This window comes from Panicum virgatum, chromosome 2N (assembly GCF_016808335.1).
Source record: "Panicum virgatum strain AP13 chromosome 2N, P.virgatum_v5, whole genome shotgun sequence".
Lineage (NCBI taxonomy): Eukaryota > Viridiplantae > Streptophyta > Magnoliopsida > Poales > Poaceae > Panicum > Panicum virgatum.
In genome coordinates, this window is record NC_053146.1 from 52992475 (window position 1) to 53053422 (window position 60948).

At 46.5% G+C, this 60948-nt stretch overlaps 6 protein-coding genes and 2 pseudogenes across 15 annotated transcripts in view; 6 read left to right on the top strand and 2 right to left on the bottom strand.

The window, feature by feature from the left end:
- The window catches only part of LOC120661218 (PTI1-like tyrosine-protein kinase 3), a 4276-nt gene extending 831 nt beyond the window's left edge, over window positions 1–3445 (top strand). Inside the window, exons 2-9 of one of the 3 annotated variants that reach the window (XM_039939968.1) lie at window positions 190–313; window positions 848–1083; window positions 1206–1332; window positions 1509–1782; window positions 1875–2007; window positions 2596–2682; window positions 2812–3011; window positions 3113–3445. In XM_039939968.1, coding sequence (XP_039795902.1) covers window positions 226–313; window positions 848–1083; window positions 1206–1332; window positions 1509–1782; window positions 1875–2007; window positions 2596–2682; window positions 2812–2964 — 1098 coding nt within the window. In that variant the 5' untranslated portion in view covers window positions 190–225 and the 3' untranslated portion in view covers window positions 2965–3011; window positions 3113–3445. Of the gene's footprint in view, window positions 1–189; window positions 314–847; window positions 1084–1205; window positions 1333–1508; window positions 1783–1874; window positions 2008–2595; window positions 2683–2811 lie in introns of all 3 variants that reach the window. The other 2 variants (XM_039939965.1, XM_039939969.1) reach the window with 2 other exon arrangements.
- Window positions 3446–3696: 251 nt separating this feature from the next.
- LOC120661219 (receptor-like protein EIX2) lies at window positions 3697–6894 on the bottom strand. Its single transcript, XM_039939970.1, has one exon. It carries the CDS (start codon window positions 6742–6744, stop codon window positions 3877–3879), a length of 2868 nt encoding a protein of 955 aa, XP_039795904.1. The 5' UTR covers window positions 6745–6894; the 3' UTR covers window positions 3697–3876.
- Window positions 6895–19643: 12749 nt separating this feature from the next.
- LOC120662757 lies at window positions 19644–27030 on the top strand (annotated as a pseudogene).
- LOC120661220 lies at window positions 21923–24523 on the top strand. 4 transcript variants are annotated; one of them, XM_039939973.1, is made up of 3 exons: window positions 21923–21983; window positions 22076–23648; window positions 23733–24523. In XM_039939973.1, the coding sequence occupies exon 2, from the start codon at window positions 22077–22079 to the stop codon at window positions 23367–23369; it is 1293 nt and encodes a 430-aa protein (XP_039795907.1). In that variant the 5' UTR covers window positions 21923–21983; window position 22076; the 3' UTR covers window positions 23370–23648; window positions 23733–24523. The 4 variants fall into 4 exon arrangements, with proteins under 4 accessions (XP_039795907.1, XP_039795908.1, XP_039795906.1 ...); XM_039939974.1 differs by having other exon boundaries at window positions 21927–21959; XM_039939972.1 differs by having other exon boundaries at window positions 21938–22784; window positions 22893–23648.
- Window positions 27031–27864: 834 nt separating the features above from the next.
- On the top strand, window positions 27865–36114 carry LOC120661221 (glycine oxidase-like). Of its 4 annotated transcripts, none has more exons than XR_005669826.1 (11): window positions 27865–28318; window positions 28424–28576; window positions 29077–29185; window positions 29331–29541; window positions 29640–29710; window positions 29888–30047; window positions 32333–32525; window positions 32680–32848; window positions 32956–33044; window positions 33622–33715; window positions 35637–36114. XR_005669826.1 is itself a non-coding variant. In XM_039939975.1 (11 exons), the coding sequence occupies exons 1-11, from the start codon at window positions 27985–27987 to the stop codon at window positions 35639–35641; spliced, it is 1575 nt and encodes a 524-aa protein (XP_039795909.1). In that variant the 5' UTR covers window positions 27871–27984; the 3' UTR covers window positions 35642–36114. The 4 variants fall into 4 exon arrangements, 2 of the variants coding, with proteins under 2 accessions (XP_039795909.1, XP_039795910.1); XM_039939975.1 differs by having other exon boundaries at window positions 27871–28318; window positions 32693–32848; XR_005669827.1 differs by lacking the exon at window positions 29077–29185 and having other exon boundaries at window positions 27869–28318; window positions 29327–29541; window positions 35637–35963.
- LOC120661225 lies at window positions 34172–38483 on the bottom strand (annotated as a pseudogene).
- A 200-nt stretch (window positions 38484–38683) lies between these two features.
- LOC120661223 (histidine protein methyltransferase 1 homolog) lies at window positions 38684–42345 on the top strand. Its single transcript, XM_039939977.1, has 8 exons — window positions 38684–38902; window positions 39259–39414; window positions 39568–39630; window positions 39870–39936; window positions 40021–40121; window positions 40678–40722; window positions 40912–41382; window positions 41873–42345. Exons 2-8 carry the CDS (start codon window positions 39277–39279, stop codon window positions 42041–42043), a joined length of 1056 nt encoding a protein of 351 aa, XP_039795911.1. The 5' UTR covers window positions 38684–38902; window positions 39259–39276; the 3' UTR covers window positions 42044–42345.
- A 339-nt stretch (window positions 42346–42684) lies between these two features.
- LOC120661224 (protein farnesyltransferase/geranylgeranyltransferase type-1 subunit alpha-like) lies at window positions 42685–50715 on the top strand. 2 transcript variants are annotated; one of them, XM_039939978.1, is made up of 6 exons: window positions 42685–42951; window positions 43038–43317; window positions 48810–48919; window positions 49106–49226; window positions 49351–49446; window positions 49971–50715. In XM_039939978.1, the coding sequence occupies exons 2-6, from the start codon at window positions 43096–43098 to the stop codon at window positions 50403–50405; spliced, it is 984 nt and encodes a 327-aa protein (XP_039795912.1). In that variant the 5' UTR covers window positions 42685–42951; window positions 43038–43095; the 3' UTR covers window positions 50406–50715. The 2 variants fall into 2 exon arrangements, with proteins under 2 accessions (XP_039795912.1, XP_039795913.1); XM_039939979.1 differs by lacking the exons at window positions 42685–42951; window positions 43038–43317 and adding an exon at window positions 48337–48692.
- The last annotated feature ends 10233 nt before the right edge of the window (window positions 50716–60948 follow it).

Consider the following 60948-nt stretch of genomic DNA (forward strand, 5'->3'; position numbering starts at 1 on the left):
GTTTTGTAAAACTGGATGCCAGCCTAGAGCTCCCTTGTCCAGTCAGCGGAAGTAAAAGTTGCCTTATAAGCCTCGTGCAGATGATGGGCACACTGTTTTTTCATCTGAATGTTCCCATGTAATTGAAGTGATACTCTTAGTTGAAACTGTGCATAGTGGCTAACTTGTTCTCTGTTGTTTACATTGAAGGCATACAGGCAAGGAGAAGTCAACGGGGAGGTCATTATGCGCCAGTGGTTTTGCTGCACGCAGTTTCATTCGTCATACCGTGAACATGAAAATGAACTCCCCATCAGTCCAGATGAGAAAGAAGGTACTGCCTTCTTCCTTCTTTGTACCTTGTCCTTGTGTTAAATTGAAGGTTATCGTACAGATCCTATGTTCTCAGAAGATTAGAAATGATTTCGAAACTACTGTGGAAACTGAATTTACCAGATTCGTATATCCTGTCTTGGATTCTTCAGAAGCATGTTGGGTATTTTCAGTAAATTTTGTGCCAAAATGTTGACATTTCGTTCATGTCAAATAGAATCATTTCCTGTGAGGCAAATTTCAGGATATCAAGTATTAACTATCATATACTAGTGTTCTCTGAACGACGAATATCTAGGAAAATGAATTGCATCCACCTAATCTGACCTTTTTGTTAAAAAGAATAATGAGTATTATTTCAAAATATGGACCATTATGATCGTTCTGTTTCAAATGAAGACATTGATAAGAAACTATATTTACTTTGGTAGTGTTAAAAAATGTTGAAAATGGGGGTGTGCTTTATCGCTGTTCTTTATGCCTGTTGTGCTTCGGCTGCTGGGGACTAAATTATTTGTCATTACATGGCTATCAGGAAATGGTTTTGCTGCCAATAGTGATCCTATCAAAGCACCACCTCCCATTGAAGTCCCTGAATTATCATTTGAAGAACTGAAAGAAAAGACTGATAATTTTGGATCAAAGGCTTTGATTGGTGAGGGATCATATGGAAGAGTGTATTACGCTATTCTGGATAGCGGAAAACATGTGGCTGTTAAAAAGCTTGATGCTTCAACCGACCCTGAACTTGACAATGAGTTTCTGACACAGGTTTGGTTAATGGCTCTATAGTTATGTGCACGCCTTACCAGTTATTATATTCTGTACTGTTTGTTCTATCTGTATTAAGCTTTTATTATTGACAATATACTGTATCCTCATCTTCTATGTAGGTATCCATTGCCTCAAAGCTAAAACATGATAGTTTTGTGGAAATGCTTGGATATTGTGTGGAAGGAAATCAGCGTTTAGTGGCCTATGAATTTGCTACGATGGGTTCTCTACATGATATTTTGCATGGTATGAATGTTACTGTCCCAGTAAATTCATGTAGGCTTTCCAGTATTACTCACATAGTTACTTAAGGTTTTAAGTCAGTCGCCTGCTTCTTTCATAGCACATCATGCTCCAAATAATTCATATATGCAATAATGCTCTGATCTGTTTTGCTTTCTCTCGTTTTTGTCATACAAAAGGAAGAAAGGGCGTACCAGGTGCACAGCCTGGCCCAGCACTTGACTGGATGCAACGGGTTAAGATTGCTATAGATGCTGCTAAAGGGCTAGAGTATCTTCATGAAAAGGTGCTGCCTTCGATAGTCCACCGGGATATACGTTCTAGCAATGTTCTTCTGTTTGAGGACTACAAAGCAAAAATTGCAGATTTCAACCTTTCAAATCAGTCTCCAGATATGGCTGCTCGTTTGCATTCTACTCGGGTCCTTGGAACCTTCGGCTACCATGCTCCCGAGTAATTTGTCAACTCGATTCTTAAACATTATTTGGGCTTCTCGGTTAATTATACCAAACAATCTTATAAATTTATCTTTGTTAACAATGCAGGTATGCCATGACAGGCCAGCTAACTCAGAAAAGTGATGTATATAGCTTTGGAGTTGTGCTTTTAGAGCTTCTAACAGGAAGGAAACCAGTAGATCATACAATGCCTAGAGGTCAGCAGAGTCTAGTTACATGGGTAAGCATCTAATTTCCTAATAAGGCTCGTGGTATGGGGTACAACTGTTCTGTTGATTAAACGGAAAGGGGAAACATTAGTACACATAGGAACAACAAGAGTTGGCTCTGATTGGCTAAATTTTTCAAAAGACATCTCAAAATCTCATATTATACTGGTACTTGAACATATCTATCAGAAACCAGTATTGTTCATTCTAATTGGAAACAACAACAATTCAATGTTTAGTTTGATCTGTCGTCAATACCATTTTTTTGTTACTCTGCCCTGTACTATGGTCTAAGGGTTATAACCAGCTATTTTCTCGCTACTTCATATGGAGATATAACCACCAAACGTCCAAACTTAATGTAGATAGTTTTTTTTGGGTTAATTGGAGTTTTCTTTTGCTATAATTAAGTTAATTGCTTCCTATATTCATGGGAACAATTTGGTCCAGTTCATGGCAATGTCTTTGCATGTTCGTAGCATTTCAAAACTGTGAATACAAAATTCACATGCTAATTTATTGTCAGCTAAGTTTACTGTCAGCTAAGGAGTATCCAGATTAATGACTACTTTGTTGTATATTTGGCCAACTTTATGCAGGCAACACCTCGATTGACGGAGGATACAGTGAAACAATGTGTAGATCCAAGATTGAAGGGAGAGTATCCTCCAAAGGGAGTTGCCAAGGTCTGCCTCTTTCCTTCGATCCCTTCTCTGTGTGCATGTTTCCATGTGGTGGTTACTGCGATTATGAGCAGTAAGCAACATCTTGAACCAATATTTAACTCTACAACGGTACTCTTCTATCTATTGCAGCTTGCAGCGGTGGCGGCACTCTGTGTGCAATACGAATCTGAGTTTAGACCCAGCATGAGCATCGTAGTCAAGGCACTCTCTCCCCTTCTCCAACATAAGCCGCAACCGCCACCAGTGGCAGCTCCTGATGCAAAAGCACCTTCAGGTGGCTGACTTTCTTAGTCCGCCAAGAATGTAAAGAGATAACCACTTCCTCTTCGGTGCGTTCGCCGGTCTTGCAGTACTGCCATGTGCATATGAAGTACTAGTTCCACACAGATAACGGCATTGTGAACTGATGCATGTCTTCACTTTTATATAGGTTGCTACAAACTTGAGGCTTTTCCTTGTCATTACCGTGTGCTAAGCTGAGTGGTGTGTTGGCTTTTATGGCCGGGTGAGGTGTGCTTGGTTGGCCAGCAGTCGTGATCACCTAATTACCGTGTTCTGGGTCTATTCTGTAGAATGGGAAGGTTCTAACTTCTCATGCTTGATTCCTTTTTTGTTTGTTTTGTCTGATTTTGAGCTGATCCCCTCGTTTGTACTCTCTGATTGCGAGGCTTCTGGCGTGCATGCTTATGCATGAGAATTGAGATTATGCACATTGTTTTCTTCCGCGGAATACACAGTAGTGACATGAGAGCTAGATTCTGCACTCTTTTGTCCGCTGGACCATCTGTCTGTCTAAGTGAAAGGTTGTAGATGTAATCGGAAAGATGTGCTGGTCATATACTCTTTCAGAGTACATGACCAGCACCTTGCCCGTCCCAACCTGCCTGACATGCCATGAGCGATATGGGCGTTACACGTAAATGAATCGTACAAGGTGAAGTGAGCTCTCGAGGTGTCAAAATGTATGTATAGTCCGCCTACAACACGAACTTAAATTACAGGATAATAGAAACATCACAAGCAAACAGGGGCAATTTATTATGTGAGGAAAATATCAAAGTGGACACGTAGATATTCATAAGCTACATTACACAGACAATAATGACTCACGCACAGATGCCACTCAACCGTACCATCCATAAGTTCTGTTGTGATTAGTAAACCCATGGTAGCCTATACAATACATAACGATAATCAACTTCTAATACCATATTTCCTCTTCCAGATGGCGAATCTTACTGCCACAGTCACGTAAATCTTGTCATAGAGCTCATCAACAAAACGGAAATAGGCAATCCTCCAACTCGTTTTGAACAGCATCACACAAAAGACCACCCAAAGGTTGAGGACAAACCCTATAATCATTGCAAGGTAAAGGGATATATGCCCCAAATCAAGATGATTTCCGTGCGTGTCTTGGCTTGACGAGTTTCCAGGACAGCTCCCAGTTAAGGGACGGCCACATAGACCAATGTTTCCCATGTAGACAGATGCATTGAAGGTCTCAAACTGGTTTCCTGTTGGAATCTTTCCAGACAGATGGTTGTATGAGAGGTTCATTGTGCTCAAATAGGTAAGAGCTGACATACTGGAAGGGATTTCGCCTGACAGCCCGTTATTTGAGAGATCAAGAGATTCCAGTTCTTTAAGCTGGCCAATACTCACAGGGATCTCCCCACTCAACTGGTTCCAAGACAGGTTGAACGCTTTCAGCACAATAAGAGCACCAATGTCTTGAGGGATCTCTCCAGTTAAGTTGTTACATGACAAATCGAGAAACACCATATATCTGAGCTGACTAGAAAATTCAAGTTGTTGCCCTTTGGTAAAAACAGATACAGTTTCTCTGAAACTAATCAAATAAAACATGGAATTATACAAATGAGCTCCGAAAAGACCAGCTATGCTTCTTTGAAGAATTTCACTGTATCCAGAATTACGAGCCATTGCACTCAAGTTAACTATTGAGTGAGGTATGCTTCCAGATAACTTGTTGTATGCGAGGTCTAGAAACTGCAGTTCTTTACTCATTGCAAGCTCACTGGGAATGTGTCCATAAAACCTATTTGACCGCAGACGCAACAGTGCTAAGATTGGCATCTTCTCCCATATCCACACTGGTAGCTTCCCAGAGAATTTGTTGTAGGAAAGATCAAGAAAGATTACGTCCGGAAAATTTCTAAAAGCTGAAGGGAACTCTCCTGAGAGATTGTTGTTATTTAGGTTTACTGTAACCAAATTATTCTTGTATGGGTAAGAATCTTCTTGGCAATTTGGTACCTCTCCAGTCAGCATGTTTGTAGATAGGTCTAATACTAGCAATTTTTCTAATGAGCACAGCCAAAATGGAATAGTGCCTGATATGGAATTGTTATTGAGAAACAGGCCCGTTAACTGCGGGACTTGGAAGTCTGATGGTAGTGTTCCTGACAAAGAGTTGCTGGAGATGTCTATGTAGCTTATATTTCTTGGAAATTTTGGAATCGCACCACTAAATCTATTATTCGACAATAACAAGGTATATGCTGCCATAAATTCCAAAGTTGCTGGTAGTGTGCCAGATATCTGATTATACCTCAAATCCAAGATGTCTGCTTTTGAAAATACAACCCAAAACCAATCCGGGATTGCATTTATGCTTGTATTTGCCATGCCAAGGATCTTAATGCTTGTTTGTGATTTAAGCCATGATGGAAATTCCGGTCCTAGCTGCAAAGATTCTAAGAGAACAGCCTGCACCTTGAATGGCGGAATCCAGTCTGGTCTGATTTTTATTTGAAGTTGCGTAGAGCCCAACCCTAAAAGCTCTAGGTCTGCAAGGCTATTTAAATGATCTTCATTGACAACACCACTTATTTTGTTCCCACGAAGTTCCAAAAGTATCAATTTTCTCAGGTCCCATACCCATGATGGTATTTTCCCTGTAAGACTATTGCCTGACAGAGCCAAGTAGATCAGGTTGCTCAGCGTCCCCAATTGATTTGGGAGCTCCCCACTGATATTGTTGAGAGACAAATCTAATATTTGCAGCTTGTTCCAACGACAGTTTGGTAGCCCTTCCATTAGTTCTGTGATATCCCCCGTAGTATTGCTACTCTCTAGATCTAGAAGCGTCAGGTTGCATAGATTTTTGAAACTTGGTGGTATCATGGTTGCCATGAGATTATTTTTTTGGAAGGAAACTTGTTCAAGTGATGTCATTTTCCCTACCTCGTTGGGAATCGGACCATAGAAGTAACAAGATTGGAGGTTAAGAACAGTGAGGCTGGTTGCGTTCCAAAACCAGTTGGGAGCAATTGAAGTGTCAAAGCTATTAAATGAGATGTCGAGCACATCGAGTGCCGTGAGATTAAACTGACGAAGGGAAGGAACTGTAATTCTGAGTCCACTGTCTTTTAGGTTAAGTTCTTTCAAAGTAGGAAGCCTATTAATTTCATGAACCCAATCCACAGCAGTTGTAAGGTTTACATAGCTCATGTCGAGGTGCTTCAATGAGGATAGTTGTGACAGCCATCCAAGATCGACTGAGAAGGGTAAGTTGTATCTAGGGTTGTAAAAGTACCAGCATCTGAGATCAAGGTAGATGAGCTTGGTGAGATTCCCAAGTTGTGGGGGTATCCTTCCATAGAGCAAGGTGTATGAAAGGTTGAGATACCTAAGACTCGACATGGAACCGAGAAACTCTGGTATTTGCACCCCAAAGAAGTCGTTGTAACTCAAATCCAGATACCTCAGTTGTTGTAAATTGACTAAAGAGTAGCTTATCTCACCTCCGATTTTTTCTGAATTCATGCCCCTAAGATTGAGCTTGACAACATGGCCTGTTTTTGCGCTGCACCTGACTCCCTTCCAGCTGCAGCAATCTTCACCCTGCCATGACGATAGGTAGTTATTTGGGTCCAAGAGGCTTGCCTTGACGGACAGAAGTGCAGCCCTCTCATCTGCGATGCAGCTCCGGTTCAATGTCGATGAATCGACAGATGTTGCGGCTGGTGTTGAAGACAGGAGAAGGCACAGAACTATTAGAGTTTCTTGAACAAGGAACCTGCTGTACCCGGCCATTTGATTGGGGTTGTAATCTGAATGGTGGGTATTTGGTTCATGAAGACGCACACTCAAGCCTGTTATATAGTGATCTTCACACTGAAAGAACTGTCATTAATAAATAGGTGGAAGTTTAGATGCACCGTACCTGATGTGATTTATTTGTTTCAATCAGGGTATTACTCCAGTCTACTGGGCAACAGTTGTTTCGTGTTATGATGCAAGAGGACTCCCAAGTTACCAGAAGGCCACGTGTTGCCAGACGGCAAAGTAAAAATTTATCAAGTATTACTTTATATTATGTAATTATGCCCTCTATGTTCTTTTAATAATTCTAATGGTACAAAAATATGGGGAAAATATCATTTTAATTTTCTGTTAAGTTTTTCTTACCTGATCTATCATGTTATATACACGGAAACACTGAGCGGTCACACTGCCACTGAATGCAGCCATATCCTTGCAAGCTTGTTCAGACATACATTTTACTGGCAAAACTTGGCCGGCCAAGGCATCCACGTTGGCTGCGATTCCCGGCGGTCGGATCGGCCGATCAGACGGTCTAGATCATGCGAGTTCCGGCTATTTTGTAAGAAAGCCCTCAACCTTCCACGAAATCAACACGCAGTCCGCCCTCCTCTCTTAGATAACTTTTCAAAAAAGTTCACAAATTTTCCAAAATCAACCCGCAGTCCAACCTTCCTGGTTTAGGTAAATTTACAAAGAAAACCTTAAAGTTTCACAAAATCAACGCGTCGTCCTACTCCTCTCATAGGAATTTTTAAGGCAAACCCTAGGATTTTACCTAAATCAAACCACAGCCCATTCCATTCGTTACCTCTACAGGAGCAACATTATACGTACAATTTGAACACAAAACACTCTGAAATAAAAGTTATTCAACATAAAATTCGATCAAACATTAAAAATCAACAACATTGTTATAGAGCAAATTTTAAAATTCAAAATGCTTTCGCAATTCGTTTGCACAAATGCTCCCTTCTATTTACTGAAAAATCAACCCGCATTTCAGAGAATTATTCTTGAAAAAAGAACCTTGTCTTACACAACTAACTTGTAACAATTTCAGATCATATTCTTGTAACAATAAAACGTACAAAACTGCATGAATACACCATTTCTAATATTGACACTACTTTCATAAATAAAGTACTGCAACAATATATTTATCAAGCACATATGGATAAACTACATGAGACATTGATTTCTCAAACTACATTACATCAATAAATTATCCGAATTGCACGGGCGCGCGGCGCGCGTCATTTACTAGTGTTGATTTCAAGGAGAAGTCATGGTTGGGTACATACAAGTCCTGCTCCACCAACGACATGACCAGCTGACCATGACCGTTGTGGTGACCTGTTTCTCATTTTCCACCGTGAAAAGCCCTAATTAAGTATACCTTGTGCATCGGGTATTCTCACTTAGCACGCATGACAAACGAAAGCTGGTACCAACGTACAGCACATCGCATGGCCAGTGGCTGTCTAGGATACTTGCAAAATTCAGCTGACTGTAGTGACGCTGTGCTCGTGTTTCACTGTCAAAGCACCCCTGATGCGACATCACTAATGTCTTGTGCATGGAATTCAAATATTTTGGACACGGGAGCCTAACACACGGCATGTCCGGTTGTGGCGACCTGTTCTCGTTTCACTGGCCCTGTTTAGTTGGAGCGCAATTTTTTTTCGTTGGAATCTTGTTAATTTGAAGTACTAAATGAAGTCTATTTACAAAACCTTTTGCACATATGGGTTGTAAATCGCGAGACGAATCTAATGATGCTAATTAATCCATGATTAATTAATAATTAGCGGATGGTTACTGTAGCATCATTGTTGCAAATCATGGATTAAGTAGGCTCATTAGATTCTTCTTGCGATTTACAGCCCATCTATGCAAAAAGGTTTGTAAATAGACTTCATTTAGTACTCCATGCATGTGTCGAAACATTCGATGTGACGGTTTTTTTTTGCGTTTACAGGGTTTATGGGATGGGAACTAAATAGGGCCACTATAAAAAAAAAAGCCTCATTGATGCGACATCTAAATGGCGTGTGCATGGAGTTTCTACTGCTATGCACCAAACAAAACTGCCTGACTTGCAGGTGAAGTACGTTAGCCTTGCCTTCCAGCGGTCCGCAGCCGTCAAGCATAACTGAAAGATGCCACAGGGCTGCATCAATCAGTCCAAGGTTCCAACTAAATTAGAGGCTAGTTGCTCCGTCCTAAATTATTAGTTTATTTTCTAGATGCATAATATTTACTATGCATCTATGCTCAAAGAAAAAAATATTTACTATGCGTCTAGGTATATATCATGCATAGTAAATTATTGCAGTTACCCGCTTTAAACTGGAAGAAAGAAAATGAAGACAGCTCATGTTGGAAAATTGTTAGTAGCTGACAATTTACTGATTTGGTGTGGCTTAGTTTGTAAGGTTTCATTGTTGAAGTGCCTTCTGGAAAGTTTGTAAGGTTTCATTGTTGAAGTGCCTTCTGGAATACTACACCATTTGTTTAGCTCGTATAGGTATAGGTATAGGACTTGGAGTTTAGACGCGATGGAAGTGCCATTTGTAACGTGATGCTACGGCCTCCTCTGTTGTCGGATCGGACGCCATGGACTGTTCGTCGTTCAACACGATGGCTGGAATACCGCTGGATGCAGGTTGCTGGCCCAAGCCCTTCTTCTGACTGACCTCTATCTATTACGAGCCCATCACACGCACGGGCCGAGCCGAGCCAACCAACCAAGCCGCCCGTCCCCGCACCCTTCTTCTGACTGACCTCTTCTTCCGTCCTCTCCGTCCGGTCCCAAGCTCCCCGCCGGCGGCGACTGGAGCGGCAGGAGGGCGCCGGCGCTCGCCAGTGGCGAGATGAGCGGCGGGAGTGGGAGGGACGTGTTCTACGCGGACAAGTATGAAAGGTCTGGCAAAACTTGGCCAGCCAAGGCATCCACGTTGGCTGCGATTCCCGGCGGTCGGATCGGCCGATCAGACGGTCTAGATCATGCGAGTTCCGGCTATTTTGTAAGAAAGCCCTCAACCTTCCGCGAAATCAACACGCAGTCCACCCTCCTCTCTTAGATAACTTTTCAAAAAAGTTCACAAATTTTCCAAAATCAACCCGCAGTCCAACCTTCCTGGTTTAGGTAAATTTACAAAGAAAACCTTAAAGTTTCACAAAATCAACGCGTCGTCCTACTCCTCTCATAGGAATTTTTAAGGCAAACCCTAGGATTTTACCTAAATCAAACCACAGCCCATTCCATTCGTTACCTCTACACGAGCAACATTATACATACAATTTGAACACAAAACACTCTGAAATAAAAGTTATTCAGCATAAAATTCGATCAAACATTAAAAATCAACAACATTGTTATAGAGCAAATTTTAAAATTCAAAATGCTTTCGCAATTCGTTTGCACAAATGCTCCCTTCTATTTACTGAAAAATCAACCCGCATTTCAGAGAATTATTCTTGAAAAAAGAACCTTGTCTTACACAACTAACTTGTAACAATTTCAGATCATATTCTTGTAACAATAAAACGTACAAAACTGCATGAATACGCCATTTCTAATATTGACACCACTTTCATAAATAAAGTACTGCAACAATATATTTATCAAGCACATATGGATAAACTACATGAGACATTGATTTCTCAAACTACATTACATCAATAAATTATCCGCATTGCACGGGCGCGCGGCGCGCGTCATTTACTAGTGTTGATTTCAAGGAGAAGTCATGGTTGGGTACATACAAGTCCTGCTCCACCAACGACATGACCAGCTGACCATGACCGTTGTGGTGACCTGTTTCTCATTTTCCACGGTGAAAAGCCCTAATTAAGTATACCTTGTGCATCGGGTATTCTCACTTAGCACACATGACAAACGAAAGCTGGTACCAACGTACAGCGCATCGCATGACCAGTGGCTGTCTAGGATACTTGCAAAATGACCTGGACTTTACTCTAGTCAGTCCTCCACCACTCCAGGTGATTCTATTCCTGGACGCTCAGGTTACGTGCAACGTTGTTCACACAAAATCTATACTTGTAATTTTTGCGGTGTAAGTTAAACAGTGACCTTAGACAAGTCACCGTTGGCTAGAGAAGTCTAGTCCCATTAACGCCATCTGTACGCCTAACAGCCAAAGGTCCAAAAAGCCCCTTTGTTGTTCAGCTGACTGTAGTGATGCTGTGCTCGTGTTTCACTGTCAAAGCACCCCTGATGCGACATCACTACTGTCTTGTGCATGGAATTCAAATATTTTGGACACGGGAGCCTAACACACGGCATGTCCGGTTGTGGTGACCTGTTCTCGTTTCACTATAAAAAAAAGCCTCATTGATGCGACATCTAAATGGCCTGTGCATGGAGTTTCAACTGGTATGCACTAAACAAAACTGCCTGATTTGTAGGTGAAGTACGTTAGACTTGCCTTCCAGCGGTCCGCAGCCGTCAAGCATAACTGAAAGATGCCACAGGGCTGCATCAATCAGTCCAAGGTTCCAACCAAATTAGAGGCTAGTTCCTTCATCCTAAATTATTAGTCGATTTGGCTCTTCTAGATACATAATGTTTACTATGCATCTATGCTCAAAGAAAAAAATATTTACTATGCATCTAGGTTTATATCATGCATAGTAAATTATTGCAGTTACCCGCTTTAAACTGGAAGAAAGAAAATGAAGACAGCTCATGTTGGAAAATTGTTAGTAGCTGACAGTTTACTGATTTCGTGTGGCTTAGTTTGTAAGGTTTCATTGTTGAAGTGCCTTCTGGAATACTACACCATTTGTTTAGCTCGTATAGGTATAGGTATAGGTATAGGTATAGGTATAGGACTTTGAGTTTAGACACGATGGAAGTGCCATTTGTAACGTGATGCTACGGCCTCCTCTGTTGTCGGATCGGACGCCATGGACTGTTCGTCGTTCAGCACGATGGCTGGAATACCGCTGGATGCAGGTTGCTGGCCCAAGCCCTTCTTCTGACTGACCTCTATCTATTACGAGCCCATCACACGCACGGGCCGAGCGGAGCCAACCAACCAAGCCGCCCGTCCCCGCACCCTTCTTCTGACTGACCTCTTCTTCCGTCCTCTCCGTCCGGTCCCAAGCTCCCCGCCGGCGGTGACTGGAGCGGCAGGAGGGCGCCAGCGCTCGCCAGTGGCGAGATGAGCAGCAGGAGTGGGAGGGACGTGTTCTACGCGGACAAGTACCACCCGATCCAGGCCGGTGTTGGGGAATAGCCCAGTCCATGTTGTAATGGGTCTCATGTGGCGGCCCAAGGGCCTAATTGTAAATCATGTAATCGCCAGGGGGCCGGGAGAAAATTACCACCTCCCTCCCCTCCTATATATAGATGACCCTAGGGGTCAAGGGGGACCTTTGGCTCCGTCAGACTCAAGCTTCAGCTCCCCTTCAACTTTGGCTTGATGGCTTCGCACGAGCTTCGTCTCGTAGGAGCTTCGGCTTCGCTGGCTCGAGCTTCGGCTCACCTCCGGCTCGGGCTTCGGCTCTCCTCCTTCGGCATCACCTTCGCTGAAGGAACTTTGGATCGGCTTCGGCTTTGCCACTTCGGCTTCGTCGACTGAGCTTCGTCTCCACGGCTTCACTATTGGAGCTTAAGCTTCGGCTCGGCTTCGATTTCCGCCCGGCTTCGGCTCCGGCCTGCTTGAGCTTCGGCCCGCGGCGAAGCGTCGCCCGACCCACGACGGCAAAGTGCGCCTTCCTTCGGCCCGCGGCGAGATGAAGCCAAGCACTGAGTACCAAGTTTAGGCGCATGGCGAAGGTGGCCTAGCAATGCCGGTTCGGCTTCGCGGCCCCGAACGCGCGCGCCACAAGTATCGTGGCCCACCTCGGCCCAAGACGGAAGTACGCGGCCCGCCGCAACAAGCACCGCCACGGCCATCTTCGCCAGGCTTCGAGGTCTCTTTGGCCCACAACCAGCAAGCACGGCGCAGGTACGTCTTTTTCACAAAAATATATTGTGCGGAGCTGAGATTCGATCCCAGGCCTCAGGCTTCGGAGGCAAAGGCAGCAACCAATTCAACTACTTCGCTTTCTTGGTTTGCACTGATATACGTCACCATCTAATACAGCTGCTTGCATAATTAATGTCACTGCTTCGGTTGTTGTACGAAGGGGTTTTGTAGAGCTTCTCCCCTCACAGTGGCGGAGCCACCACTAGGGCGAGCCAGGGCGGCCGCCCTCTAAGTGAAGTCCAGAGTATATTTGTTAACAGTAGAGGTAGCAGAAAAAGAGAAGAAGGATGGATCTGAAAAACATAAGAAGAATATAAGAGAACAGAAAATTGGCTTCCGCAGAATAGGTTACTTGAGAAAGGAGTAAGAGTTCAAACAAATTGTTCGATACCATTCCTCCTCGCACGCACTCAGTATTTAACTAGCGACTCTCTTGCGTTTACATGGGCTTGGCCTGATACGTGCGCGCAGGCACATCTAGCAAACTCATTCGCGCTAAGACAGACACTAGGCTTCCTGGTGCGGCAGCCCATAGTAGATGCTTTCTCTGGTTCGTGGGTGCTGACAATATCCCCGTTCTCAACTCCGGCAGGGGCTCATGGCGGTGCGGCGGCGCCCCCCGAACACGAGGTCGAGTGGGCTGCGGCCTATTAAGTGGTTCAACCTAGCGCCCCAGCCCAGCACTGCATCTTGCCACCAGATGCCACTGCCAATTTCGGCAGTTCACCATCTACCCCCCCTGCAGTCCCGCTCAGGTGCTCACGCTGGCGTGTCGATGCCGTTGCGCGACGCCACTCCACGCCCGTCCGTTCAGCAACCCCATCTCGGCGCCCGTCGGTGGCGACAACAGATCCCGTGCGCCGCCGGCGCGGGCGCCTGCAGCCGGGCAGCAAGTCTCGGCGTCTCGCTCTGGTCGTGCAAAAATTTTATCGTAAAAGTCCGCCCTAGGTCATTTTCTGGGCTGGCTTCGCCACTGTCCCTTCGCACAGTTTGGTTTGACCATTCGACGACAATTCCGATTTTCAACCTTCGGTGTTGTTTCTGTATTGATATCTTTCACCTCTCCGGATTTAATTTTTGACCCTTCGTTGGTCAAAATTGATTTTAGCCCTTCGTAATAAATTTTTCACCCTTTGGCGGTGATTCGAACTTGGTCTTTACACCTTCGGAATTAATTTTTCACCCTTCGATGGTGATTCGAACTTGGTTTTTTCACCTTCGAAATTAATTTTTCACCCTTCGTCAGTCACCCGAAGTTGGTTTAGATCCTTTGAAGTCATTTTTTCGCCCTTCTTCGGTGAGTAGAAGATGGTGTTTACCCCTTCGGAGTCAATTTTTCACCCTTCCTCAATTTTACCTTCGCCGGTATTCGTCCAAATAAACTATATATCTCAGTGCCTAATAAGCTTTTGTAGACCTTGGGTCATGAAAAATTTCACAAGGGTCTGGTTGCCACGAAGCAAAAATGCATGCACAGGAAGGGAATCTTTTGGCTACTTATGGGCTTCTCGGCCTTCGTTGATTATCGAGCTTTGGCATTTCCTTATTTATGAGCCTCAACAGTGGAAATTGCATTGTAGGGCTTCGGCTTGATAACAAACACTTATTTACCTTCGGTTGAAAGCACTAAATAATCTTTGTTGCAAGTCACTTTGGCAGCTTCGGTCGTGTGTTGCTTTTTGCTCAGTTATATGCTTCGGTTGGTTATATACACAGCGTCAGATTGCGATTACAAGCATTGGTTAAAAATCATATGCTTCGCTCAAGGCGGCGGGGGGGGGGGGGGGGGGGGGGAGCTTCGGCATCCAAGAAACAAATGGTCTTTGTTGAAACTCTCTTCGTCGAAATGGTCTTCGTCAAGTCAAAAAATGATCTTTGACAAAATTATCTTCGCCGAGATGACATTCGTCAAGACTAAAAATGGTCTTCGTCAAAATTATCCTCATCGAAATGGCCTTCGTCAAGACTAAAAATGGTCTTCGTCAAAATTATCCTCGTCGAAATGACTTTCGTCAAGTCCAAAAATGGTCTTCGTCGAAATTTTTTTGGCCGAAATGGCCTTCGTCAAGTCTAAAGATGGCTTTGTAAAAAATATATTCGTTGAAATGGACTTAGTCAAGTCCAGAAGTGGTCTTTGTCGAAAATGTCTTTATGGAAATTGTCTTCGTCAAGTTAAAGAATGGTCTTCGTCGAAACTCTCTTCGCCAAAATGGTCTTCGTCAAGTCCAGAAGCGGTCTTCGCCGAAAATATCTTAGTTGAAATAGTCTTTGTCAAGTCCAAAAATGATCTTCGACGGATTTTTTCTTTGCCGAGATTGTCTTCGACCAAGTTTGAAGTGGTCTTCGGGCTATTGGCTTTCACCCCGAAGCCGGTGACAAGTATCTGATGTCTTCGGCTACACCGTTTGGTTTGGTTCCCACGCCGGCTACTAAGCTTCGTTTCATAAAATTAATTTGGTGCCAAGATTTTTTCCCTTTCGGCCAGTCAACACTTTGGTTTGCATCACCGAAGAATCAATTACTTTAAGGGATGTGCAGGTCTCAAACTTTTGACGAAGAGCCAAATTGCTCGGCGATCACTGTGGCTCAGGCTCAAAGACGAAGCATTCATCAGCTCCGGCCCAACATGGCACGCTACCAGGTTCAGCCCATCGCAAAAACGACCAGCAAGCTTCAGCCCGCGACAAAGATCTCTTCAACCCCGGCGAAGGCAGCTATGTGCGGCCCAGTCAGCAGCTTCGGCCCGCGGCGCCACAACGCGGCGAAGACACCACGCACCAGCAGCTTCGGCCCATGGAATGCGCGCCCCTCTTCAGGCCAAGACGAAGACTCCAACAGCTTCGGCCCGAAGGACGCGCGTCCTCCTTCGGCCCATGGCGTGTGCAGCTACCTTCGGTCCACGGCGCCCACACTGCGCGAGGCCTGCTCCAATAGCTTCGCCAAACACGCAGCTCCGGCCCGCGTTACGAAGGCCATGATAGCGCTGCATCACGCAAAGCTCGCATGCATGCATGCAGCTGGCGACCTCTGCGGGAAGGACGCGCTTTGCCTCTTCGGTTCTTCACCCCTCCGCCCACAGCTAGGCCGGTAGGGCACACGAAGTGAGTTGCTCTTCATTTCCTTCGGCAGCAACCAGCAAAAAGAGTTGTCAATTTTTAACCCTTCGGTTTACACTGAAGCCTCCTCCATTATTAAATTCTTTAATTGCGCAAAAGAGTTGATACTTTAAAATCCTTCCATTACCATCTTTGTGCCCTTGGGTTCTCACCGAAGCCCCTAAATTCGGACTTCGACATTACTTGCTTATATTTAACAATATATATGCTCATGTCTAACCAAAAGTATTGAAGCTGTCACCCATAAACGTTGCATCCCCTTCGGTCAATCGTTATTGGGCTTCGGAATTCTTGTTATGTTCATAATAGAATTTTGGCCACATTTATATATAATTTCTATGGAGACTTGCCTGTAGTCATCAACGGAGGGGCTGAAATGACCAGAATAAGCGGGATATCAAATATCTTTTCTACAGGTTCCTCGCCAAAAATACCATCTTCGGGCTATTGGTTTTCACCCCGAAGACAATTATATATAGGGTTTCAGTTATCCGAATTTTATGCAAGATTCTCCTTCGGGCTATCGGTTTTCACCCCAAAGCAAGCTAAGTTATAGGTGGAATGGCTATGCCGGGTTCTCACAGAGGTTCACTTGGCCTTCGGTACTGCTCAATTGCAGCCAACCAATGGGATTTCTATTAGATAACAGTGGGATTCGCCCGAAGGTTGGGCCTTGATTATGAGGCCAACTCTTCGCTCTTTACTTATTGCAATAGCATTTTATTTATCTCGTACTGCAATCTGAGCATCACATAGCATTGCATTGCACTGCAACGGGGATCCAAAGATGCTCACGCTGAAACAAGAAGTTCTTCGGCACGAAATGCCGAGGGCAAGAAAAGTCCTGTCGTGCAAAAAGCCGAAGGCAGAGAAGTCCTTTGGCGCGAAATGCCGAGGGCAAGGAAAGTCCTTTCGTGCGAAAAGCTAAAGGCAGAGAAGTCCTTCGGTGTGTAAAGCCGAAGGCGGGAAAGTCCTGTCGTGCGAAATGCCGAAGGCTAGGTATGACCAACCCGTGCTAAAGAGCAGGAGGCATCCTAAGAAAAGTCCTGTCGTGCGAAAAGCCGAAGGCAGAGAAGTCCTTCGGTGTGAAATGCCAAAGGCAAGGAAAGTCCTGTCGTGTGAAAAGCCGAAGGCAGAGAAGTCCTTTGGCATGAAATGCCGAGGGCAAGGAAAGTCCTGTCGTGCGAAAAGCCGAAGGCAGAGAAGTCCTTCGGCGCGAAATGCCGAGGGCAAGGAAAGTGTTGTCCTGCAAAAAGCCGAAGGCAGAGAAGTTCTTCGGCGCGAAATGTCGAGGGCAAGGAAAGTTCTTTGCTGCGAAACACCGAGGGCATTGTAATAAATATGAAACATTATGACATGTTTTTGCAGGACAACTAAGAGTCACCTTCGGAGCAGGAAAATTCTATCTTCAGTTCCCATATCTCTTGTCAAATATAAATAAAGCCTCCAGAAAGAGTATCTCGCCAAAACATATATGCACCGAAGCTCTATCCCTCTTCGTCGAGCGAAAAGGGGAGTCATCGGCGCGTACCAAGCGAAGACGCTTGAAAGAAGTAAGCACGGATCGCACGTCCTGAATGGGTTCCGCTCCCCATAGCTTCACTTCCAGTACATTAAAGTCCTCCCATGTTTGGGCTGACACCTTCTGAGTTCTCGAGGTGTCCGAACTATTTTGTTGGCTCCGCGCCTGTGTCGCTATGTTGAACTCAGATCTTCGTTTAAAATGGGCTTCGTCACTTCCATGTTGCCTCCACCACGAACCCCGGACAAAGAGGGGCTATAGGGGGGTCTCGGAAGCAGCACCTTCTGGCGAATAAGTCTTGCCCGGTGCTCATCATTTCGGCTTCGACGACGACTTCAGACTTCGCCCTCGTCGACAGAGTTCGGCTTGAGGGGCTCCCCGTCTACTTCGGCGACCACGACTTCGGCTTCATCCTCGTCGACAGAGTTCGGCTCGAGGGGCTCGCCGTCTACTTCGGCGACCACGACTTCGGCTTCATCCTCGTCGACAGAGTTCAGCTCAAGAGGCTCGTCGTCTACTTTGACGAGCGCGACTTCGACTTCACCGTCGTCGACAGAGTTCGGCTTGAGGGGCTCGCCGTCTACTTCGGAGAGCACAACTTCGGCTTCACCCTCGTCGACACAGTTCGGATCGAGGGGCTCGCCTTCTACTTCGGCGAGCGCGACTTCGGCTTCACCCTCGTCAACAGAGTTCGGCTCGAGGGGCTCGCCTTCTACTTCGGCGAGCGCGGTTTCGGCTTCACCCTCATCGACAGAGTTCGGCTCGAGGGGCTCGCCTTCTACTTCGGCGAGGGCAACTTCGGCTTCACCCTCGTCGACAGAGTTCGGCTCGAGGGGCTCGCCTTCTACTTCGGTGAGCGCGACTTCGGCTTCGCCCTCGGTGACAGAGTTTGGCTTGAGGGGCTCGCCGTCGACTTCGACGAGCGCGACTTTGGCTTCGCCCTCATCGACAGAGTTCGGCTCGAGGGGCTCGCCCTCCACTTCGGCGACGTCTACTCCGACCTTCGCCCTCGCCGACACGGTTCGGCTCGAGGGGCTCGCCCTCCACTTCGGCGACGTCTGCTCCGGCCTTCGCCCTCGCTGACACAGCTCGGCTTGAGGGGCTCGCCTTCGACTTCGGCGACTACTGCTACGACCTTCGCTCTCACCGACACAGCTCGGCTCGAGGGGCTCGCCCTCCACTTCGACGGCGACTTCTACGGCCTTCGCCCTCGCTGACACACCTCGGCTCGAGGGGCTCGCCTTCGACTTCGGCGACGACTCCTACGGCCTTCGCCCTCGCCGACACACCTCGGCTCGAGGGGCTCGCCTTCGACTTCGGCGATGACTCCTACGGCCTTCGCCCTCGCCGAGACACCTCGGCTTGAGGGGCTCGCCTTCTATTTCTTCGGTGACTCCTACGGCCTTCGCCCTCGCCGACACACCTCGGCTAGAGGGGCTCGCCCACCACTTCGGCGACAACTACTTCGACCCTCGACATCGGCTGTTTCGGCTTCGCCTCCTGAAGAACCTTCGCTCCCCCCGCTACGAACTCCGGCCAAGAGGGGCTGGGGACAGGGCAGACTAGCATCACTTTGCGCGTCTAGTCTTGACCGGCGCTCGAAAGCAGAGAGCCGAAGACACTGCGTCCTCTACTTCGACTACATCAACTGCGACGAAGAGAGATTCGTGGAGACGACGAGATCCAGCCAAAGTCAAGCGACGAAGATTCCGCTTTCATCGCCGCCGAAGACATTCATCGCTGCTGAAGACCTTCATCACTGCCGAAGACATTCGTCGCCGCCGAAGACCTTTGTCGTCGTTAAGACCGAAGACGATCACTGACTGGAGTGTATCATCATGTATATGTGATCCCGCTAGGCGTGCGTGGTCTTTTCTCCATCTGTTTTGTCCCACTGGGTTTTTGGATGAAGTTTTTAGTGAGGCGTACGAGCGAGCGGTCATGAGGACAATCCTCGTGACCAAGGTCATAGATAGGGCTGGGCCACTTCCTATGTATTCAGCTACTATGGTTTGTTGTACCAATCAAACTAAAGTAGCTGAGGGGCTACTGTTGAGGAATAGCCCAGCCCATGTTGTAATGGGCCTCATGTGGCGGCCCAAGAGCCTACTTGTAAATCATGTAATCGCCAGGGGGCCAGGAGAAAATTACCAACTTCATTCCCTCATATATATATAACCCTAGGGTTAAGGGGGACTCTCTCCCGCATGAGCATTATTCTCTCTCGAGTGCTCACTCGCTCTGATTTTGATGCACTTTCGATGCTTTCTCCTTCTGCCGCTTGGAGGAGTCTTCTCCCCGACAGCCGGCAGCATCGACGGCACGGACGTCGCGCCCCACGACAACGCCGTCCTCCGCGCCCTCATTTGCTCCCAGGCCGGCCTCTGTGCGTGCGCGTCTCCCCTCTCCTCCCCTCCGCCTACCCCACCTTGCGCATCCACTCTCTTACATGGGGTTTCCCTCCGGTTCCGTTTCAGATGACCCGTTCGGCGACGCCAAGACCACCGGCGACCCCTACTGCACGGTCTTCGTCGGCCGCCTCTCGCGCCAGACCGACGACGACACGCTTCGGAAGGTGCGCCCCCTCTGCCTCCCTCGCGTGTTGCAAGTCGAATGGTCTTAGCTCTTGTGCTTGGGTGCTGGGTTGTCGTTGTCTCATTCTTAGTCGGGGCGGCGGATTCTTCCCCTTGCTGTTTGTGCAGGCGATGAGCAGGTATGGGATGGTGAAGAGCATGCGGCTGGTGCGCGACATTGGTAAGTGATAGCTTGCTTCGTTGTTTTCTGCAGCATTGTGCTAGTATTGTAATGAGCATAGCTTTGTTGCTATTGTTCCAATTGCGGGTACGAATTGTGTGGCTCTAAGAACATACCGAAGCCTCGTACAACTTCCTCATAAGCTCGAGTGCTGGATATTACCTTAAAATCTTAAACCAGTATCATGAATTTGTAATTTTCTAAACAATTTGCTTGTCCTGGAAGTTCTCAGTGATTAGTAATTACAAATAGCACAATTGGGGGGCAGCATATTTGTTACCCTCTGATTTTGGTACTTCACTTTGTTATTTTGTATTGAGCAACTACTTCGTGTGCAGTTACTGGTGCTTCTCGTGGTTATGCATTTGTTGAGTATGAAACTGACAGGGAGATGCGTCGTGCCTATGAGGTATCTGCTTCTGCTACTTATGCTTAGAGTTATGTACTCTTGATTTTTACTATTTTCGGAGTCTTCATTATGTCTAAAAGAAAATTATTCATCATTTCCTTTGTCCTTAAGGATGCACACCATTCCATTATAGACGGCAGTGAAGTGATTGTAGATTACTACAGGCAACAGCTCATGCCTGGGTGGATACCAAGGAGACTAGGTATGTACCCTGTTCAAGTGTTCAAATACTAGGGGTGCAAATTGGTGGAGTTAAGGGTATCGACTGAGCCTCTTTAGCTCAATTGTTAGCGCTAGTCACATATTGGAAAACTACTAGTATTAGACTAAAGAGAGGCTGGTAGATACCCTTAGACGCACCAATTCACACCTCTAAAACACGGATACGGCAGGGGGCATGCGTATCCCGTATCGGATACGTATCCGATACGGATACGCGCGGGATACGGCCAGGATACGTATCCACGCCGTATCCGCGTATCCCAGTTTAGTTGGGCCTGAAACTCAAGATTGGAAACGTCTCAGCCCATTATTGGATACGGCCCATCCCAACTAACCAGCTCCCAACTCCTTTTGACCTACCCGAGTGCCGACCGCGACCCCTCCCAGCTCCCAGTCGCCTCCCTCACGCAGCCGCCACCCGCACGCGGCGTCCAGACTCGCCGCCCGCCGGCGACCGGCCTCCACCCTCGCCGGCGACCATCCTCCGACCTCGCCGGCGACGAGGAGCCCCCGCGACGGTGATGAGAAGCCCCGCATCCGGCCTCCAGGCTCCAACAACAAGTCCCCTGGTGAGTGCCTGTGCCCTCCCGCCTCCCGCCTCCCGCCCGGTTCGCTCGTGGGGTCGCGGCGCTCGTGGGGTCGCGGTGGGTAGATCTCGCGCTGGGGGTCGCGAGGGTCCAGCGTGCCTGGATCGGGGGCTCTGCCGCGGTGGGTTTATGTCCGTCCGGGGGTTCAGATGCGCGAGCTGGGGAGCCTCGTGGCGCGCTCGGGGCTCCGGTTTTGGGTGTGATGCGTGGGTTTGGGGCCGCGGCCAGCGCCGATTTGGTCGCTGGCTTCGCGTGATTTGTTTTGTTGGAGTTCCAGTTCCACACTCGGATGAGTAGTGATAGATAGTTTCCGTGGATTTCTAATTTGATTCGGGCCGTCGATGGTTTATAGGGGAATACGTTTGGGAGCCTTTTTGTGATGGGTCGCGCGCTTGCAACCTTGCTGATGTGCTGCTGCCTCAGTGTGTTTTCTGCTGGGGCGCACTTGCAAGTTGCAACTCCACTGATGCCATTTTTTTTAGTGATTGCTGCTGCTGTGCATCCATGACCTCTGCTGATTTGTTCTGGTCGCAGTAGCTAATGTGGTCAAATCTAATTTGCAGGTGTGGACACTGCAAGGCACTCGCTCTAGAGGTAATGCTTCTGGACCCTGCTTATGTGAGTTCCTCTCCCTCCCCAATCCAATTTAGATCTGAGCTAGTGCGCCCTGCCTTATTGATTTTGTCCAATGTTCATACTTCATTGTCCAGTATGGCATCTCCAAATTTGAGTAGTGCTGGAAGTGGTACTGCTAGTGCTAGTGGTAGTGTGGGATCTGGGGCCACAAGAACAACTGATATCAAGGCTCCGCTGTGGGATCATGTCACCATTCTAGAAAGGCCTAAAGCTGGTGGAGGAAATGCTTCATGGAGATGCAACTATTGTGGATTGGAAAAATGCACCAGCTACACTAGAGTTGAAGTTCATTTGTTGCAGAAATCAGGGAAGGGGATTGGCAAATGTCCGAAGGTTACATATGAAATGCTGAGTCAGATGAGGATGGACGTGGAAAGGTGCCAGAAGCTAGTGGATAGAGCGAAGCAACGCACAGTTTCTTTGCCTGTAGCTCCTTCAGTCAATAACAGCAAGAAGAAGAGGGGACCTGCTTCTATATTGGAAAAATCTTGGGCATTGGAAGACCGCAAGCACCTGGAAGCTTTAATTGTTAGAGCAATGTATTCTGGTGGAATATCTTTCAACTTTCTGAGAAACCCATATTTTAGAGAAGCTTTTGTATTTGCTTGCAGCCGCCACAATTTGCAAGGTTACACAATCCTTGGGTATAACAGGGCTAGGGAATCACTCCTGAAGCAAGAAAGAAGGCACATAGAGACTCTATTGGAGAGTACAAAGAGCACATGGCTAGAGAAAGGGGTCACAATCTGCTCCGATGGTTGGTCAGATCCTCAGAGGAGGCCAATCATCAACTTCATCGCTGTTTCTGAGAAAGCACCAATGTTTTTGAGGGCTGACAATTGTGAAGGCGAATACAAGTCAAAAGAATATATTGCTGAGAAGTTGAGGGCTATCATTGATGAAGTAGGTCGACAAAATGTGGTACAAATCATCACAGATAATGCTGCAAATTGCAAAGGTGCGGGTCTTTTAATTGAAGCTGAAAATGATCACATATTTTGGACACCTTGTGTAGTGCATACTCTCAACCTTGCTATGAAAAATATATGTGAACCTAAACTGCCAAGGACACCTACTGATGAGGATATGCATGTTTGGAGTCAATTAGAATTTATAAACAATGTCAAAGTTGAGGCTACTATGATCAAGAATTTCATAATGAATCATGGCATGCGTCTTTCCATGTTCAATGAGTTCAGCCATTTGAAATTGCTCTCTATTGCTGAAACAAGATTTGCATCGGTTGTGTGTATGATAAAACGGTTTGTTGAGGTAAAAGCAGCTCTCCAACACATGGTGATTAGTGACAAATGGAGCATCTACAAAGAGGATGCTTCAACTGCCCAACATGTAAAGGAAAAAAAATAATAAGTGATGTCTGGTGGGGCAATGTAGAATACATTCTTAGGTTCACTAGTCCTATCTATGATATGATACGCTTTGCGGACACCGACACCCCGTGTCTTCACTTAATCTATGAGATGTGGGATTCAGTGATTGAGAAAGTGAAGAAAGAAATATATTTGCATGAAGGGAAGGAACCAAATGAGGAGTCAGACCTCTACTCTGTTATTTATGATATATTGATTGCTAGGTGGACAAAGGCAATAATCCACTTCATTGTTTGGCTCATTCACTCAATCCAAGGTAATATGCACTGTGCAATTAAATTCAAATTCTTTGCTCTTCATTATTTCAGTTGATCATGATCTAAATTGCTGCCCATTCCAGATTTTACAGCAACATGTGGCTTCAAGAAGGTGCTGGCCGACTACCCCCCACAAGGACAAGGAAATATCACAAATGAGGATGACTTGCTTCAAGAAATTCTTTCGCATACCGCAAGAGTTGGCTGCAGTAAAGGAAGAATAAGCAAGGTTTTCTAGTTGTTCAGAAGAATTCAATGACCCTGATTCTATACATGATAGATGGGCTGTTTCCCTAATGACATGGTGGACAAATCATGGACAATCTGTCCCTCTTTTGATGGGTTTGGCCATGAAACTGCTCAGCCAACCGGCCTCTTCTTGTTGTGAAAGAAATTGGAGCACATATAGCTTCATCCATAGTGTCAAGAGAAATGCCTTAACTCCTGAGCGAGCTGAAGATTTGGTCTTTGTGCACTCAAATCTGAGACATTTGCCAAGAAGAACTATGCATACAAGAAAGGAGAGACAAGGATGTGGGATGTTGGGGGAGATTCTTTTGATTCCCTTAGTGGTGTAGGTCTTCTTGAAGTTGCTGAACTCTCCATTGATGAACCTGAGCTGCAGGCCGTATTATTTGGATTGGATGATGCTGAGGTTGAAGGTGTGGAGGAGACGGGGAATGAGGAAGAAGCTTGATGTTGTTGGCTTCATGCTAGTTTGCTACTACCTTTTAATTATTTCCTAAATTAGAACCTGCTGCTATCATGTTATTTTGAGTGTAATAGACCTTTAATGTCTCTATGTTGAACTAGAATATCTATTTTGTAATTTATTATGCACTATTATTATTCATTAAAAAATAGTTAAAACGTATCCGCGTATCGGGTTGTTTGGGAAATTGCCGTATCCGCGTATCCGTATCCTTCCGATACCGATACACGTATCCGTATCCGTGCTGCTTAGATTCACACCCATATCAAATACTGTTTAGATGTTTCTTACTCGGTGCTTTTTGATTATCTTTGTGTTACTTCTAATGGCAATTTTGCAGGAGGGGGGCTTGGAGGAAGGAAAGAATCTGGACAGCTTCGGTTTGGAGGCCGAGAGAGGCCATTTCGTGCTCCCTTGTATGATCATGAGATGCCCATTTCTTATGTCCAGTATTTTTGCCTACGCAGTTCATGATAATTGATGACAATGTGCTCCAAATTTACAACTTGTTGACATATCTTTTTGTCCAAAAATAGGCAACCTATTCCTCATGAGTCTTATGACAAACTGAAGAAGCTTGGGATAATGGGATCCCACCGCCACCTGAAGGGGGCAGTATATGACACGTTATCAGGTAGCTCACCGTATTTTTAGCTCATCAATTTTACTCTGTAGTGTTGAAGGAAAAGTGCTCGCTATTGCTATGAAGGATATACTGGCACTCTTTCTGATATTTCGGGCTTGTTTGGCATGGCTCTGGAGCTGAACTCCCGCAGCTCCAAATAATTTTCTTGCCAAACAGGCCAACTCCAAAACTCTACGGAGCTCCAAAACTCTGGAGTTGTAGTTCATTTTTTGTTGGAGTTTTGGAGCACCTCTTTTGCAGTTCCAGAAACTTCTATTATGGACCTAGACATAGAGTTGGATTGAAATTACCCACCATTGCCACCCATTAAAAAAAACGGTTCGTTCTTTTCTTTCTCCCTCGCACGGTCGCACTTCCGCTCTCCCGGACCTCCTCTTGGCCACCGCCGCCGCCCTCCCGTGCAGGGAACCGTCCCCGTAGGTGCCACCCGCGGCCGCCGGTGGCCCGTTCCGCCATCGCCCACGGTGGCCTTCCCGGGTCCCCACCGGTGGCGCCCTCCCTGCCAGTCCCACCGGCCCCCGCCCTCCCCTCCCTCCCTGCCGGCCCCGACATCCCTGCCGACACCACCATCTGCCGCCGGTGACGCGCTCCGCCTTCACTGACGGCGCGCTCCCCGCCGGTGGTGCCCTCCCTGCCAGTCCCGCCGGCCCCCGCCCTCCCCTCCCTCCTTGCCGGCCCCGACATCCCCGCTGACACCACCATCTGCCGCCGGTGGCGCGCTCCGCCTTCACCGACGGCGCGCTCCCCGCCGGTGGTGCCCTCCTTTCCCTCCCCGTCGATCCCGCCAGCCCCTTCACGCCGCTGCCCTCCCTCCTCGCCGTGGTGCTCACCGCGCGAGATGATGCGCGTGCGGAGGCTGTCTCGGCGCCGCTCCCCTCGCGGGCTCATCGGAGCAGCTGCAGTCGCCTCCTTGCCTGTGGATTTGGGAGAAAGAAGAGAGAGGGGAGGGGTAGAGTATGACATGTGGGTCCCGCGAACTAAGGGCAAAAAGGATAATCCACGCTCAAAATCCTATTTTGTGGAGCTAGAGGCACCTTTCATGCCAAACACACCATGCAGCCTGCTCCAACTCCACCTAGAGCTAGCTCCAGCTAGAGTTTTGGAGTGGAGGTGCTCCAAATAGAGCTGGAGCTATGCCAAACAGACCCTTCACCATGACATCTATCCTTTCTTTAAAGTGAAAACACATTGTCAAATTGACACGAAGTATTATCATAAATTTCCAACCATTTTCCATTGAGAATAGCGGACAGTTAAGAACTTAAATATTTGGTCAGCAGGAACATATCAACTATTTGGTCTGCCTTATTCATCATTGTGCCATCACTGAACCACATAAGCAATGGCAGATTGGAAAAGTAGCGCCTAACCATGGCAAAATGTGTGTTCATAACTTCATATGCATGACAGAATTTGCTTGATCTGCTGTCCCATGATCCCATCATGTTTGTGGAGGAAGGGATTGGCTACTTCATCTTGCTTATATCGGGGTAAAAATGAAATAATGTTGCTTACCCCTACAACCACAGGTTCCTCCACCACCCAGGCGGAAGAACAGCAATACTGACATGGAAGATTCACCTCCTAGGAGAAGATCGAAGGACAGGGCAAGTGATAGTGCCCACAGAAGGCAAAGAAGTTCTACCGACGATGATGAGACCCCTCGCAGGTGGAAAAGCAGCCACGACATGCGAGAAGAATCACAAAGCCGAAGGAGTGGAAGGTCATCCATTACCAGGGAGGATATCAGTCAAAGGAAGAACACGGGACATGATGATGGTCATCGTAAGCGGAGACGAAGTCGAAGTGGAGAACCGGGCGAAGTATCTCCTTCCGAGGAGGATGGTAACTACAAAAGAGAGAAAACTTCAACCGAACCCGGCCAAAGCCCAGATCAGTATACGCTTCACCACCGGCATCACAGGGAGGATACATATGAGAGCAGACGCAGCACAGAGACCGCCGACGCCATGGTGACCGGCATAGCTCCAAGAGAAGCGAGAGTCGAGATTACAGCCACTAGGTCTCTAGAGAGCCGAGATTACAGCCACTAGGTCTCCAGTTGTCCTAGAGCCTATTTGTTTCCTGCAGCTTTTTTTTAAACTCCTGTCACATAAAAATAGGGAAAATTCGATTCATGCCACCACAACTTCGTGAAATTGGGTGTCATGTTGAAAATCATGTCACTCAATGGCGTGATTTTCAACATGAGATCCAATTTCAAGAAATTGGAGTGGCATGGATCCAACTGACCCATAAAAATAAATCTTATCATTTAGAAATATTAAATAAAATCTGTTTATAATTTTTTTGATAGATGTGTGCTAATTCGCGAGAAGAATCTAATAATTCTAATTAATCCGTGGGTTGCTACAGTGATGCTACAGTGACCATTCATTAATTATGAATTAATATACCTCATTAGATTGTCTCGCCGTTTAACCACATGGTTCAACAATTAGTTTATAATTAGACTTCATCTAATATTTCTAAATATTAAGACTTTTTTCGATGTGTAGTCTAAAGTTTAGCCCTAGGAACCAAACAATCTGTTAGAGTGATGTTTCATGATGTAAAATTTTGATCCCATAGCTGCCTATGTACTGTTCTGAGGCTCTTTGTCCGATTTTTTTTTGCGGTCAAACTTTCGAGTTGGGTTCGTTGTCTTATTTAGTCCGTTTTTTTTTCCTTCCCCTGAAGGTTAGCGATAGTTGTCCGGCCTTGTTCGCCACGGGCCTAGCGAAAGAGGCGTGAGTGGCCGAACGGGCCATGGGCCGTGGCCCAGTGCAAGTGTGGGTCACACGGCTATGTGGTCCCGGAGCAAAGCCACGTAGGCGTCTGCTTGTAAATTGCGAGGCCGTTGACTCGTCACTCCCTCGGCCGCCCACCAACCTCTGTCTCGTCGAGCTCATCGGCTCCTCGCAAGCACCACCAGATCACCTGGCCAGCCGCCGCGTCACTCCGGCCTCCGCTGTCAATGGATGCTGCCATCGCGTTCACTTCCGCTCGGAACCCTAGCCCCACGCGCTTCTCCTCCTCCTCCTCCCCCGCTTCGCCGTCCTCGCACTTCCCCCAACGCCTCTGCGTCTGCAGCCCATGGCGCGGGCGCGAGCGCCGGCTCCGCGCGCTCCGCCCTCAATCCCAGATCCAGGCCCCCGGGGCCACGTCCGCCGACACCTCCAACCACGATGTGGTGGTCGTGGGGGCCGGAATCGTCGGACTCACGATCGCGCGCCACCTCCTCCTCCACACTCCGCTCTCCGTCGCCGTCGCTGACGCCGCCGTCCCCTGCTCCGGCGCCACTGGCGCAGGTACGCCTCCCTTCGCGCATAAGTTGGCAAGTCGGTGTTCGTGGACTTTGATGTAGTACTCTTGGGTGTGGGGCTTTGGGTGTGGTTCGTATTCGTCCTGCGCAGGGCAGGGATACATATGGATGTCGCACCGGATGCCCGGCAGTGACATGTGGGAGCTAGCGGCGCGGAGCAAGCAGCTGTGGGAGGAGCTCGCGGCCGAGGTTGACGGCCAGGGCGGCGGCGGTGCGCGGGAGAAGCTGGGCTGGATGAGGACAGGTAGAATCATACTGCTGCTGTTTCGCTGTTTACGTTTTCCTGTTATGGTGATTGATTAGTCTTTGATAAATTGCCAAGTAGCAAACAAATCTAAGTAGAAGAATCGTCATGATATCTGTATATTACTATATTTTGTTATGAAATGTACTACAAGTGAAGGATTATTGCCATCTCTTGAACTCTAGTGGATTTTGATGGCACTCCTGCTAGTCTGTTCGATTCGAAACTTGCTATGCTGACGGTCTGATTTCTAAGTTCATCCATACCGTACTCAACGTTTCAATAAACGCTAGATGCTAGGGGTTCCACATAGCAGCACCCAGGTGTGCCTAGGTGTTCCGAGACTATTCTATTTTTTCTTGATGGCTAGACTAATCTCACAATAGAGGAATTTGACTTTTTGAAACAAAGAATTTAACAATATAAGCCATCTATAAGTTCTGTGACCATGATTCATTATCTTCCATATTTACTTCTCCCACTTGCATATATAAATCAAGCCTTAAAATGCTCCAAGTGGGAAAAACGCCTAGGTGCTAGGCGAGGCAGTGGTGGACTGGTGATCAGCTCCACGTATGCAGAAGGGTTCACCTTTCGAAAACAGAGACGGTATTTAAATTTACTGATATCATTTAATAGATGTCCTATCATGGATGTTATATGCTCTATGCCATATTATTTTGTTCCATTTCACAAGTCTCAATCACGATTTTGAATAGAAAGTAAAATGCTGCTATTGCTTTTGTTAAGGAAGCTTGCTAGTTGGCAGAACTTCGGAAGAACTGGCCACATTGGAGGAAAGGACCAAGGTTCTGTCCGAGGCAGGCATACATGCGGAATTCTTGTCTGCCTCTTCACTACATGCATTAGAACCAGCACTCAGTGTTGAGAAAGATGGTGGTGCTATGTTCTTGCCTCAAGACTGCCAGATTGATGCGTTCCAGGCTGTCTCTTTGATCGAAAAGGTTTCTTTTCTTCTCCAGACTATTGCTGATTTTGTTCTGACATACGTGCTATTACATTGTCTCACTGGTATTTCTTGGTTAACATTTTCTTATGTAAGACCAATAACTCATATTCCTCAGAAGGAAGGTATATGGAGATCTATAATGATCCTGCCATGTCATTAATAAGGTATTCAGGTTTCTTCTCTTCAGAAAATATTCACTCATTAATAGAAGAATACTTTCAGCCATCGAATTTGTGCTATCTATATGTTAGGAACTCAGATGCCCTTTTTATTAATGCCAAAGTTATTTCCCTTTCTCTGCATCATCACTGATAAATGACAGCAAGATTTATTCTGTGCAGATCGGAGGTTACTGGAACAGTTGAAGCTGTCCAAACTTCCAGAAACATATTGTATGGCAGAAAAGCTATTGTAATTGCTTCTGGTGCCTGGACTCGATCCTTATTACATAGTTTTCTCGAACCAGCTTTGACATTGGATATTCCTGTCAAGCCCCGAAAGGTATTGTAGGAAGGTAGGATGCGTATAATGTGGTCGATGTATTGCATTGAGCCTTTAGGGCGAATATATAGGAGTACATGGCTTGGAGGGCAAGTAGCCTCTCCTAGAGATAAGGAAGGTTATCCTGGGATTACAATCAATTCTAACTAACCATATCCGAAGTTGCCTAATATACTTTAACATCCCCCCGCAGTCGTAGCGGTAGCAACACGAACATTATCCTGGGATTACAATCAATTCTAACTAATCATATCTAGAGTTGCCTAATATACTCTAACATCCCCCTGCAGTCGTAGCGGTAGCAACACGAACGGTCAGACTGGAGAAACAATGGAGACGTATCCCACCTGCAGTCGGAACGCCGATGCGAAAGCTTTGACTGGAGACTCATGCAGATGATAGCCCTTTAGTGCCATAGTAGCCAAAGTCGAGGTGGACGTGGTCGAAGCCGTGGAAGGGGCGCGGGTCGAAGCGTCGTCGAGGTGCTCGAGTACACAAACTCAGCATCTTTTGGCCGAAGACAGCAGCAGGACGGTGCGGCGGATGACGATGGTAGACGGCGCGGTTTGCGACTTGGGTCACGCTCAGGACAGGGGTGGCGACGGCGCAGGTTGCAGCAAGTGTCGCGCTCAGATCAGGGGTGGCGACGACGTCTTCCTTCAGGAACATCGGCGACGATGTCCGCGTGAGAACGGCTGGAGACGCGGAGGCGGATCGAGCGCCTACTTGACGAAGACCGGCGGCGAGTGGTGCCAACGCCTGAAAAGGCGACGACACCGGTAGGGTGGCTTGATCACGAACGTCGTCGCTACAGTCTGGAGGGCGCAGTAACAACCTCGTCCTTCGGGAGTGTCGACGATGAACGGCGACGAACGGCAGGGCGACGCAAACCGATCTTAGATCGGAAAAGGAAAAACAGCAGCAGCAGACGAACCATGGGGTACAATCTCGGGTGCCCCTAGACTGCTCCCTCCCCCCTCCCTTATCTCCTTCCCCCGGTCAAGGACAGAAGGAAAAATCAAAAGGTGAGAGGAGAGGTTGTCCCTCCCGGACTCCATGGCCGGGCACCCGCCCGCCCTCGAGGATGCAGGGCCCCCGCTCAGGTCGGAAGGACTTAGTTGCAGGGCGCCGGCGGTGAGGGGGAGCGTCGGTGCTCTGGCAGATCGGGAGTGACCGGTGGCGAGCAGCAGGGGGAAGCGAGATGGGGCGGCGCCCCCACGATGGCGCGGCCCACCGGCGACGGCGGAGGAGCGTCGTGGTGGAGGAGCGTGGAGACCGGGGAAGAGCGGGGTGGCCCCGCTGCAGCTCGTCCCGGCGGCGGATCTCGATGGGTGGCACCGGAATCGACCGGCGGCGCGGTAACCTAGCCCGATCTCGCGGCTCTGATGGCGCAGCGGCCTGGCGCACCTCGTGCCTCCTCCTCAGCCGTGCGGTCGTGCACAGGGCAGGACGGCGTAGGAGAGAGGGCCAGCACGGGGCCGCGCGCACGGGGAGAGTCGGCTCGGAAGGGGCGACGAGGGGGCCGACGAGATCGCATCACCACGGAAGGTAGGTCCTTCTGCTGCTTGACAACGCGACGGCGCGGCGGATCAGAGGGATCCGCGCGCTGATCCTATGAGGGCGCAGCCCCCGGCGGAGATCGATCTCCCCGGGGGCGGCGCGACGGCAGCGGAAGTAGGAGCCTAGGTCGAAACCCTAACTCGTGATACCATGTAGGAAGGTAGGATGCGTATAATGTGGTCGATGTATTGCATTGAGCCTCTAGGGCGAATATATAGGAGTACATGGCTTGGAGAGTAAGTAGCCTCACTTAGAGATAAAGAAGGTTATCGTGGGATTACAATCAATTCTAACTAACCATATCCGGAGTTGCCTAATATACTCTAACATCCCCCCGCAGTCGTAGCGGTAGCAACACGAATGTTATCCTGGGATTACAATCAATTCTAACTAACCATATCCGGAGTTGCCTAATATACTCTAACAGGTATATCTGAAATTTCTTGGATTGATATTTGATCTGAAAATATTTGGTACTGTCCTCTCAGCCATTCACATATTATTTGTGATCATATGTTTGCCTAATATGGAAAATAGTAAAGAGGAAATAGACTTTATGTTTTCATGTCAGACTTGTTTTGTAAGTTTACATGAGATGCAGCACAACCAGTAATACTATATATAAATTTGGGAATATTTCTTTTTGACTCTGAGACAATGCTACATGCATTCCATTCGACTTTAAAACAACAGCGAAGAAATAATCTCACATGTTTCCATTTTAGGGCCATCTTCTTGTGGTGGAGAATTTTGACAAGGTTAAGCTAAATCATGCCCTAATGGAGGTAGGATATGTTGACCATCAGGTTGCTAAGTCAAATCACACACACATGGCTTCAGAGTCTAGTGAAGATGAGCATGGTGCTTTATCTATATCAATGACTGCAACCGTAGATGCAAAGGGAAATTTGGTTCTAGGTAATTTACGAAGCACAGTCCTCTCCCTTTGCTCCAAGTTCCAGTTTCTTCTTAAGAGCAAAAAAACACTTTTATTTTAATTCTCTTTTGTGTTCCAGAAACAGGAGTTCCTTTTTAAGTGACCATCTACAGAAAATAATTGAACATATTGCAGCTGTTTGTTACAGGAAGCAGTCGGGAGTTCAAAGGGTTTTCAAGGGAGGTTGATAAATCAGTTGTTAAGTGTATATGGGAACGTGCAGGAGAGTTCTTTCCTGCAATGAAGAATGTTCCTCTTGATATTGATCACAATACACAGATCAGAATCGGGCATCGCCCATACAGTAAGCTTTGTTAATAAGGGAAAAAACCGTAGTCTGGTCTTTGCAATTTTATTAGCTTTCTGCCCTTCATCTGGTTCTAACTGAAACAAATGCCTTTCCTATTTCAGTGCCTGATGGAAAGCCAGTTATTGGCTTTATTCCTGATCTGCCAAATGTTTTGATTGCAACAGGACATGAAGGAAATGGGCTTACTATGGTGATTCACTGTTCACTGTATCATCGTGCTCTAGTTACTAGTGTTTTTGAGTTGGAATATTTTTTCTTCTTCTATTTCGTTGGGCAGTGAAATATGAAAGTTACCAGTGGTTCTATCATTCAAATAGATACGATGTTGGGAATGGAAAGGGACTAGAAACGTTTTTTTTATCCTTGGGCCAAAAGGGTGGAGAGCTCCTTGATCCAGTTCTTTGAGCATACATAGGTTGCATATCATACCCCTCGCACTCTTGGATAACAGTAGTTACAGAACAAGTAGCTGCATCCTAACCACCACATACCAGCATGTCCTTTTTTTTAAAAAAAATGAGTACCAGCATGTCCATATTTATGCATAGAATACATTTAGTAGTGCTAGACCCATCATGTCTTGTTACTTCTTAGAGCTGACCCATGGTTGTTGAATACATGAGGACTAGCATATTCCTCATTTCCAACTGGGATAGATGAATCCGTTGCATGTCAACAGGGATGGAGCTGCTCTGCTTTCTAACTTTTTATACATTTAACTTATAAGAAGCTAGAAGAGTTAATGTCGTTCTGCCAATTTTCTTTAGGCACTCGGCACTGCTGAAATGGTCACTGATATGATTCTTGGGAATCCTGGAAAAGTGGACTGCTCACCTTTCTCCATCAAACACAGATTTTCAGGTAATTTTGGTAAATATTTTGGGCACAATTATATTCTAAAAAATATTCATGTTTTTGTGATTCAGACTTCTGTTGTCTCCAATATAGTTAAAAACTAGGACTGATTTTTATACCTTGACAGCTAATTTTCAAGACGACTTTCTTTATCCTATGTAGTTCTTTTAGTTGCACGCATTGTTTTTTCAATGCATAGCTATTGATTTGCAGATCAAAGCAATTTATACTTAAATTCCAAGTCATGTTGTTTACTCTAATTCGTTTCAGATTAATTCATCACAGTTCAAGGTGCTGTGAAGCCCATCATTCTAGTGTACAAATACTAATGAAATGAAACTATCGTTCTTCCTCTTAGCAACTCGAAGCTCTTTTGATCTGTTGAAGTGGTGTTTCTATTTTAATTCTACATTCAATTGGACAGATTCTTTTTATTATTTAAGTTGACATGGTAGCAAAACGTCAAAATTTAGTTAGTTGAAGTTGATTGTATGGACTATGGATGCTGGGGCTTCCCTTACATCTGTCTATATCTAAGTCATAAATATGTATCCTAGGAATTGTACATTCTGCTTCCAGAACAAAGGACAATGCCAGAGGATTTGCTGCTTGATGAAGTTTGTCAAGCATGCAACTAGGATATGGGGTATCTTTTAACTGTCAAATCCACTAATCCTGCTTTTGCATTGTCTTCTGATGCTTGCTCTTTAGTTGAGGGCGTGGTACAGTCAGTCAATCAGTGCTGCTTGGAACCTACTTCCTTGTTTCATAAAGTATCTTTGCACAGCCTATGACTGAGGCTATCGAAATTTGCTCTTGAGTACCGCCTAGAGCCATTCCTCGAATCTGATCCACCTTTCATCATCAATTCGAACTCCGGATAGCTGATACGACCATCCTGTTGAATATATTCATAAAATGTCAGCTATCATAAATAAGCATGGTTGTGAAGGATGAGGAAAATAAGCGTAGATGGAAACCAGCAACCAGTTACTGTTGCTTCTTGGAAAGGTTGTCTGCGCCATAGATTTTAGTTATCTATGGGAATTCTGTTGGATTTATGCTGACTCTCACCAGATTTAAATTTAATTATCTTATTTTGTCAAAAAATAAGTTTGTACTGGAGGCAAAAAAGAAGAAGAAAGATGGTAGCTTGTTGATCTGCTTTTTCAGTGAACTGTCAAGAATTATTTTTTTCTGACCTATTAGATGTCAGGTTTAGCCAATCTGAAACTACCTTCAGATCATTGGAAAGGCTCAAAGGACACAGGTTCCATACAATTCCAGGATCCGAACAACTAGTGAAAGCTTTAGAATTTTGTAACCGGCGAGTCACTTCTTTACTCCATTTGTTGCAATTGCGGTGTGTGTCAATGTTGAAGTCACTAAAAGTTTTGATTACTTAGTTTACTGACCTTATCCTTGTCAACCTCAGAAATAATATCATTAATCACTTTCCCATTAGGCTTTAGTTCGCCATCACCTAGAGCCTCCATCAACTCCTCGATTTCAATAAAACCATTCCCATCTTTGTCGAAGAACTTGAAAGCTTTAGGTAGGTACTCATCATTACTCATCTTTTTAATGTGAAGTAAGACTGTTACAAATTCCTCACAATCCAATGTGCCATTTCCATCTGTCACCCTGAAAAAGGAAGAAAGTTATGTTAGAACATTGCAGCGCTAATTGATTTGTGCGCCTTTATAGTACGAGTATTGATTTCATATGCAAATCACACTTTTAGATTCGTGGTCAGGGGGGAATAGTTGGTTGCAATGATGATGAATTTATACCATTTCCACTTGATTCATTGTCATTCAGTTGTTAGTACCCCTGTCATCCTAATCCTACATTGTCTAAGAATAACGAATGATGATGCTAGCACTCACCGCTTCTAACAGCATTTTTATTTCTTCCTCTGGAACAGGTTGACCGTTTATCCGGAAGCCCTCCTTCAGCTCCTCAAGTGACAAATTACCGTCATTGTCCTTGTCCATCGTATTGAACATCTGAGTGTATTTGTCAATCTCTTCCACTGGTAGATTCATGGCGACAACCTCCATTCATAATTAGAAATCGCTTCACATTTAGTGTGTCGCACTTGAAGGAAATAAGGGTACAAACAGCTAGTTATCTGCAACTTACTCCAAGTGCCTTCTTCTTGAACTTGTTCATGGACGAGAACTGCTTCAGACTGGACCGAACAACCTCCCCGAGTGACACATTTGAAGCCTTATCAGCATTTTTGAGCCAAGGATGCTCTGTGTTTTTAGGAGGGAAACTTGAGTCACAGTTCAGTATGCAGCATTGTTGGGCCGCGCTTTCCAATAATGCCAATAATAAACCAGAAGTTACCAAACTCTTAGTATGCCTTTCCATGAATGGAATGCCGTCTGCTCTTTCCATTCAGGTTTTTGAAACTTAAAACTGAGCTCAGGTTACTTACCAAGGACTTGCTTTGCCGTCAACCGTGTGCGAGGATCCGGATCAAGCATCCTCCTGACAAGATCCTTTGCATTCTGGGAGACCTTGGGCCATGGATCCCTCTGTAAGTTAATTCCTCCCCTGAGTATTGACTGCGCAATTTTCTCGTCGGAATCTGTAATGATGAAAGGAACAGCACGTCAGCCCTGGTGACAGATGAAGGACCCCAATGCTGCGATGTCCACGAATGCAGTCACATCCCCATAACGGGGGGAAGCCGCAGAGAAGGATGTGCAGGATGACGCCAGCGCTCCACACATCTATCTCTGGCCCATAGTTTCTCTTGAGAACCTCTGGAGCATGTAACACCCGCTGCCAACCACTTCGGTGAACCGATCACCTGCACGGGCAGAGCCTCGCATGGTCATTGATCTCAGCTGACATGTATGGCGCCATGAACGACGAGCTTGCAATGTGGCAGGCACTCGTACCAGGCTTGAAGAACACGGAGAGGCCAAAGTCGATAGCCTTGAGAGGCGAGTCCTCCGACTTGTTCACGAACAGGAAGTTCTCCGGCTTCAGGTCCCTGTGCATCACTCCGTTGTCGTGGCACAGCTGCAGCATCGGATTCGTATATCATGATGAAAATTGATGGTGATGATGATTGACGAGGCAGGAATAGCGTTGGATGATCCTAGCGGTATGATGGATCACGGCCGGACAGGCGACTACCTGCACGACCTCGACGATGGTGCGGGCGAGCTTGGCGGCGGCGCGCTCGGAGTAGTGCTCCCGCTCGAAGATGCGGTCGAAGAGCTCGCCGCCCTCGCAGGGCTCCATGACGAGGTGCACGCCGTCGTCGTCCTCGCACGCTTCGAGCAGCCGCACCACCCGGCCCTCGCCGAGCTCCGACATGCGGCGCGTGATCTCCACCTCCCGCCGCACGTCGTCCGCGTCGGGCCCGGCGCGGCGCAGCAGCAGGCGCTTCCGCCGGATCGTCTTGCACGCCAGCGCCTCCCCCGTGGCGGCGTCCTCGCACCGCCGCGTGACGCCGAACTCGCCGCAGCCCAGCTCCGCGCCGAGCCGGTACCGCCGCACGAAGTCCGGGTCGACGGCGCCGGCGTCGCCCAGGATGGGGGCGTGCTTCCTGCCCTTCCCGCCCTTCTTCTTCCTCTCCTTGGCATCGCTGTCCGGGGAGCAGCACGGGCCGTCGCGGCTGGTGACGGGGATGATGGCGGCGCCGCCACGCCCTCCGCGGCGAAGCATCTTCAGCTTGGTGGCCGCAATGGCGGAGTAGCAACCACCCATGGCACCCCGGACGCCGGGTGCTCGCTATCTCCGCCGCTCGCGCCCTGGTGCCTCAAGACCTTCCCTTACCCTCTCCTCCTCGGCCTAATTCCGGCGCGCTCGGGGAATGCGGTGGCGGTTGTCTGGCTGCCCGACGGCCTCGGCATCGTCACTCCACACCCGCTCGCTCACGATTGCAAGTGGGCCGAGCTGAGCCGGGCCGGACGCCGGCGGCCTGTTCATCTCATCTCAGGTTGTGTTTGGTTAACCTGACTAACCATCGCGGGCCAGTACTCGCTCACTCTCGACCTCTCTAGAGCTCAACAGTAGAGAGCGGCGACCGGAGGGCGATTCGGCGTTTCCTCCGTCGATTCGCCATCGTCCTAGCCTCTAGCGCCCTCGCCGGCGTTGGAGGTGGAGGGTGACTGGCTGAATCGGCGGCGGATTTGAGTTCCTTGTATATAGCTCGCTGTACAGTAGGGTTAGGGTCCGGTGGCACCTGCTGGTTGGCTGCTGCTGCTTTTGATGCTCTTGGGTGCCGTCGGAGGATGCTAGGGTCGTCTGTAGCTCCTTCCTCTGGCGATGCTGCATGGAGAATAAAGGAAGAGCTCGGCAGATCTGGATCTCTAGTGAGTTTTTTTTTTATCTTGTCGGCTTCTTTGTCTGTCCCTGCCCGTCTTCGTCATTGTCGGTGCTGGTAGTTCTGGCGGAGGCCTAGGGAGGTTTGTCTACTAACTCTTTGCGATATCGGGTTGGTTCTTCTGTCCCACCTTTCTTGGTGGTTTGCTTTTCCTCCTGGGAGTGCCTTCGTTCGGTCTAATAGGGGTCTTGGCGGATCTTGTGGCGTCGGGTCTCTGTCCTTCTGGCGAGGTGATGGCTGGTGACCATCTTCAGAGGTCAGGGCGTTCAACAGCGTTATGGTATGTCAATGTAGTCGACATGCTACTTTTGGTGCCAATAAAAAACTATGTTCCGTCGGAATGGGGATCGGCTTTAAGCTTCGGAAGGTTGCTTCGATCACCGACGACGACCATGACCAGTCAGTTCTTGCAAGGACCGGGATATAATTTTTATTTCTTTCAAGGAAGTCTTTGTAAGATCTGGGATGTAAACTACCAGGAAAATATATGAAACAACCCGGGTTTTCTCAAAAAAAAAAAAATCAAACAAGCGGTGGCACTCTCGTAATTTTCTTAAAGTTGATGGCACTTCTTCCAGCGCACCAGGCTAGTAGAGTCAAATCGGGCCTTGCATTTGCATTCCACTCGGCGGCAGCAGTTCACACTCCTCACTCTTCGCCGTTCGTCCCCCCAAACGCTCCGACTTTTTCGTGCCCCATCCTTCTTTCGGTTACTTGCTCGTCGCCTCTGTTCCTCTTCCCACTGGGTAATCTCAAAGAACTTGGCTTCAGGCTTCCGTGTGCAATTTCGTGATCTTTTCCTGCGGTATCTGGTGGTCAGATCTTGCCTTCAACAGTTCCAAGTGAGTAAAGGCTTCCTTGTCGGTTTATTCTGGGCTGCTTCTGCATCGTCAGAGCTTTGCTGTCTTTAGAGTTTCTGTATATACTCGTTGAGTAATCTCTCTTGATACTTGGGGGAGAAAGCATTTCTGATTTACTCCCTCTATATTGGGCACTGCTGCGCTGATGTTGGACGCAGCAGCTAAGATTTGTAGATATGATCTTAAGATCGTAGCTGGTGATGGGGAAACGTGATATCAGTTATGAATCCTGACTGCAAATGCGGAATGGCACGGAAACGAGAAACTATTTGAACCTGATGTACATGTTATTGCAACTCGCTCCACCCTGATTTGTGATTTCTGATCACCTATTTCAGTCAGTCAGGAGCATCGCAATGCGGTCACCGTCGCTGCTCTCGCAGTGCCCGGCTGGCTTGCTGTCGCACGATAGGACTGCAGCCCACTGTGTCAACATTGTGCCAGAGAGGGAGCCGCACCTACCCTCCCCAGCAGTTGAGATCGTCCCATCAAAGGTGCACCCCTTTCCCCTCTTGCCTGTCCATGGAAAACTACAGTGCCGTCTGTTTTTTCTTTCCTGCACGTTGAGAAGATGTCTGGATGAAAATAAGGATCATTTGTATCTATCGAGCGTTGACTAATCTGACTTTCATTACATTGGTCTGTAGAATGTGCATCCATACAAGTATGCCGGTGAAAATATTGAATTGCACGGAATGAATATATTCAAGGTGCTTGTTTTTCCCCAGGTTGCTTTATGTATTCCAACTTACTAGTTTAAATGAATTCCTGCTTATAGTTTATCAGGGGGAAGGAGTATAATTGCTGTTATTTATGCTGATTGTTTTATGGGAGCTGCTCACAGGCTAACTACAGACACAATATAAATTCTTTCCACTCTGTATGCTAAAACTACTCCATGTCTTAGTCTTCACTGCTTCACTAGTTTGGTTGTGTTTAACTGGTTCAGGGAAAGATCAGTGTCCTTGATATTGTTGGACTATCTAAATCAGATATTGTAACATCAAAAGGTGAAGGTAATGTAGCACCCTCACAAGTTCTATGAATTTGCTTACTGCATGCTACAGCTAACAGCTGCAAGTAATTATTCTCTACACTAGGACCTTTGAAATGCTGGGAGAATTCCATTGATCTAGTAAATGTGCTTAAAGATGAGATATGTGATGGCCTATTGACATTCAAAAGCAAACGGGTTTTAGAGGTAAAACTCTATTGCTGTTTCATATGTTCATTTTTTTTTTCACATCAGAATGTCAGATCTTGAATGACTTAAAGTAAATCTATACTTTTCTTTGCTAGCATTTTGTGTTCATCTATTCGTTATAAAACTTTCCTTGCTTAAATTGATGTTTACATTCAATATTTGGTGAAACTACATCTAGAAAACTCATGCATCTGTTAAAATATCATCCTTCTTGGTAATATTGATCCATTTATGCAACAGTTCAAGCATTGCAATACATAAAAAGTTAGTAACAAAAAGTGGGTGTGAATTTGTCCAATGAAGAAAGAATGGTGCCATAAGCATTTTTTTGGTATCTATTTGACTGGTATTGTATTTACCTCTTTTATCTTCCATAGACAACATCATTGCTATCTTAAGTCTCTTGGGCATACAGCTATGGTTGTACGTGTAAAATATGCTCCTCACTGACATGCAATGCAGCTTTAAAATGACTTGGGCTTCATCCATTTGTTTCTTCCAAGGATGCAGTATTGCCTTAAACTTCTTCCAATTGTTTTTTTTCCTTATGCAGCTTGGTTGTGGATACGGGCTTCCTGGCATATTTGCTTGCCTGAAGGTACACGTTTATCCATATTTCTTTTTCTCACTTTCTATTACATGATATGTCAGTTTCGATTTGAGAGCTGTCTTTCAATCAGCAAATTGCCTGTAGTGTTCTGTGTTTGGCTACTGTACTAATAACATCTGTTTACTTATCTATCTATCATGGTATGCTAACTGACATATTCCTTTTAAACATTCTTAGGGAGCTTCAACAGTCCATTTTCAGGATCCTAGTGCTGAAACAGTGAGGTGCAAAACAATACCGAATGTACTAGCTAACCTTGAACAGGCTCAAGAGAAGCAGAATCACCATCAAGGAAGCCCCCTTACTCCATCGAGGCAACAAGTACCTCAAGATATTCATTTCTATGCTGGGGAGTGGGAGGAGCTTCACACAGTTCTGTCAATAATTCAGGAGGAGGATGTGGATGCATCCTCAGGTATAGGGCTAGGGTTTTGTGAAGATGACGTTTTGGATGAATACAACAGTCAGGATGGGAATAATATTTGCCATGATACATCGTCGAGAAGATCAAGAAAACTATCAAGCAGTCGTGCATGGGAGAGGGGAAATGAGACCAGCACAGGTGACGGTGGATATGACATAGTGTTAGTCAATGACATCCCTTACTCTGCAAGCTCTCTTCAAAACCTCTATTCGCTCATAAAAAAGGTTAGCTCATGAATTTCTAATATTGTTGTCCGTGCAAGTTTTTTGGCACCATATCTGGCACTAAGAATGTTCCTAGGCACCCAGGCAGGAAGTGGCATCTCATATTGCCTGAGAGAAAATGCCTTCTACTGAAAGGGCCTTGATTTTTAGTATACACTGTCGTTGCATTGCAGCATTGCAATAAGAATTTTAATCAAAAGGCATAACAATTTAACAAATGAAAAACTTCAAAATCTGTAGCACAGACAAATGGGATGTGCCTCTTCTGCTCATATTTATCTGCATTGTTGTTCAAAACTATAGGAGGCTATCTTGTCATCATGCTAGACTTTAGACTTGGGACCTGAGTCAGCTGTAATGCAACTCTTTGGGATACCTTGCATCCTGTACTTCTCCTTGTACTTTATGCTGGATGCATTATGAAGATTTCCTATATAGCCCGAAACACAAGTTTTACTTACAATGCCACATCCTACTCTTGTTCTCGCAGTGCCTGAGGCCACCATTTGGAGTGCTTTATCTTGCTGCCAGGAAGAACTACATTGGTTCAAGCAGTGCGGTGCGGCAGCTGCGAGCATTGGTGGATGAAGAAGGCACGTTCGGTGCGCACCTTGTATCTGAGCCCCCTGAGAGGGAGATCTGGGAATTCTTCTTCAAATAGATCAAATGCTCAACGCAGCATTTCTCAGAAGAGAGAAAAGTTCAAAGTGGCTGCTCAAACCGCAGAGGCTAATGAAACACCAGTTCTGTAAATATTAGCAGTTCCGGATCAGTTTCTTACAATTTTCTGGATCTCCTTCCCCTTCTTTTTCATTTTGTTTCTGGAGTGTGCTGTTGATTCTGTTTGAGTGTATACTGTATGGCGCTTGAATCGCCAAATGCCGCTATAGCTGACTCAAATGGTATTTGTGATAGTCCATTGTGATTTACTTAAATGCCGATTGCAATCAGATATGATATGAATCTCAGAAGTATATGGAGTGCAACAGAATACGACTGTTCTCTGAACTACCCCGTTTGCTATTAATTACTTGTTTTCAACAGTGACACCATTTTCAATGTACTTTTTTCAAAAGAATTATTCTACAGTATAATTCAGGTCACTATTTTCAATTAGAATATATTTTCATAAAACTCAACAAATTTTGTTCTTAATAGTAATTTGAAGAAAAATCTGCACACGATTTCTATGTCTGCAAACAAAACACTACCAAAGTCTCAAAAGCTTTTTTTTTTGAGAATTTTTTAGAATCAAAGTCTCAAAAGCTTTAGCAGGACATCATGTTCTGTTCACTGACGTGTGGGTCCCGCCGACCCCAGCGCTGGAGCAGAGGCGCAGAGCATAGCGGACGCCCCTCTCCCTCACGCTCACGGCCGCCGCTGCTCTCGCCTGCTCGCCGTCCCCCGCCTCGGGTCCTAGCCCAGAGGCAGGTGGCAAGCCGCCTTTTAAGTCGGCTCATCAGCGGCCAACGGCGGCGGTGTCCTCCCCGACCCCGCTACCGGCCGTTATCGGGCTGAAGTGGAGATCCATCCGGAAAATTGCCGAATTGGGATCGATCTCTTCTGTTGGTAGGGAGCCCTAACCTGTTCCGATTGACGGATTGATTCGCGTGCTTCGTTGTGCGTTTCCAATCCATCCTTCCTTGCTCGAGCAGGTTCATCTTCTCCTCCAGCGCGCGAGTTCGATCCACCTGACCCAAGGTGCGGGTGCCGATGGAGCACGCTAAGTCCGGCCCTGGCAGTTGGCCGGAGATGGCCGACGTGGTACCCGTGCCGCAGGACGATGGCCCCAGCCCCGTGGTCCCCATCGCCTACCGCGACGACTTCCGCGAGGTCATGGACTACTTCCGCGCCCTCTACTTCGCGGGAGAGCGCAGTCTCCGTGCCCTCCGCCTCACTGCCGAGGCCATCGAGCTCAACCCGGGCAACTATACCGTGAGAATACAGCTTTTTCTCTCTCCTGTTTTTTGTTCCTGCTTTATTTTCATGGGGTTATTGGAAAATTAAAGTTTCCTGTAGTGGTTGAACCATTTAATTTCGTCTTAAAACCGCGTAGCGCTGTGGTCTGAGCTTCCCTATCTACAATGGAGGCTATTTCATTGTCTAGTTATGAATTATGATTATACAGCAATGCTGCAGAAAGTAGAAACAAGCAGTGAGGTGGAGCCAGTTTTAGTAAGTTGGAATTTTCCATGTAAAGTGGCCGAACAGGTATTGGTTTGCAGCTTTAGATAGTTTGTATTCTGATATTGACACTGCCTATCATTCATTCATCATGTTTTTCTTCATCCATGTTATTTGTAGGAGGCCACAACATGCTGCCTGGCCATAATTTTCTCCCTGTGCTATGTTTCTTAATGCATTATGCTACATTTCTTGAACAGCAATGGTGTTCTGCAATGTAGCACGGACACAGCAGCTAACTGGCATGTCGGTGTCCGACACCGTGTCCAACACCAACACGCTGTCGATATGGCGCCGATACGTATCGATAGAGTATCGGCATATTAGATTGAAAAAATAAATATGTTTAGTCACCGATACTTCACGGACATGGCACCGATGCATCTCCAATTGGCTCAGACTTGAGAGATAAGGGAGGTGCGGTGGCAGTAGAAAGTCCTGGATGTAGTAAATGACTACCCGGTGGGCTCAGTGGAAAGGGGGTAGAGAATTGGGCTGGCCTATGTATGGCTGGGCCAATCCATTCCCTTCTCACTTTCTCTTTTTTCCCATTGTCTTTTTTATTGCTATATGTTTGCTACTTGAACAATTTGTTTTGTGGTGATTATATTCCTTAATAAAATGTATATTGTCGTGTCGTCGTGTCATCATTTTAGCAAAATGGTGAATCCTCGTATCGAACACGTATCCGATACGCTGTCGGAATTGGTGCAACGTAGGTGTTGTTGTACTATCTGTGAGTTGAAGTTTGTGCTATTGCTAGTGTTAAGGCCCAAGAGGCCCACTATGCTTATATACACACAACAAGACTACTGTCTCTCTCTCTTGTTCATTTTCTCTCTTCATCCTCTCCATAAGGTAACATGGTATCAGAGCAGGTTGGGTTAGGGATACCTCATCCCACCCGAGATCCACTGTTCCGGCGGCCGTCCGCCGTCGCGGATCCGCGAGCTGCGGGCCGCCATCTGCCCGTTTTGCAGCCGCCCGTCGTGGCTCGCGTGCGGGGGTGGCCCGTCGCCGCCCTATCTCATCCCCGTCGCTGCTCGTCCCCGCCTCCTCCGCCGGCCGTTTTCATCCTCGCGCCCTCGCGCTGCCAGTCGCGTCCGCGCCCGTCCGCGCCGTCTGCGCCGCCTGGCCGCCGTCCGCCGCCTCCTACGACGGGCCACAGCCGCTACAGCTCCTCCTCTCTGCGCGCCTCTGTCCGCGTGCGTCTCCGCCTGTCCGCGGCCGTCGCCGCCCCTGCCTCGTCTGCAGCTGCCCGTGCGCCCGTTGCAGGCCTCCGCCCCGTCCTCTGTTTCAGTAGCCAGAGGGAGCAGCCCGTGCTGGTTCTGTGCTGCTGCTCTGCTGGTGCTGCTCAGCCTCTGCTCTCTTCTGCTGGTGCTGGTGTTGTGCGCCTCTGCTCTGCTCGTGGTCTGCAGAAAGGAAAGGAGGGGCAGCGCCTACCTCAGTTCTTCTAGTCGTCCTCGTGCTGGACGTGCTGCTGTCCTGCTGCCTGTCCTGCTGCTCAAGATTGGAGCAGCGCTATTACATCACTCCGTTGCTGTTCTACTCCTCTGATTGGTTGCTATTGGTATTCTGCTTCTCTGCTGCTCCAGAGGTCAGTTGTGGCTGGACAGTTGTGCAGCACAGGTTCTTCATATAACCAGTGTTCTCTGTTTTGAGTACAAGTATTAGCATTCTTCAATATGATGCAATCCAATGCTATAGCCAGTGATATTGAGCTTGATGGCGAGATCTGTACTAGTGGATCTGTGTCTATTGCTGCTGCCTCACATGTCACTACTCCGTATTAGGTTTTAGATTCAGGGGCTTCTTTTCATGTGACGTCTGACAAGTCTAAGTTGGTTGCCTGTAAGCCTATCACTGATGGTACTTCTATCCACACGGCTGATGCTACATCTTGTCACATTACTCATCAAGGATCCCTTCACTCTTCTCATTTTTATATACCTGATGTCTCGTGTGTACCTCAATTATCTATGAATTTTCTATCAGTGGGTCAGATAGCTGATATGAACTGCTTTGTTGGATTTGATGAGTCATCTTGCTTCATTCAGGACTGTCGAAATGGGAAAGTGATTGGGACTGGTCATCGCCGTACAGATTCTTCTAATCTCTATGTTATGAATACCCTACGTCTTCCTTCTTCCACTGCTCGTGTATCATCAGCAGCGTCATCATCGGCTTCATCTTTTGCGAAGTGGCATCATCGTCTTGGCCATCTTTGTGGGTCTCGATTGTCCACCTTGATTCATGAGGGACGTCTCGGACACATTCCTATTGACTCTAGCTTCCACTGTAAGGGTTGTAAATTTGGCAAACAGGTACAACTCCCATATTCTAGTAGTACTTCTCATTCTACTAGACCTTTTGATCTTATTCACTCGGATGTTTGGGGCCCTTCGCCTTTTGCATCCAAGGGTGGTCATAGTTACTATGTCATTTTTATTGATGACTATTCTCGATATACTTGGATCTATTTCATGAAGCATCGCTCCCAGTTGTGTTCGATTTATCAATCTTTTGCTCGCATGGTCCACACCCAATTTTCTACTGCTATTAAAATCTTTCGTTCTAATTCTGGAGGAGAATATTTATCTTTAGCTTTTCGTTAGTTTCTCACCTCTGAGGGCACTCTTCCTCAGCTCTCATGTTCAGGTGCTCATGCTTAGAATGGTGTCGCTGAACGCAAACATCGTCATCTCATTGAGACTGCTCGGACACTTCTCATTGCATCTTTTGTGCCCTCTCATTTTTTGGGAGAAGCCGTTTCTACAGCTATATATCTAATCAATCGACAACCTTCTTCTAAACTTGCTGGAAAATGTCCTGGTGAGATTCTTTTTGGGATACCTCCTAACTATGATCACCTTCGAGTTTTTGGGTGCACATGCTATGTCTTGCTTGCACCTCGTGAGAGAACTAAGTTGACTGCACAGTCTGTTGAATGTGTTTTTCTATGTTACAGTCCTGAGCATAAGGCTTACCGTTGTTGTGATCCTTCCTCACATCGCATGCGTATCTCTCGTGATGTGACATTTGTTGAGAATCGTCCATTCTTTTATAACCCTTCTACTCAGCCCTCAAATTCTCCCACAGAGTCCACATCGTTTCTCTTTCTTCCTCCTATTTCATCAAGTGATACGGCCACACCACCACCACCGCCGCCGCCACCTGATACCCTTATTCCCGATCCGGCTCCTTCCATCACACCTATTCCTGTTGAGCCTCCATCGCCCCACCGCCACCTCCTCCACCCTCTAAACCACCTATCACCAAAGTTTACACCCGTCGTCCCAAAGCACCCACCGAACCTCCATCTACTCCTCCTTCCTCGGTCACTCCCGATATTTTTAATGATTCTAATACTCTTTCTGAGTCATATGATGCTTCTGATGAGCCACAGGTTGGTCAGCACTACAATCTACGTGATCGTACCACAATTGAGCCACATGACAAGTTGGGGTTCCCACGTGTTGGTGCTGTTATTGGTGAGCCATCCAGTTACCATGAAGCTGCCAATATTCCAGAGTGGCAAGCTGCTATGACTGAGGAACTTGCTGCACTTGAGCGCACATGTACTTGGGATCTTGTTCCATTGCCATCTCATGCAGTACCTATCACATGCAAATGGGTATTCAAAATTAAAACCAAATCAGATGGTTTTATTGGGAGATATAAAGCTCGCTTGGTTGCCAGGGGTTTTCAGCAAACTCAAGGTGTTGATTATGATGAGACATTTGCTCCAGTTGCTCACATGACCACTGTTCGCACTCTAATTGCAGTGGCTGCTTCTTGTTCTTGGATTATCTCTCAGATGGATGTTAAGAATGCTTTTCTCCATGGTGATTTACATGAGGAAGTGTATATGCAACCCCCACCAGGTGTTCATGCACCTTCAGGATATGTTTGTCTTTTTCGTCGTGCATTATATGGTCTCAAACAGGCTCCTCGTGCTTGGTTTGAGCGCTTTGTTTCTGTGATACGGGTTGCAGGCTTTTCACCAAGTGAGCATGATCCAGCCTTATTTATTCATTGTTCTCCGCATGGACGCACTTCTTCTATATGTTGATGATATGTTGATTACGGGAGATGATATGGAACACATTTCTCATGTGAAGAAGCAACTTGGGGAGCAATTTCAGATGTCTGATTTAGGTCCTCTCAGTTATTTCTTAGGGATTGAGATTTTGCGTTCTGCCAAGGGCTATTATCTTTCTCAGTCCAAATATATACAAGATCTTCTTGCTCGCTCTGGCATTACCGATAGTCGGATTGCTGCAACACCTATGGATCTTCACTTGCAGCTTTGTCCTACTGATGGTGCCCCCTTGGAGGATCCCTCTCGATATAGGCATATTGTTGGGAGTCTTGTTTATCTAACTGTTACTCGACCTGACATTGCTCATGCTGTGCATATCTTGAGTCAGTTTGTGAGTGCTCCTACTTTGGTTCACTTTGGACACTTGCTTCGTGTGCTACGTTACTTAAGGGGGACATCATCTCAGTGTTTGCTTTATGCTTATGATAGTCCACTCCGTCTTCATGCTTACTCGGACTCCACTTGGGCGAGTGGTCCCACAGACCGTTGTTCAGTCACTGGTTATTGTATCCTTCTTGGTTCTTCTCCTCTTGTTTGGAAGTCCAAGAAGCAGTCAGCTGTATCTCGATCAAGTACAGAGGCAGAATTTCGACCACTTGCCACTACGACTTCAGAGATTGTATGGCTTCGCTGGTTAGCTGATTTTGGTATTTCTTGTGATACCCCCACACCTCTCCTTTGTGATAATACTGGAGCCATACAGATTGCTAATGATCCGGTAAAGCATGAACTCACAAAGCATATTGGTGTTGATGCATCTTTTACTCGCTCTCATTGTCATCAACAGACAATTGCTCTTCAGTATGTGCCATCAGAGCTGCAAGTAGCAGATTTTTTCACTAAAGCACAAACTCGAGAGCAACATCGACTTCATTTGCTCAAACTCAATGCTTCCGATCCTCCACCTCCGCCTTGAGTTTGAAGGGGGGTGTTAAGGCCCAAGAGGCCCACTATGCTTATATACACACAACAAGACTACTGTCTCTCTCTCTTGTTCATTTTCTCTCTTCATCCTCTCCGTAAGGTAACAGCTAGTACTACCGGGTTTTTTAAGTTAATGTCATGTATTTCATTTTGATATCAATCAACCCTTTCGGTAGTTACCTTTCTGACTTTACTGAATTAATTGATTACTTGGTAGGTCTGGCATTTCAGGCGCCTTATCCTGGAGGCACTAGACTATGATTTACTGCGAGAGATGAATTTTGTCGAAAAAATTGCTGAATGTAATCCAAAAAATTACCAAATCTGGTGAGTTCCACTATGAAAACTTATAGCACATTTAGTATTTCATGGAAACTAATCTCCTCATTGGTGGTTGTGGAGGTTTTATGTAAACAATTGGCAATTCCTTGACTTCCATAATTTTAACTTTATCTATCTTTCATTGCTGTGAAAATCATGACTAACCCTTCAGGGTCCATTTATTATCTTCAGGCATCATAAGAGATGGCTTGCTGAGAAATTAGGACCTGATGTTGCGAATAAAGAGCATGAATTCACAATGAAGATACTTGCTCTTGATGCCAAAAATTACCATGCTTGGTCTCATAGGCAGGTATGCACATCCCATTTTACTGTATAATAAGTCTTCCACGTTTTGGTACTGTATTAAACTGAGCTATGAGTATTAGTAAAAGCTCTGTTCTACTAGCAGTATTTCTTTATTACAACTGTTGCAGTGGGTTCTTCAAGCACTGGGTGGGTGGGAGAGTGAATTGCAGTACTGCAATCAGCTACTTGAGGAAGATATCTTCAATAATTCAGCTTGGAATCAGGTTATGCTCTGTGCTTTGTCTCTTAAAAATTTTCTATTTTTGTATGCAATTTCACCCTCAGAATATCTTCATCATTTGAGCTTCATAGATCATTTCATTCTATGAGTCTTGAGAACTGTGCACTTTTTCTTGATTTACTTCCTCTATCTATTTATAAATGTATGACACTATAAAAATTCACATGATTGCACGTAAACCTTTTCATTGTTATTTGTAATGACTGTATATAAGAAAAGTATTATAAAACTAGAGTGTTGGGAGTGTTTTCATAATTATGGTACCATGTTCATATCGCCTGCATAGGTAGGCAACTTCATCTAATTAGTGGTCAAAGCTGGATAAAGTGGACAGCAGCATACTGCCATGGAATACAAATCGATTGTATGACTATTCTTGACTTTCTATTGCCTGTTACATTCTTTCATGTCTGCTTGCCATGCCTCCTGGGTGCCTTTTTATCTACTGAGTAATTGAGATCAGCCATTTAACTTGCACTGATATATGTTGAATTTGTTTTGCAACAGAGATATCTTGTAATAACAAGATCACCGCTTCTTGGTGGCCTTATGGCGATGCGTGATTCAGAATTAGATTACACAATTGAAGCTATTCTAGCAAATCCTCAGAATGAAAGCCCTTGGAGGTACCTCAAGGGTCTATACAAGGGCGAGAATAACTTGCTAGTAGCCGACGAGCGCATCTCTGATGTTTGTCTCAAGGTCTTGAAGAATGATTGGAGTTGTGTATTTGCTTTGAGCTTGTTGCTTGATCTTCTTCGCTCAGGTTTGCAGCCTTCAGATGAACTTAAAGCCACTGTTGAACCAATAAGGAACTCCAACCCGGAAATGGCAGATGCTGATCTTGCGACAGCAGTTTGCTGTGCCCTGCAGAAATGTGATCCCCTCCGGGTAAATTATTGGTCTTGGTACAAGACCACCCTTTCTTCTCAGATCTCCTAACATTACATGGGCTCACAGCTTGTTATCCTCGTTGAACTGGACTCTGTGAGGTAAACATGATTTAGGTGCCTTGAGTTAAAGATGGTTTCACTGGATCTGCATGATGCAAAGCCAACCAGGGCGGACAGAGGGTGTGTATGACTACCTTCATGTTGATCTGACAGCAACACATGTACTGGATTTTGCTTGGCAGAATTTATCATTGTTATTTTTCCAAATAACACTTTCGGCAACAAATGTAACCTCATACAAGTAAGCTTGAATATATTGCAATTGTCATGCAAGCCTACATGAGGGCATGTTTTGTGTTTGTCTTTTGCTTCGTTTTTGTTTAGCTAGACCTGGTGAACCTGCTCACTCGACTCCCTCTCCTTCCCAACTCCCACCCCGCTCCTTCCTCACTGTATTTTTCCCTCGCTCTCTTCATACTCTTCAAGAAAACCTAGAACTAGAGGCAGAAAAGAGTGAGAATCCAACCAAAGGACACCTAGTAGGAGTAGCTCGCCTTTGACCTCTTCCTCTTCCCGGAGCTCAAGGATGCCATGGGTCGAAGTTAGCATAAAGCATAAATATTATTGTTTTCTATAAATTTGATCAAACTTAGAATAAATTGACTCATGACAAATTCAGTTTCCCTTGTATTTATGAACAGAGTAGAAATTATCAGTTTCCTATCTTCTTGACTCATAATGAAATATTCCTTTTTAGGTTCCTCGGCCAAAGAGATAAAACCTTCACCACCATATTTTTTTACAAGCATATTCCATAGCCCACTGCCTTTCAAAGAATGAAAGAAAGACGTTTACTTACTCCCTACGGGGAGAGGGTGTGCATAATTACCCAGATGAATCCGAAATCGAAATACTCGAGGGCAAATCAGAAATACCCGAATATTTGATCACCGGTCACCATTCAAGTACATGGCCTAATAGACCGAACTTATCTGTGCTAATTCGGGTACCAAATTAATGCCCACAGCTGACTTGTCATTCAACTAGCCAACAGTATTTTTCTCTCACATCAAATCAGCATCAGCCACCAGCTAGTAGTCAGTCAGCAGTACTTTTCACTTATAATAAATCAGCACCAGCTATCAGCCACATCCAGCCGAACAGAGGGCACCTGGGCATTTTGAGTTTATGGGCCAAACTTTGGCTACCCCATCAAGGCGATGACTACCAAGTACCCGCTCATGTGCCCTCGCGGCACTTGGCACTTCGCTCTATTCGGCTGGCTGTGGCTGGTAGCTGGTGCTGATTTGTTGTAAGAGAAAGTACTGCTGGTTGGCAGCTGGCTGGTGGCTGATGGTGATTTGGTGTGAGAGAAAAACACTGCTAGCTGGCTGACGGACAAGCCAGCTGAACAGAACGGATTCGTCGTTAATCCTAGTCACGGTCTTACGGAGATGCTGTAAGTCACCCTAGGATGCAAGTGTCGCTCACCAAGGTGGAGCTTAGTTAGGGCCAATAGGAGCCATGCCCCAACTTCTAAAATTTTTGCAGTCCCATGATGAATGTAGTAGTTTTTTTGGTCTAGCTGCTAGTTAAGCTTGAAGTTGGCCTCTCTCTCTCTCTCTCCCTCCCTTATCTTATTCACCCTCCATTGTGTGTTGGATCCCTTTCAATTTGGGATCAAGCTTCATTGCCGCTACCACCTGTTGCCTGCTGTTACAGGTCATTCTAGAAATCTTAGGAAAGATTAAGAAGGTAAATGACCATATTTGCTTCTATTTATTACCAATATTTGGTAGTAATTGATTCCTATATGTAAATGTACTTTCTAAATAGGGTAAAATAACATATTTTATGGGACAAATTTTGAACTCTAGAATGACTTGTTTTTTTAGGACGTACGAAGGCAATAGTGATGACCATAAAGCTATTGAACTTGAATTGGAACCGTACAAGAACACGATACAATGAGGTAAAGTATAATCAAGACACTGCTCGGGTCAATAATATGTATTTCTATATATGAAAGCCCCGACGCTCGGCGCCGTCTCAGGCGGGCCACGTCGGCCAAAAAAATTTCGCCCGTCCGATTGCGATCCGATGGCTACAGATGAAAGAGAATCTTTTTATTTCGGAGTACTAAATAAAATCTATTTACAAAACCTTTTGTATGGATGGGTTGCAAATCACGAGACGAATCTAATGAGTATACTTACTTCATGATTAACTCATAATTAGTGAACGGTTACTATGGCTACGGATGAAAGGGAATCTTGCTAATATATGAAAGCCCCGACGCTCCGCGCCGTCTCAGGCAGGCCACGTCGGCCAAAAAAATTTCGCCCGTCCGATTGCGATCCGATGGCTACAGATGAAAGGGAATCCTTTTATTTCGGAGTACTAAATAAAATCTATTTACAAAACCTTTTGTATGGATGGGTTGCAAATCACGAGACGAATCTAATGAGCATACTTACTTCATGATTAACTCATAATTAGTGAACGGTTACTATGGCTACGGATGAAAGGGAATCTTGCTATTTCGGAGTACTAAATAAAATCTATTTACAAAACCTTTTACACGGCTGGGTTGTAAATCACGAGACGAACCTAATGCGCATACTTAATATCACGAGACGAATCTAATGAGCATACTTACTTCATGATTAACTCATAATTAGTGAACGGTTACTATGGCTACGGATGAAAGGGAATCTTGCTATTTCGGAGTACTAAATAAAATCTATTTACAAAACCTTTTACACGGCTGGGTTGTAAATCACGAGACGAACCTAATGCGCATACTTAATTCATGATTAACTCATAATTAGTGAATGATTACCGTAGTACCACTATATGACTATGGATGAAAGAGAATTTTGCTATTTCGGAGTGCTAAATAAAATCTATTTACAAAACTTTTTGCACGGATGAGTTGTAAATCATGAGACGAATCTAATGAGTATACTTAATTCATGATTAACTAATAATTAGTGAACGATTACTGTAGCACCATTGTATGGCTACGGATGAAAGGGAATCTTGCTATTTCGGAGTACTAAATAAAATCTATTTACAAAACTTTTTACACGGATGGGTTGTAAATCACGAGACGAACCTAATGAGCATACTTAATTCATGATTAACTCATAATTAGTGAACAGTTACTGTAGTACCACTGTATGACTACGGATGAAAGGGAATCTTGCTATTTCAGAGTACTAAATAAAATCTATTTATAAAACCTTTTGCACCAATGGGTTGTAAATCACAAGACGAATCTAATGAGCATATTTAATTCATGATTAACTCATAATTAGTGAACGGTTACTGTAGTATCACTGTTGCAAATCATAAATTAAGTAGACTCATTAGATTCGTCTCGCGATTTACAACCTATTCGTGTAAAAAGTTTTATAAATAGATTTTATTTAGTATTCCATGTATTGCTCAAATATTCGATGTGATGTTTTTGGGATAAAATTTTTGAATCTAATCACGACCCTAATTTCTATATGTGAATGCCCCGAAGGTTGGCGCAAGGACAGACTGGCCACGTCAGTAAAAAAGATTCCTACTATTCAATCCTAAATTGACAGGGCATGTGATTGGCCGTGCTATTGTTATCTTTGAGGCCTTGAGACACGAATGGTCCACGAGTCAGCTATCCATTCGGTCACTGCAAAATATCTGAGTCTAGAACTCTCGACTGGTAATTTTAGTGGCCTCCGAATGGGTGTGTGCTCTACTGCAACGACGGCAGAGAAGCTAGGCCGGAGAGCCACGCGGCGAGTTTGTGCGGGCCGCCGGGCACGCCCTCGACGGGTGCGGCGAGTTTGTGCCATCACCGGCGGGCAACCCGGCCTCGCTCCGGCACGCTGTGGTGCTGTAGGTCGGGCATGATAGCCGCGCATTGCATGGTGAGGAGATGCCCCATGACCGCTCCCGGCCGCCTTTGACGGCGAGATTGAGATGTCGGATTTCAGCTACTATTTTTTTTGCCTTCTTTGCTTTAAAAATAAATATCCTATTTCTATCTATGTATATCCATTTGTCTATACATCTACTACAAACCTCTATATAAATTTATATTGCCAAACGGAAACAAGTAAATAAATTACGCGCGCCAAGGCGCGCGCAAGGCACTCGTTATAGTTATATATGAGAAAACTAAGCAGATCTGTAAGTGTACCTGTGAGTATTATTCTAAGATATCGAATCCACGAGAAAAGAAAGTCCACAAATCAAGAATATAATTCATGAGGGATATGATAGGAGTGAAGGAACCATATAAGTGGGGTTGAGAAGTCTTCCTAAGGTAGACACTAGCTATGAGTACTATAAGTAGTTAGCCTTTACAAATTCTAGTTGCTTTGGGACTTCCGAGTGTGTAACCGCAGAAAAGGATGAAAGGTTACAACTTACAAGAGACTAGACATCATCCTACGAGATCAACCCACAAGTGGTGGACCGCAAAATACAAAGTATAGATACGGATGCCACCATCCAAATGTCTACCACAAGGGTTTTGTGGGGTTGAGTGCAAAAAAGGTGACCTATAATCTAAACACAAGTTTACACTAACGACTACTTCCTTTACCGTATGTTTTGATTTATCAAAGCGTACATGTTAAAGAAGGACAAGCAACCTACCGCAAAGGAGAAACTCACAATAAAAATTTCTTAGAACAATAAATAAGCTATTATGAGCTTGAGCTTGAGCTTCCTTCCTCCATGTTACAAAGTCGGAGAGGGACCAACACTTCCAAATTCTTTCAGTAACTCCACTTCGGTTTGCGTGGAACTCATTTCTTCTTCTCCATCCTTAAAAGTGTGGCACTAGGAATGGGTAGTTTACAGCACTCATACCGTGTGTTTGGTTCCGGGACGCGGTGGGTTGGGTTGGTTCCATTCCTCGTTTTGGGGATGGCTCCAACTTCTACTATGTTTGGTTCATTTTTTTAGTTTGGGGTTGGGTTGGTTCTAGTTTTTTGTTTGGTTGGTGGAGTCAAAAATACAGAGAACGGATGACGTTAGATACCGTTATACCACTATTCACTGGGCCCCATGTGTAAGAAATAGACCCACATGTCATCCCCCTCTCTCTTTTTTTACTTTTTCTTCTCCTTTATCCTCTTCCTCCGGTCTTCCATGCGCCCGACCTCCATGCGCCCGACCTTCCCGCCGGCCGCCGCCATAGCCCCCGCCGCCGGATCTGCGCGTGCCGCCGCGGCTCGCTCGGCCCGCCGGCATCCACCTCGCCCGCCGGCCCCGCCTTCTCGACGGCCGCGGCCGAATCTGCGTGCGGCCGCCGCCGCGCGCTCGGCCCACCGGCCCCATCCGCCGCCTCCTCGAGCCGGCCGACCACGGCCCCACCCTCTCGCCGGCCGCAGCCGGATCTGCGTGCGGCCGCCGCCGCGCGCTCGGCCCACCGGCCCCATCCGCCGCCTCCTCGAGCCGGCCGACCACGGCCCCACCCTCCTGCCGGCCGCCGCCATGGCCTCCGCCGCCGGCGCCCTCCTCCGCGATGCCTCCTCCGCCGGTGCCCTTCTCCGCCCTGGCCGCCGCCGCCGCAGGCTCCCTCCTCTCCCTGGCCGGCGCCGGCACCCTCCTCTTCTCTTGGCCGGCGGCAGAGAGACGGGAGAGAGATGGGGCAGAGAAACGGAGAGAGACGCAACCGTCAAGCGGAGCGGAGCGGACTCGTCCGCCAGATTTCGGCGGACGGAGCCAACCCCCATCTTCACCGAATATTCCCTTCTTGGGTCCGCTCCATCCCCTGCTGCCTCCATCCAAACACTCCAAAAAAAGGTCCGACCCATCCAGGTTGGACCCCTTCTCTCAACCAAACACACGGATAGATCGGTCATGAGCAGGGGTACTTGTAGGTGAAGGAGGCTTGGTGCGGCCACCAAGTTAGGTCGAACCGCCTCACAAACACACTACTACTATTACTACTACTACTATAGAATTATCCATTCCAAACAGCACATCACCGCGGGCTTAAGCTGAATCGGCAGTGATGATCCCTCATCACCGCTTGCCACATCCTTTTTTTTTGTTTCCCCTCAATCATCCCCAAAGTTATTTCTCACCTTGCTCCCCTCCCCTTGTCGCTCCTCATCTTCCCCACCTCCCTCCCATCTTCCTCCCCAGCTGCTCCTCCCACACCGTCACTCATTCCCTCTCCACCGATGCTACTCCACCACTGCCACTGCTCGCCTCCTCATCCCACGGCGCTCCTCTCCTCCCCTGCCTCCCCTTCCCTCCCTTCCGCTCTCCTTCCCGCCGCGGCCAGTGCACGGGCCGCCTCCTCCCCACCCCTCTCCTTCTCCCTCCACCGTCGCTGCTCCTCCCACGACGCTCCTCTCCTTCCCCGCCCCACTTCCCTTCTTCTTCCCAGCCTCCCACCCCTCTCCTTCACCGCCTCCCTTTCCCTCTCCTTCCCGCGGCAGTTGGTGAGCATGAGCTACGACATGCGGGCAACCATTGCGAGAGTAGGCACAGGCGCGTGGCGGGTGGGAGTAGCGGCGGGTGCCCGGGGGCTTGTTTTTTCAAAGAAAAAATGTTTTGTGATGGCGGCAATACCGCTGGTTGTGAAACTGGAGGTGATGGCCTACTCCATCACCGTCGAGTTAAATCCAACGCCTCCCAAAACCAGCGATGATGTCTATTTTGAACCGGCATTGGTGGGAGCGCTGGAGTAGTGTCAGATTCTGGCACTCATCTTCATCTTCATAAGGAATGTTCCATATGATGTCCAAAACCTGGTACTTGGGGCACTTTTTTTGGGAGCAGGCCGAGTGTCTTGGTCCAAACTAGGTGAAGCAGGAATAGCTCACAACCTTTTGGTGCACTGCCTTTGACTCCTATATGGTGAGGATGAACTCTTAGAGGTGATTTGGTGTTGGTTTGATTGGTATTCACTCGAGTGTGAGCTTCTTGATCCAAGTACTAATGCCATCTGGCCTTATGATGCGCTGACATATATATGGAGAACAAGCATAGAGTAAACTTTTATCTATTTAAGATGGAGTGAGAAGGCTTCTAGAGATGAATTGTGATTCTCTATTTATACTCAAATTCGTCCAATAGGCTCCTGTGTTCAAGTACTCCACAAAACTCGTGAAACTTATTAGTTTAATCAAATTTAACCTAGAATGACTTCATGAATATGAATTTCCATGGGATATTGGTGGTCGAAGTCATAAGATAACAACCGCCAACACTTGCTTGTTCACTTGCACCACCTCTACCCTTGACCTTAGCCAGCTTTGGCATCACCACTAATGGCAAAGTTGTGGTCTGCTAACCATTGTGAGCATGTCACAACCCACTAGCCCTTTTGTTACCATATAAGTAGTGGTACCCATACCACCCGATTTGTAGCTCATCAACTTCGCCACTCTGTGTTGGGGATGAAAGGACCTTGGATGTCGTCTAGAGGGGGGGTGAATAGGCATTCTAAAATTTCTGCAAAATTAACACCTGAAAGCGCTGTTAGTACACATACCGGTTGTACAGACTTAACCGCAGAAACTAAGAAGGCAACCGGTCAGACCGGTTGTACAGACCGGTCAGACCGGTCCTGTGCAGAACCTGCCCAAGATCAGAGTTTCTCCCCTCTTTTGCTCTAGCACAAATGTAACTTGGTGTAGTGTTTTTGTAGATAATGTCAAGTATATTTCTAGTCCCTGCACACACAAAAATAACACCATCAAGTAGATCGAAGCGGAAGCACAAAGTAATAGCTAGAGAAATGAGTAATGAGGCAAACTACAAAGGAGACACAAGGATTTGTTTCCCGAAGTTCAGATTCACCAACGTGAATCCTACATCTCCGTTGAGGAACTCGTTGGGCTTGAGTCTCTTGCAACTCGATCCCTTGAGTTGGGTCTTTTTCAACCACTTCCTCCTTTCCACTATCTTGATCCTTTCCACCAAGGGGGCAAGATCACGCCCGCACATACTTGCCGCTGCTCACCACACCGTTGGGAGCTAGCCGGCGACACCTAGCCGTCTAGGAGGCAAACCTCCAAGAGTAACAAATGCAAATCGAATCTTTGACGGAACCAAGAGTGCTCAAGCTATGGTTGCTCTGAGCTGCTTGAAATGGAGCTCTCACAATGGTCACCTTGCTCACACACACTCAATCTCTCAACCCAATCCAAAGATATGAAATCTTGTTAGCACAACTCACAAAGAGTGTTGGGGAGAGCTAGTTGGTCAACAAGAAGGCTCAAGAAGCTCAGAAGAATGCAAGGAACTAGCAACTAGGGTTGAAAACGGGACGGGAAAATCCCGTCCCTACCGGCACCGTTTATCGTCTAAACCGATCGTACACCGTTTTCTCGAGAAAAATAGGAAAACGGGAAAAAATGGGAAAATCGGTGGTAACGGGAACGGAATCGGTTGGGTTGTTTTCCCGACCGTATTCTCGGTTCCCGTTTTCAGCCGGGAAAATTTCCGCGGGAATTCCCGTATTCATGACCACAACTCCCATTTCAACCAGTCTCCAATTACATCCCCCAGTCCCCCGCCCGCGCGCCAAGGCCTAAACGGCCCAACAAGCAAACTCCCTCTTCCTCACGCAGGAACCCCCATCCAGATCCCAACCCGACGCCAGCCGACGCACCTCTCTCCTCCAGCCGCCGGCCGTCGCACCCCTCTCCAGCTCTTGTGGCAGAACCGCCCAAATTAATCCGGCTCAAGTGCACTAACCATCATCCTAAAGGTAATCCCGGCTAACACGCACTTCAAACGGAGTAATCCGGCAGTGCTGTCGGGTAAAATCCCAAAGAATCCACCTGAGCGTCGATCGAACCCAAAGCTTACATGCAACCCACACGAAGGTGAGTCCAGAGAGTACAACATTTCACAAATATATTACATTATAGAGTCTTAACTTAATTATTACAAACCAAGTTCGAAATCTCAGAAAGGTACTTGAAATTCAAACTGAAAGTAATTCAGAGTTTAACTGCAGCGGAAATAAGGCGAGTTCTAAACGACGATACAAGATGTCATGATGAAGCCCGTACATGACATCACTCGGCATTGTCATCGTTGGCCGGAGTCGTATCCCACTCCACCGACCAATCAGGGAGTAAAGTACATGGCCAAGTCAAGCTAGCTATCTGATCTTCAAACGTATCACCTGAAAATAAAGTTGAGCCACAAGCAAGGCTGAGTATACTAATACTCAATAAGGCTTACCCGACTATGGGTATACTTGGCCCACTACCTAAACATGCAAGGCTTTTGGCTGGAGGGGTTTGTTTCGCCGAAAAGCAACTAAGAGTGAATCCTTAATTTCCAATTTTAGCTTCAAAATTCTAATTTAATTGACCATTCTAAGTGAGCATCTATCCAATAGCATACATGGTGGAAAACAATTATTTTTCATCATTCAACCATATTCATCATCCTCATTGTTCCACTTCTTACTCTATGTGGCAAAAGGGTTAAGCAGTCCCAATATCCGTGAGAGGCGGACGATTCGAAACGAATTTGTTAACCTGGCCAGGCAGACCTAAACACACGCATGGGAACCCGAGTCCCCACGCAACATTTCCCCTTTTTTCCGGCTCGTGGATCAAGGTCACCCCCTTCGACTACAAGAGCCCCACACCACGGTCGACGTCGGGTCGTGACCACGCTTGCACCCTGTAAGGATCGATGGACCAAGAGGGGGGGTGAATTGGGCCTTTTTCAATTTCTAAAACAAAGTATAGCAACCTTAACCTATGCAATGCTAGTAGGGCACCAATTCACCAACCGGATAACTAAGCTACTAACACAAGCTAAGAGAAATAAAACAAAGTAAAGCCTAGCAAGGTAGAGCTAAGTTATGATCTCTAAGTCAAGCACATGAGTAAATTGCATGAAAGAAAATGCTTGAATAAAGAGAGTGGACAAGAGACGACCGGATTTTTTCCCGTGGTATCGATGTGTTGGCACACACCCCTAATCCACGTTGTGACACTCTCAAAGAGTCTTGTCACCTCCCAAGTCACCGAGACGAGGGCGCTCGCTAAGAGTCTCCGTTCACCATCCCGGCGTGGTGGAGATCAAGCCACGTACAATCTTCTTCTCCGGGCTCCCACAATCCTTGGCAAGCTCCGCGAGAAACACCCCGATCACCAAGATCGCCTAGGTGATGCCAATCACCAAGAGTAACAAGCTAAGGCCTTCACTTGTGCAAGAACCGATCACCAAGAACGGATGCACACTAGCTTCTCTCTACTCAAGTCCTTAATCTTGCTTCTTGATTGATTGAAAACACAAGTATGTGAATGATGAAGCTCAATGTGGCTCTTGACTATAGTATGAGTGTATGGATGTTGCCTGGTGTCAAGAGTGGGCGAAATGACCCATTGGAGGGGTATATATAGGCAGCTCACACAAATAGAGCCGTTGGAGAAAAGCTGCCAGAAAACTGCGTAGCGCCGGTTAATCCGACGTCCCTCCATTTGTCATCGTCGGTTTAACCGGTGAATGTAAACTGCCTCTTCTGAAAACTAGCCGTTACAACTTGGGCAGATTGACCGACGTATCATCGGTTTAACCGGTGAGTGTAGTTGTCCACTGATCAA

Coding starts and splice junctions, on each gene's coding strand:
- LOC120661219 (XM_039939970.1), bottom strand. CDS start 6,744: ATGGCCGGGTACAGCAGGTTCCTTGTTCAAGAAACTCTAATAGTTCTG.
- LOC120661220 (XM_039939971.1), top strand. CDS start 21,963: ATGCTTCTGGACCCTGCTTATGTGAGTTCCTCTCCCTCCCCAATCCAA.
- LOC120661221 (XM_039939975.1), top strand. CDS start 27,985: ATGGATGCTGCCATCGCGTTCACTTCCGCTCGGAACCCTAGCCCCACG. Junction 32,849..32,955: donor AATCGGGCATCGCCCATACA/GTAAGCTTTGTT, acceptor TTCCTATTTCAG/TGCCTGATGGAAAGCCAGTT. Junction 33,045..33,621: donor AAGGAAATGGGCTTACTATG/GTGATTCACTGT, acceptor AATTTTCTTTAG/GCACTCGGCACTGCTGAAAT.
- LOC120661223 (XM_039939977.1), top strand. CDS start 39,277: ATGCGGTCACCGTCGCTGCTCTCGCAGTGCCCGGCTGGCTTGCTGTCG. Junction 40,723..40,911: donor GCATATTTGCTTGCCTGAAG/GTACACGTTTAT, acceptor AAACATTCTTAG/GGAGCTTCAACAGTCCATTT. Junction 41,383..41,872: donor TCTATTCGCTCATAAAAAAG/GTTAGCTCATGA, acceptor TTGTTCTCGCAG/TGCCTGAGGCCACCATTTGG.
- LOC120661224 (XM_039939978.1), top strand. CDS start 43,096: ATGGAGCACGCTAAGTCCGGCCCTGGCAGTTGGCCGGAGATGGCCGAC. Junction 43,318..48,809: donor TCAACCCGGGCAACTATACC/GTGAGAATACAG, acceptor ATTACTTGGTAG/GTCTGGCATTTCAGGCGCCT. Junction 48,920..49,105: donor CCAAAAAATTACCAAATCTG/GTGAGTTCCACT, acceptor TATTATCTTCAG/GCATCATAAGAGATGGCTTG.